The following is a 72089-nucleotide window of genomic DNA, read 5'->3' as shown; positions in this document are numbered from 1 at the left end:
TTGCTTTTATAATGTAATATTTCAAATTTATTATGTTTTTCAATAAACAATGTTTTTTCTTAAACATGATATTTAATTTAGAATAAGGGAAATAGAGTCTTATGATTATCTCTTTGAAATATACAATTAACTATGGAAAAAAATGTGATTTTATATGTAAATGAATAAATACAATAAATATTTTCAATGATATTTTAAAAGTTATGTATACTAAGACAATCTAATTTTATGTAAAATACATTAAAATCATATTTTGTTACATAAAATTGTGTACTCTTTTATTTTATTTGACTTGCTCGAACAATAAAAGTAAAGAAACATAGTCTAAATAGTACTTTACTTCTCAATTTTTAGATATGCCACCAAGACGTGCTAATTGTCAGTCTGAAGATGAAAGAAGATAATATAAAAGAGAATATTAGAGAGAATATAGACATAGAAAAAAGAAAAAGATGGATGATACAGAAAGGGAGAAACAATATCTACTCCATAATGTGTGTGTGTGTGTGTGTGTGTGTGTGTGTGTGAGAGAGAGAGAGAGAGAGAGAGAGAGAGAGAGAGAGAGAGAGAGAGAGAGAGAGAGAGAGAGAGAGAGAGAGAGAGAAGACATGATGGATACAAAAACAAATCATCAATAGAAATTTTTCAGGAGTACAAGTAATTTAAGTAGCCCAACTATCTCAGAACAATATAGACCATCACAAATTGAAAATGAACAACTTTCAATTACATCTTTTAACTTTCATTTCTATAGAGAATGACGTGCCTCAAATATCTCAAAATCAAATGGACTATATATCAGGTGAGCATGACAAAATAGATGAAAGCCAAAAAGAAAATAATTGCAATGACTATATTCTACAAGATAATGAGCATAATGTTCGAGACATGGAGCAAAGAATGTTGGAAGGAACAAAAAGTGGAAACTTGTCTGAAATAAATGTGGTTAGAAGGAATTCTAGGATGCAATATCATAAAGATTATAGAAAATGATGACAAGATGAAATGAATGAAGCTGAAAAGGAAAATAAATGTCTCATTCGCAATGAACAAGATAGACAACATGTTGGTAGAGGAAGAACACAGAGAATACTGAAATACAAGTCCATAACAATAGTTTGACAACTACATCAGTGGTTGAAAATGATCGCCCTGCATTGACAGATGTAGCACCATTGAATTCTATGGTTGAAAATTTCAATAAAAAAAAATGAAGATGTTGGTTGTGGTATAAAGATTCAAATGAGGAACAATGAAATTTTTGGAAATAGTTATCAAAACCTTCAGATACTCTTTCAATGTCAATTAGATAATTTGGTTATGCCTACAATGTGCTACATGTGTCAAGAGTGTTATGTTGGCATTAAAGTTAAGCGTACAGAAGAAGGTCCAATGTGTAGTAGGTTTTAGCAAGAAAAAGGAAATAATAGATTTTGAACTGATAACAATATGGACCCGGGTTCACAACCACTTGAACTTGCAAATTTGACTCAAGTTGAAGAAATGTTAATTGCACGTGTAAGTTCAATTTTGCAAGTGACACATGCAGTAGGGGGCCAATATAAATACGAGGGACACACAATATGTTTCTCTCAAAATATTGATCATGTATATCAAAGTCTACCACGCCCAATAAAAGACTTGCCTATAATAATAGTTTGAAAAAAAGATCAACGTGGTACAAACTATGACTTTACAATTAACAGAAATCGGGTCTACCGTGCTCTAAGGTATAAAATTGAAAATGATAAATTTTATACTAATATTAATGTAGATAGTCATACATTGGATTAAATTGAAAAAAAATTGATTGTAATATATTCCATCAAATAAAGACTGTTCATGTAGACGTTGACAATGATTTAGAACAAATCATATGTTTACAAACTGAGATGGATGAGGTTAATGAAACAAACATAAATCATTCCACATCAATGGAAACAAGACCAGCGAATCTTCAAAGGAAATGGAACTCATACATGCATGGATTAATAACCCCAACATAGATCTTCTAAGTTTGATTGACTGGCCATCAATAGGTACAGCTCCAATTAATGAATATGTAACACCAAGTTTAATAGACATGGCATTTTTGACATTGTTTCCAAATGGAAAATGTGATTGGTTGGAGCCACGTCTACAAAAAGTATACCTTCATGAATATGTGAAGCATCTAATTCGGTATAGGGATCATCACTTTGATAGACATCCCCGATTTAGATATTACATGGAAAACATGATAATGAGGCACTGTGCACAAAATTCCAGTTTAGTTTTTGTAAAAAGAAATATTGAAGAGTTGCCAATGACCATTGATGAGTTACGTGAACATATGAAAAATTTCTCTGGCACACACCTTGGTGATAAATTAATGCATTTTGGAACAACCTTAAGAGGTAAAAGGTCATATTAGAAAAAAAGTCAGGCAAAATTATATGATTTGCTAAAACAACTAGGGACCCCCACAATTTTCTTTACACTCGGTGCAGCTGATTTGTATTGGTTTGATCTACATACAGTCATGCTTGGAACTCAACCGTTAGATCCAAGGGAGGCTTAGAAGTGGAGGAGACAAAATGTTATTGACTATCCTCATATTGTTGCGCACTACATACACCTCAGACATACAATGTTTCGTAAAGAAATTTTGGAGAAAGGCTTCAATGTTAAAGACTTTTGGTCAAGATATGAATGGAAACATAAGGAATCTCCACATGTACATGGTTTTTTGTGGCTTCATGGTGCTCCAAATATGGATAAGTTAGATTGGCATAATGAAGAATAAGTAAGAGAAGCTGAATCTTTTTTCCATCACATTGTGCATGCATGGAATCCACGGGCATTGGATACTGAAAAACATATGTAGGTGGTTCTACACTGAGTTTCATTCTGTAGAGATTTCTATAATTAATTTTTTATAATCGTTATTTTTTTGCAACCATCTTTTTTTCTCTCCATTTAAATGTCTTTGTTTTCATTAAGCCATTGCAGAATTTTGCACAACATCTGTGTCTTAGAAACACAAGCCAAATACTAGAAATGAATGTGGACCAGGACTATGAAGAAATATTGAATATCGTACAATGACATACAATCTGTACAGAGGGAGCATGTCTCAGATAAAAAGGGAAAAATGACATGCAGGTACTATCTATTTAATTTCTCTTAACAAAACTATTGCAATGAATTATTTATTGCATTCTAACTAATTGCACTTAAATTGTAGGTATAATGCTCCTTGGACAATAAATATAAATGGATCAAAATTGTACGAGGATGCATAATGTGGAGAAAAAAAATTGATTCTCAAAGGAACGATAGCAAAGTCAACTCTCATAATCGTTACATTTTGCAATTTTGGAGAGCAAATATAGATTGGCAACTTGTTTTGTTAGCACATGTTGTTATTAAGTATATTGCAAAGTATGCATCCAAAGCAGAGAAAATTTCTGAGACCTACCATCAAATGCTGACACGGTTGGAAAATATAGAGAATCCTAATGACTTTGCATCCAAAGTCTACAAAAAACTTTTAACTGAGACTATTATTGAAAGAGATCTTGGAGCTCAGGAAACATGTCACATGCTCCTAGAACTTCCATTGGTGGAATGCAGTAGAAGATTTGTTAATTTGAATGTCTCTCAAAAAATATTTAAACCTATTAAGACAAAGAATGAAGATTGTATTGAAGAGAAAACATAATCATTCATAGATTCATATAGAAGAATATTAGTTTCTATGGACTCCATCTCTTTGATTGATGCATCTAGAGCACGGATATATAATAAAAATAGAAAGAAGGATAATAAGTGGAAGCGTAGAAAAATAGTTGCAATTGTTAGAGTCTATCCAAGGTTTGTTTCGATTCCACCACATGTATCAGACAAGTTTGTTGATTTTTGCTTTTCAGAACTATTGTTATATAAATCATTTTGTGACATTCAAGTTGATATTGGTGATGATAATATAACAATAATTTCGAACTAGGATTCACTAGATTATGTTCCATGGCATGTTGAACGAAGAGTGGATGTACAAAGTAGTGATGGCAATTCTGAATCTGCAAGTGAGAACAATGTAATGGGTCCTCCTAACATTATAGAGCATGGATGGGAAATCATATCATAGATGCATCGTGGTCAACTAATCAAGATTTTTGAAGTTGATATGCTAGGAAGAAGGGATATGGATAGGCAACATAGTTGGTCAAAGCAATACAAGTCAGATGAATATACTTCAGATGCAATCAATTTTATTGGTATAATGAGAGAAAATGGATACACTCTAAATCTTCAACTCAAATAAGAAATCAATAGTAGTAAATTGGGTGGAAAAAAGAAAAGGGCATTTGATGTTATTGTGACACACTATAATGGTGGTCATACTGTAACACCCATGTATATGATAATTTAGGGTACAATTGGTACAAGAAAGTCATATTTGATTGGTGCAATCAATAAATTTTTAAAAGAATCTGCATTCCCTGACCATTGTCCACTATTAATTCTAGCACCAATAGGAGTGGTTGCATATAATATAGGTGGTTCAACTGTACATTCCAAATTGAAGATTCAAGTAAATGATTTTAGATAATTTAAAGGAATGCATTTGACAAGTTTCCAAGAAGAACTAAGTCATATAAGATATATATTAATAGATGAAATGAGCTTTCTTGGGGAGAAGTTGCTTGAGAATATAGACACCAGACTTCGTCAAGCATTTCCTCAAAATTCCCATCTTAACTTTGGAGGTATTCTTATATCCAAATTAGAATTTATGTACTAGAGAAATGAAAAATAAGCATGACTATTTTTTTTATTACTGAACTACTAGTAAATATTTGATATATCTTTTTAGGTATTTCACTGATTTTGGTTGGTGATCTTGGCCAACTCCCTCTTGTAAAAGATAGGGTAGCATATGACATTAGGAGACGTGTAAAAATACTATGGAAAGACTTCAAGATTTTGATTACATTGGAAAAAATTTATAGACAAGAGGGAGAGAATCTAGATCAGAATAAGTTTTGCCAATTGCTCACAATATTAGAGATGCTTAACCAACAATTGACGATTGGAAATTACTAATGCCATGAACAACATGCAATATTCCAAAAAATTTAAATGATGATTTTGACAACAATGTTCATTTATTCTCTACAAATGATAATTTTCACAAACACAATCGAAGAAAACTCCATTCTCTTCGAGAACCAATTGCATGTGTAATTGCTACAAAGTTATCAAACTATAGTTCACTAGATGATAATTGTGCAAATGAACTTGATATTGAATTATTGATTTCAAAGAGATCAAGAGTCATGCTCACATCAAACTTGTGGATAGAAGCAGACCTTGTAAATGGAGTTTAGGGTTATGTTGAGGAAATAGTCTACAAGCCAGGTAGTGCACCACCTCAACTACCATTATATGTAATGGTAAAATTTTATGCCTATGCTGGCTTTCCATTCAATAATGAACACCCTCAAATAGTACTTATTAGTGTTGTACAAAGAGGTTCTACCACTCAGATACCATTGAGACTAGCATGGGCACTAACAATACATAAATCACAGGGTTTGACACTTGAAAAAGAAACAATTGATATCAGACCAAGAGAAAGAACAAGAATGACATTCGTTGCAATTTCTCATTTAAAGTCACTATAGGGTCTGAGGATAATGCCACCATTTTCTTTCGATCAGTACGAGAAAATGAAGAATGAAAAATACTTAGAAAAAAGAAAAACTGAAGAAAATAGGCTAAAGGCTTTAGAAATAAAGCATCATGATTGTATAGTTTAATAAGGTCTTTTCTACAACTGGTAAATTATATGCATTTCTAGATAGACATGTTATAAACATAGCACATATTCTATTTGAGAAAAAAATACAAAATTTGACAAAAAGTTAATAAAACAAATATGTTATTACTTTGATGTTCATCATTTTCAATGCAGGTTGTACTTCTTCTATAATTTCTTTCTTCTTTTATATAACAAAAAACAATTGCTAGAGATTTACCGAAAAAATGAAATTGGAATGTTTAATATTCTCATTCAATATTTGTATTATTATTGTTAATCAATTATTTTTATTTAATATGCTATTGGAACTTAACATGGTACAATAAATATTATTTATAAAATAGATAGAAAATATAATTTGTCTCTTTTTTTTTTTTTTAAATTTCTAGATATTAGAAGGAAAAAATGTTGAGGCAAAGAACAATTAAAGTTGCTGACACATATCATCATTTTGATCTACAAACAATACATGCTCAGGAAAGAACAAATTATTTATCTTGTAAAAGACATCTTTTAGAAACTGGGTTGTTGAAATTTTATCCACCAACTCTTCGAAATTTTGGTCACTTCTACAAAGATCCTAATTTTTTGCATTTGGTTTGTTATGAAGACTGTGACCCTGCAGAGCTTTATTTTGTTCCTGCAGAGGTTTGGATAGAGCAATCTCCTTATCCAATGGACTCTGCAGAAAATGGTCCTATTTGGTTAGAAAAAATGCTTCGGTCTCCACAAACTAGTACTCAAGGTCTAGCCAACTATCATTATCATGGTTAAATTTTTAGATTGCAATTCGGTGGATTACATAACACCATGTGGAATCAAGTTGTGGTAGATAGATGGGGACCTCAAGGGGTCTTCCTAACTCTACTGATCCATGAAAGAACAAGGAAGATTGTTGCAGAGCAAATATCTACATGGACACAAACTACTTGTGATCATTTTCAAAGAATAAGGTGAGGAGTTACAAACATATGGTGTTTGCGACGTAGAACTTATGAACATCTCTATTGATTTGATATTTTAGATCTTGCAGACTCTGTTTTGTTTCAACAAAACATTGTTCAATTTGATGATGATAGTGATTCTAATTAGAATATTTATCTTTTTGTTACTTTCCAAAACCAATGTAACTTTGATGTTACTATAAAACTGGTGAACATTCCAACTATCTTTATATGGATTATATATAAAGTTTATTAAATATATTATAGTTTACATTCACATATTATATATGTCTATTTTGCTTTTACAAATATATGATTTATATCCTTTTGTGTGTAATAATTTGATATGTGGTAAGTTTTAACATTTATTTTTTCAAATTAAAAAATTACATAGATGTTTTCAATTGTTTTAGAATTTGTTACTAATTATTGAAAATTTCATAACTCGTATTAAATATGGAAATAGTTTGTTGTTATCTTTTCAGTTGACATGTACTATCTTTTCAATTGACCTCTATTATACGTTACATTCATTTTTCTCAAATATATATTTTACATATATCTTTCCCTTAATCTATGTCTCAAACTCAATATGATTATTTTTTTTCAAATAGAATAAGTGTTATGTTTATAACATGTCTATATACAAATGCATATTATTTAACAGTTGTAGAAAATACCTTATTAAACCATACAATCATGATGCTTTATTTCTAAAACCTTTAGCCTTTTTTCTTCAGCTTTTCAGTTGACATATGTTATCTTTTGAGTTGACCTATGTTATACGTTACAATAATTTCTCTCAAATATATATTTTACAAATATTTTTCACTTCATCTATGTCTCAAACTCAATATGAATATTATTTAACAATTGTAGAAAAGACTTTTGTAGAAAAGACCTTATGTTCATATGAATATGTCACAAATGCATATTATTTAACAGTTGTACAAAAGACCTTGTTAAACTATACAATCATGATGCTTTCTTTCTAAAGCCTTTAGCCTTTTTTCTTCAGCTTTTCAGTTGATATATGTTATCTTTTGAGTTGACCTATGTTATACATTGCAATCATTTTTCTCAAATATATATTTTACAATTTTTTTCCCCTTGATCTATGTCTCAAGCTCAATATGAATATTATTTTCCTTCTTGTCATTTGGTTTTCCTATATTTGTATTATATATTTTTTTCCTTCTTTAATTGATAAGTAATAATAGAATTTGATTCTTTCTTCAAATATTTCCATGTTCAAGAACAATTAAACAATGGATTTATCAAACAACGAATCTGAAATTATTGCACCAAGTCCCGTTGTTTCTTTAAACTCAGATGGCTCACCTCAAACACCAATCGATAAAGGTGAAAGTCTGTACCGCAATGTTGTTACCAAATGATTCAACATTTTGAATCTACAATGTTGTCAGTAGATTATGTTTCAAATAATGATATTTTGCAAATGCACATTGTTGTGGATAAGATATGGGAGATGTTTAATCGAGTATCTCAATTTCTAGAATATTTGGAAGAAGTGCAACATGATCATAATGAGAATGAAGGCTATAAAATTATTCTCATTGGTGACTATTTTATAAGGTCATTGCATCTTAACAATTAGTTTGTATCGTAACTTTTTATGATACAAGTTGTTTACAAATATGTTTACAGTTCGGATCCATACCCAATAGAAAAGACCATAGTATTGAAGTATATATACATAATCAATCACATTTATGTTTTGTGGCATATGTTAGACTTTCATTTGGGTAGAATTTGAAACATGTATGTCATTTCTTATATTTCATCATTAGTAATTTTTATAGTTGGTAGTAGTGTATTGAAGAGATATATATTATTTTATACAACTTAAAAATAATCATATTATTGTTTAAATAAAAGATATAAATAATCTTTACAATTAAACACTCATCCACCACAGATATCAGATATTTTCATATCTCATATATGTGGTGGATGAGTGTTTTCCTTCCCATGGTGACAGAATAGAAAAATACAACTTTATGTGCTTATCACTTCATTTTGGTATTTCAACATTATTGTACATTAGTATTTGGACCATCACAATAGAGTATTAGGGAACAATGTATTTGACTTTGGTGTAGAGTATATCCAATTTTTAAATACAATTATGGGAAACAATGGTAATGAAGTATTTTTAATGTACTAATATAATAGTATGAACTAGGAGATGTAACTTTTTAGTTTTACTAATAATTGTATTTTATTTAGTGTTTATTTTATTTAGTTATATCTTTTTAAAAAGTTTTTAAAACCTTTTTAGTTTCACTCATGATATTATTTTATTTATTATATATTTTAATATAATTTTGAAGTTTCAAAGTTTACATCTTTTTAGTTTCACTTGGAAAAATAAACAAATTTGTCACTAAACTCGCTTACCTAATCCAATCAATCCTTGAACTCTTAAATGCAAATACTACAAGTAACTAAGTGGCTTGATGTAGAGGACAATGAATGGATGTAGTGGGGCTTGAGAATGGACATAGATGTAATGTGAAGTTTGCCTTCTTGAATTTTTCTATAGTAGACAAAGTTTAGATATTTTGATTTTCTCCCCCATCTCCTTATTTTCTCTAATTCTCTTGCCCTCCAGTCACCTCCAAATTTCATTCTAATCATAAGCATAATATTAGATTTTGAATCAGTTTCAAATTAAAGTCACACATACAAAAAAAGAAATTGTTAACATTTTTATGTGTGACTTTAATTTGAAACTCATTCAAAATCTAATGTTATGCTTTTGATTAGAACGAAATTTCAAGGTGACTGGAGAGCAGGAGGAACAGACAAAAGAAGGATATCTGGGGAAAAAATATAAATATCTAAACTTTGTATACCTTAGAACTAAGCTGTGTGCCATTGTCATATTTTAGAAATAAAAAAATATAGCAAAAAAAGGAGATTCGGCGAGAAACCATTTTGCAACCATCCAAACCAGGTTCAAAATCTTGCTTTGTGTTCACTTAATATTTTGTTGACATTTTTATTTGTGTCTTTAATTTGAAATTGAATCAAAATATAATGTTATGCTTTTCATTACAACAAAATTTTGAGGTGACTAGAGAGTAGGAGGTTCGAAAAATAGAAATATCTAAACTTTTTATACATCAGAACCACAAAGCTCTTTGCCATTGTCCTATTATAAAAATTAAAAAAGAGACATCTAGAAGCTTTTGATAAATTAAAAACAATATTTTCTATGTTGTGTTAATTCTAGAAAAATATCCAACGAGAAGGATAGAGAAACAATTATTTTAATTATTTGTTGTTATGTTTCTTTCTTATCTTATCAATATCATGAAGTATATGAATAAGAGTTTACGTGTCTGTTGGGTCCTTTCACACTTTCAGACCTTTCCAAATTTAGATATGATACACTAAAAAAATTGAAGACTACTTATAATTAAAAAATAAATCTACATATGATAGACTAAAAAAATTTAAAAAAATCAATGTCAACCAAATGATTAATCTAATATTATATAGTAAATTAAGTTGAAAATTTACTTTTAGGAAAATTGTATCATCATAAATTTTCTTAATAACTTTAGATATGACACACTAATAAAATTAGCATTTGATTTAATTTTTAATGTGATATCAACACCTGGATTCTATTTCATTTTTTAAAAATAATTGAACAATAGGTTGTCTATTAAACCAAAATAAATGATAATACAAAACCAAAATGAAAGCTAATAGTAACCCCAATTGATTAAAAAGTTATTTTGAGTGCTAACCCATACATTCAATTAGGTTAAAATTTCAAGTCTTAAACCTAATTTTTATTCTTTATACAATCCTATAAAAGTTCAATTATATATATATACACACACACACACACACACACACACACACACACACACACACAGACACACAGATATTAAAAAAAAAAAAAATTAAACCTACTTTTTTTTAGTATTAAACTAAGCAATAATTAAAGACAACCTATAATTAAAAAATAAATCTAGATATGATAGACTAAAAAAATAAAAAAAAATACTTTTGTCGATCAAATGGTTAATCTAATGTTATATACTAAATTAAGTTGAAAACTTACTTTTAGGAAAATTGTATCATCATAAATTTTCCTAATAACTCTAGATATGACACACTAATAAAATCAGTGTTTGATTTAATTTTTAATGTGATATCAACACCTAGATTATATTTTATTTTTTCAAAATAATTGAACAATAGGTTTTCTATTAAACCAAAATAAATGATAATACAAAACCAAAATTAAAACTAACGTTAAAAATCCATTTTGACTGCTAACCCATACATTCAATTAGGTTAATTTTTTTTTGTCTAAAACCTAATTTTTATTCTTTATATAGTCTTATAAAATTTCAATTATATATATATATATATATATATATATATATATATATATATATATATATATATATATATATATATATATATATACTCGCACACATATATATTTATACATATGTATAAACACACACACACACACACACACATACATATTAAAGAGACAAAGAGTACATTGAGAGATAGAGGCAAAAATAAACCAAACTAAACTCTAACCACAAAATAACCTTAAATACACCAAAATGTTAAACCTTTAATTAATTCATTACATAATAACCCTACAAAAAAGTGCACCCTATTTATGATTAAATGTTGACCCAAATTGAATCATAACTTTAAACCTAATAAACTTATAAATGATAATGAATCCCAATCATAATAATAAATCAACTAAACATCATATTCTTAGCACTCAACTAATTTTAACCCTAACTGTTCTTTTAACATCCCCTCCGGATGCTACTAGCTATATACATATTATATATTTATATAATATATAGAGAAAGATGAGATATACGAGGCTTTAATTTACACAAAGAAATACTCATATTAAAAAATTAAAGTCTTGATATCTCTCGGCTTTCTCTATATATAATATGTATAGAGCTAGTTGTTGTGCATTCTTTCTTTTCTTCACTTGTTCCTTTACTTGGCTTTTTGTCAAAGTTCTAGATTAAATTGAAGGGCATCTTATAGACAGGTGAGAATTAAGCATAATCAAATAAATATATTTTTTTGAAATTTTCTACATAATATTTATTTTATAATATAAAATTCTATGTCAAAAATTAATTGTTCATTTACTTTCTATAAACTTTCTATATTTCAAATTAACTTTTCATTTACTATCTATTAACCTTTTATCCTCTAAATCATAACTTGAGTAACTTCCTAGTAAGTTTCCACCTCATAAATGAAGTGTTTTCATCTATAGATTGATTTTATAATATAGAATCTCATCTTATTAATTAATTTGATAGTGTAAAATCTAGTCTTCTAAATTATTTTTTCATAAACTTTCACATTTTCAAAGTGTCACACAATCTTGGATATTAGTTTGAGGTGTACAAAAAAGAGTCCTACAAATAAATTGTTTTAACATTCAACATTTTTTTATATCGATGTATATCTGATTTTTTGAAGCACATATTTTCTTTATTAAAAATATATCGATAAATAAAATTATACATAGTTCTATGGCTTCCAACAAAAGAAAAAAATAATAATTTTTTTCCCCTAGATTTGCAAAAATATATTATATTTGTGGAATTGATCACTAATACATCTTTATAAAGAGCTTAACAGCTTCAGTTTCCTTACTCCTAATTGATGCTTGTATTTGACATTAAACTAATGAAGAGTTTCCTTTACTCCTACCAAACCCACAAGTGAAGTTAGGATTTATGGATTAACTCCCACCTGGAGTTAAAACTCAACATCCCAAAACTCCGAAATAGGCGGCGTACAAAGCTGAGGGAGTTTTGCCGCTGAATTGCGGTAAAAAGGGCATAAAATCCGTTGTTTCCTTATTATTTCACGAACTTCATTTCTGCTAAACATAACCCTTGTTTGGTAATTCGAATCGCTGAAGCTCTTTCTCAGAATCTTGCATAAACAAAAGATTCAGCAGTATCGCAAGGGTTTCGAACCGGCGACCTCATGGCGTCCGAGATCTTTGAAAATTCTACCGCAAAACTCAACCATGGCGCCGATCTGCACACGGCGAAGCAAAATGCTGCGCCGCAAGATTCGATCCGTCGACTTGTGGAGGAATGTTTGCCTGATCTGGACTCCACAGTGCAGGCATGCGTGCAAATGTCTATGGAAGGAGTGGGAGGCCTGGGAATCGAACACTGGGTGGGCGATGCCAAAGATAGGCCTTTCCGGAGCGCCGACATTGTTTCCTACGGAGCTTTGCTCGATTTTGTTTCCAAGAATCGTCATCGAATTTGCGATTCGCAGGATTTCTTGCACTACATTGGGCCCTGGTACGACTGGGCTCTCGCTACGGCCGAGTCTAAGCTCACGGTCACATGGATGCGCAGATCCGACTTTGCGGATCTCGGTAAGGAGGAGCTCGTAAAGCAGATCAGGGAAGAGGTGCTTGCAAATCATATGTAATTGTTTGTTTTCGCGTTGTCTGTGATTTCCAGAGCTTATTTTTTTTATGAATAAAATGTTTAACCTGGTTTTTGTTCTGGAAATAAGATGTTCTGGCGAATTGTGATTTATTTGTTGTATTCTTCACTCTCTTTTCTGAATATATTAACTATTTTCTGTAATGTCAGAAAATAGTGTGCTCTGTCCTGTTCATCGGTGATTCAGCCAAAAAGAGTGGAGGATTTTTAGTCGTTTCTAATCAAGCAATTGTGGAATCAGTTATTTGAAGAGATTACCCCTGATAATTAGCATTTTCAATTTAGTAGCTAATATGTGGTTTGATTGCTACACGAGTTCATCGGCTAATTTCGGTTTTATTAAAATAAAATTTGTGCTGGATATTTTAGTTTTAATTTTTGAGAATATTCACTAGTTGGGCGTTTTAATTTTCTAGTGGAAAAAATTGGGCACTTGTAATTTTTCACATTATGAAATTTGACAAATCCTCAACATATAATCAATGAAATGTATCATATTAGTATGATTTTATTTTTTGGTCAACGGCGTTCATATCATCAATGGTATGGGCCGCTGAAGTAAGCGTATATTTAATTGAATTATGACTTTTTATCATAGTAATAAAATTTTGTAATATTGTGATTTTTATTTTTATTTTATTTTTAAAGATATACTCTTGAATCATTGGAGTTTAATTTATCATTTTAAAGAATATTTAATAAAATGTGTTTTTATGAATAAATATTTGTTTTAGAATAATAAATACATGTCAAAAAATCATTAGAATTAAGAATAAAGTATTGACATTAAAATCAATTTAGTTCAATCACAACACATTAGCAACTCAATTACAATACATTATGCATCAAGGATGGGTAGAAATTTCACAACATAAAAATAACATTATTTTTATTTCACAATATAAATTACACCCATCTTTTCAAAATTGAAATGGTTCCCCTCCAATTTTTAAAAAGTAGAACATCTCAAATTGTATTTTAAAATTGACCCACTTAAAAATTTGACCAAGGAGAATCCTTAATCACGCACAACTAATGAGATTTAGGGAGTGCCTTTGAAATCAAGTGTAAAGTAAAATAATATTTTCATTATGTACTTAAAAAATCACTACACAAGATCATGAGTTTGGTAGGGACAATAACATTTTGAAATGACACTTTGTTGCCCCAAACCTCTTAAAGTCGACCCCAAAGTAGACAATGAGACATTCAAATTATTGTGTGATAACCTTAGACAACATGGCAAACATGTTCTTTAAGACCATTTTATGTTCGACTATATGAAATCACACACACACACACGCGCACACGCACACGCACACGCACACGCACACGCACACACGCACACACGCGCACACACGCACACACGCATGCATGCACATGCACGCACGCACCCGCACACATGCATGCACCCGCACGCACACGGACGCATGCATGCACGTACATGGACGCACACACACGCACGCACGCACACGCACACACACACGCGCACACGCACACACGCACACACACACACACACACACACACGCACGCACGCACGCGGCACACAACACACACACACACACACACACACACACACACACACACACACACACACACACACCCCATCCTCTCAAATTAAACATACTTCAATTTTTATATAAATTGTTATTTTTAAAATTTTAGTATTTATGCTTTTATAACAAAAGTAGTTTAACAAGAGTCCTACTCTTTAGAAGACAAGTTAAAAAGGTTTTTAACAAATGTTTCATAATAGGCAATAGACAACAAAGGTTAGAATAAACCACTTATAATACACTACTTGAGCAAATAGTTGCCCACATCAAGTCTAGTTAGAAACCTAGGAAAGAAGATGAAGAGCAATGTTTCCTTCTCTAAGAAATGACAATATTAGGAACACCATCATTGGGGGAAAGAGCAAGAAAGTCCTCATAGTGGGATTGTTAGTGTATAGAGTAAATTGTTGATGAGGCAACACATCATCTACCGAAGGTTGACAGATAACATGAGCAATAGGCCAAAAAAGGTTTCACATGGCCAAAGGGTTGTGGAGTAGGATGCATGGGGCTCAAAGAGGTCATACTACTAGTAGGAGGCAAAACATCACCAACAAAAGGTGGAGTAGCATCCATATGGCCCAGGAGGCCATACTAGCAAGAGGCCATTACATATTCCCAACCATGAGAACGACAACCCTAGGAAGAGGTATGGAGGTGTCAATATCAACCAATATACGTGTAAAAGTAGAAATACCTATGGAAGTAGTGATATCATTCACCTTTAAGAAGTGGTCAATGGAGTTGTCCATGGCCTCAAAGAAAAAATTCTTCCTAAAATGAAGGGGAAGATTGGGAAGATGAACCCACATAGTAGTTATTTTAACATTTCTAAAGAAGGATACTATAAGACTTTTTTTGAACTACTTAAATAATAAATATTTAAAAAATAAAATCTTTAGAAAATGAGTTTTGAAAATAAAAATTGGAAAATTTAAGTGACATTTTTAAAGGTACTAGTAGTAGAATTCTATGATTTAAACTTCTCTTAAATAGAAAGAGGTGGGATATAAAGAAACACAAATACCACTTGAGAGCTTAAGATGAGCAACTACAAAGTGTGTTCCCATAAAAATTTTAAGTAGCTAAGAACAATATTTTTCTTTGGTACCTTTTGTGTTGATTGATATTAGGTAAAATAAATTAAACAATACTTTTAAGGGGAGTTTAAATTTTCTCTATTAGTGCTTCTCAGGGTCTTCAACAAGGGGGACCCTTATCCCCCTATTAATTCATTATCATGGCTGAGGGGCTGGGCATATTTCTCATCTCCTAGGTGAGCTAGGGTTTTATTCAAGATTGCGGTTGGGGTGATGCGCTACCTCCATGCACTCACCTTCAGTTTGTGGATGATGTTTGTGGATGATACTAGTTTGAAGGGCGGGGCTAGAGTCAGTAAGGCTATGAATTTAAGGAGATATTTAGACATCTACTTGAGAGCTTTGGGCTAGCAAATTAATGAAGATAAGTCATCCATATATTTCTTTAATATTCCTTGACTTGTTCAAAATGAGATTTCTAGACTTTTCTAATTTTAGATTGGATCTATCTCACTAATTTATCTTGGTGTCCCCTTATTTTTGGGAGCTCAACATAAGGAATTTTGGTAGGGAATTATGGACAAATTCAATGGTAGAATTAGTCACTAGACTCACAGATGGTCATGCTCATTTGGTAGGGTAATTCTTTTGAAGATAGTAGTGTAGGCTTTGCCTATTGACATATGTTTTACAAAGACTCCTCCTTCAAGTTTTGTGTGGGAATTTTATGCACTTGCTCGATAATTTCTTTGGTCTTGTAGTCTTCTTTCTTCTAAGCGGAGCTTAGTTAAATAGGAGTTTGTAGACCATAGTGCACTGGTCCTCTCTCTCTCTCTCTCTCTCTCTCTCTCTCTCTCTCTCTCTCTCTCTCTCTCTCTCTCTCTCTAGTCAGTCAAGCCTTGTTGTCAAGTTGTATTGGAAATGGTGTAACTCTCACGATTAGGATTGGGCCAAGGTTTTATTACACAAGAACCTCCCTTATGTTGATTGTCTTGAGGTGCTCGTTATGAGTTGGTGAGCAAGGGATCTTCTACTTGGGAACCCTAAAAAAGGGATATCAACTTATCAAAGAGGTTCTATTTTGGATATGTAATAGAGGCTCTAAAGATTTGTTTTAATTGAATTCTTGGGATGGTCATCCTCCAATTATCTCTAGCTATCTGCAACTTCAATTTCTTTGCAACATCTTGACATAGGTGAGTTTGAGTGAGATAGAAAATATGAAACAATCAAGCATTTTGGCTAGATAGAGATGACACGTTGGAAGGACCCCCTTAAGTGGCTCTTCGGTGGCTCTAAGAAGGTTTGTGCTATGCTAGCTTCTATTTTGAAGGACAAGGTTTGCAACTCCCTTAATGGGAGAAATTTGATGGCTTGGGGTCCTAATCCAAAAGGTAAATCTACTATTTCTGATGTTTATATTAGTTTGGACAAGAAATTACATAGTGGGGCATATGTTCCATGCTAGAAGGTTGTTTGGAATAGTTTCTCATGGCTAAATATATTTATTTTCTTGTGGTTGGTGGTTCAAAGGAAATGCTTTACTTAGGAGAATCTTTGCAAGAAGAGATTCCATGGTTCCTCTATTTGTTCTCTTTGTTGGCATACCAAGGAATGCTTCTCCCATTTATTCTTTTTATGCTCATTCTTTAGAGGGATATGGAAAAGATAGTGGGAGGCGTGGCAACTAGCTTGTGCTCATGCTACCTCCTTAATTGATTTGTGGGAGAGCTTGGGGAGGCCCTCGGTGTAGATTTCTTTGCTTTAGGCGGCTTGGGCTATTGGTCATTTCCTTAGTATTTAATACTTGCAGTTGGAAAGGAACCATAGGGTTTTTTTTGTGACTCAATTTGGGAGTTCTCAGTTGTGGCAAAAGATTGTCCATAGGCTTCTGGAGACTATCTTTGTAAAGTGTGAAATATCGAAAAACGTGGACACATGCAAGTTGTCTATTGTTTGAATCCTGCAGCTAGAGAATAATAAAGTGGGGTACGCTATGAGCAATAAACCCTTCCATGCTAAGCAAAAATGAAGAGATATAGTATAGTTGGATGTTTTGTCCCTCAAATGTTTGAAAATTAATACATATAGTTCATCTCATGGGAATCATGTTCATGTTGGCATTGGAGGTATAGGGAGAGATAGGGATGGTTATGCTACATTCTTATTTTCTATTTGTAAGGTTCACCACTCTAATAATCTAATGGAGGCCCTTGCTATTATTGTTGTTGTTGAGCGAGGGTGTTTTTTAGGATAGAGGAACATTATGATTGAGTTGGATTCTTAGATTATTATAGATCATTGAATACTTAGAAACTAGAGGATGACAATTGACAATTAGCCTCAAAGGTTAGAAAAATCCATCACCCAGTGTGATTCTTTGGAAAATTTCTCCTTTAAGCATATTCCTAGAGAGTGGGATTGAGTTGTTGATTGTCTAGTGAAGTGGGCTTGTGAAAATGTTGGGGATTGGGATGTCGCTAGGACGGATGATCTTCCTCCTGATTAACTTGAAGTTTTAGATAGGCTTTTGCTTAAGGACATAAATATGTAATGAGTTTCTTACACTTGGTCTGAATAAAATTTTTACCCCCTTTTCTTCAAAAACTAATAATTATTGAGTTGATTCTCTTTCCATTTCCCCATTTTCTCTAAACAATATTATTGAAGTGCATGTTGTTCCTTCTCTCTTAAACAATTTTCCAATCCTATAACTTGTTATCTTTCTCCTAGCCCTTCCCATCCTTCTTATCTTCCCCATAAGCTTAACACTTATCACCTTAAGCAACCTCATTGCATCGCTTAATCTCCATGTGGAATGATGCTGCTAGACCTCTTCAAAATGAGAATTGAATTCAACGGTGGAATGTTGCTATTACCTATTGTACTAGGTTTTACCTAAGATCTTATGGGAATAAATGGCTAAAAGGTGGTCTAGAATGGAAGATATTTTTAATGTACCAATTGGAAAAAAGTAGAACTCTTTGAATTCTAGCACCAACTAATAACTCTCTACGACATGTCGACATGGAGTCAAGAATAAAAAGATTTTAAATTTTTAGTTGGTTCTGGAGTTCAGAGCAAGACTACGTTAAATGAAATAAGGGAACAAAGCAAGCAATTTTTTTAAAAAGATTATTTCAAGATCAAACTCTAAAGAATGAATTTTGTCTATCCATGATGAAGAGAGGAACAAACATGACAGTCCTGATGGTGTTAAAGATGTCATCATTTTACATTATCAACAATTGTTTATTAAACTAGCTAACATAGACCAACTTCAAGAGATAATTGGAGATTTGGTTGGCACTTCAATCCTTACTAAGATTGATCTAGAATAATTTGTTTACCTAGATCGATTGCTCACCCTTGAAGAGTTAGATCCTACCTTAAAGGATATGGTTGATTCAAAGAGTCTTAGTATTGATGGTCTTCTAGTATAATTTTTCATACTATGACCATTTATTAGGGAAGATTTCTATGAGGTCTGTAAAGAAGCACTAGTCAAGGGCTCATTAGACGAGTCCATAAATCAAGGGTTGGCAAAACTAAATTCTAAATTCTAAATGAAAACATCTTGGGGATGGAGACCACTTACTCTCCTTTATACCTCCTATAAGATTATCGCCAAAGCTATTCCTAATAGAATTAAACACACTATGTCAGAGAAATTGTAAGACCCTAGAGAAATGGGTTTATAGGAGGGAGATTTAGTTTAGAGAATTTAATGCTTGGTTGGGAAACAGTTGAATGGGTTCAACAAATGGTGACGTTTTGGTCCTAAGCTCATTTCACATGTAAAATTTATCTTTATTGTTGTCAATGCCTATCTTGCAACTAATGGTTCAATTAATCAAATCTTTTCAACGATCGATAGGACACAAGGGTGTCCTTTAGCCACATTCCTTTATGTTCTTACAAATGACACATTTAGTTGATGTTGAGAAGCAAAATCTCATTCATGGTATTTCTTTACCTAACAATAGAATTGCTCTCAAATCTCATTTTTCTAATGATAGTTTATTATTCATCCAAATTGTCAAGAAGAGCTCAATAATACCCTCAATGTCTTGGATGCATATTGTTGTGCACCTAACTCTCAACTTTCTCATAATAATTTTGAAATTTGAATCATGTACTCTCATAATAAAATCAAATTTTGAGTCTTGTACTATCATAATAAAATTGATACTTGAATATGTGTGCTTCACTCATTTGTGAACACCCTTCCATCTTGTACTCTCCAAAGTGGTTTGCAACTGTAGTGTAATACAAGATGCAAATAGAGAAATAACATTTCCTCCAATTGTATTTGAACATATTATTAAAAAAAAAAGGTGTTTGAAAATCCTTCGAAGAGTCTTATGCAAGTAGTGGTGTCATATTTTGATTCTACCACCAAATGCCATTCAAAGCAATATATATTTCCATTGAAATAACTCAAACAAAAATCTCATTTTATCTTCATGGTACTTGAAATTAATGTACAATGTGCTCATGCAATATATCTTTAATGCAACATGATGACCAGATTTGAAAAGAAGCGCTTGAATTTAATCTTTCATATATCTCAAGGTAATTATTGTTTGGCTTTAACTCCGAAAATAAACCCTGGACACTCAAGCCATATTCTGAATTTCAATGTACCTAGATTTCCAATGCCAAACCAACCAACATACAAAAGTACAAAATGACATATACCAAACATCTCAATATACAAACTTTCCATTGTGGCACCACCCAAATAGTAAACTAAAACATATATCTTACGAATTAGGGGAACATTCAAAACTATCTTACAAGTCTTACATTTCAGTTTACTGTTTAGCCCTTACCCTTTCAATATACCCCTCCTTCAATGCACTATATGTTAAATTCTTGTAACTCAATTATAGATCAATTGCACAATAAATTCACAGAAATAAACTCAATCTAATTTATAACAATTAATACTCTAGGTTAATTAACATAAGCATATAGCGGGAGCCAAATAATAGAAACCAAACACACATAGACAATAGCACATATATACCCAGAAAACCCTAGCTTGGGGAAAAACTTGCAACTGTTGGATCTTCTATTTAGCCTAACAACAAACTTTCTCTTCCAGAGTACAATAGAGTTTGCTACATCAACTTTACATATATAGAGCCCAATTGCTTTACCTAGCAAGCAAGGAAAGAAACTTTCCTTGCTTTCTTTGGCTTTAAAACACATAAAATCACTCTTACTTTATGCAACCTCACAAACTCATAATTATCCTATTCAAAGAATAAAAACTAAAGTTGTTGCTAAACATCCAACTCAAGTTGCTTTAAAGCAACTCCACCTTCCAAGCTAGATGAAAAAACAAAAATCAACACTCCCTCTTAGCGAGGAAAGTGTTTTGCACAACACCCAGCTTATCCCTGAAGAATACAAACTTATTCTTCACCAAAGCCTTTGTCAGGTTATTTGCTATTTGTTCTTCTGTAGGAATGTACCGAAGTTTCACTATCCCCTTCTCCACACAATCTCTAATGAAGTGACTTGATCTCAATGTGCTTGGACTTGTTATGAAACACTGGATTCTCAAAAAGTTTGATGCAACTCTAATTATCATAGTAAATGACTGTTGGATCTTGATTCTAATCAAAGAGCCCAACTAGAAGTTTATGAAGCCAAATAGCCTCACATGTAGCCATACTGGCAACCATATACTCAACCTCTACAAAACTTTGTGCAACTGACTTTTGTTTCTTTTTGTACCAAGAGACAACTCCTGATCCCAAACTGAAACTACACACTAAAGTGCTTTTTCCTGTCAATTGTACTGGCTGCCCAATTTGCATCAATAAACTCCTCAAGCTTCACTCCATCCTATTGAACATATTTCAATGCGAAATCAATTGTGCCTTAGAGATATCTGAAGACATGCTTTGCAACTATCCAATGCACACATTTAGGTTCCACCATAAACTAAGAGAGTTCACTGCAAAACAAATGTCTAACCTAGTGTTGACTAGATACATAAGAGATCCTATCAATTGTCGGTATAAGGTAGGGTTCATTGCTTTTGATTTGGAAGTATCAATCTTCCTCCAATTTGTCACAAGTGGTGTTGACATGGGCTTACAATTCTCCATCTTGAATCGCTCCAAGATATCAATTAAGTATTTCCCCTATCCAAGGAAAATCTCTCCCTCTTTATGCCACAACTCCAATCCCAGAAATAGTGCATCAACCCCAAATCCTTCATCTCAAACTCTTCTACAAGATCTCAATTGCAGTGTGATATGAGCTCCTTTCCCCTGTAAGAAATAAGTCATCAACATACAATAACAATACGAGAAGTTCATTCTTCTCCTAAACATAGTATAGGTTTGAATCCACCTCACTTTTGATGAAGCCCACACTATGGAAGTAACTATCAATACATGAATACCATGCCCTAGGAGCTTGCTTGAGTCCATATAATGCTCTTTTCAACCTGCAAACATGAGAATCCCTCCCATGTGCTTCAAATCCTTCAGGCTACTCAATGTAAATTTCTTCCTCAATTACTCCATTGAGAAATGTGCTTTTAACATCCATTTGTGAATCTTCTACCCCATCTGTGCAGCCATAAAAATTATAGCTCTTATGGAAGAGTACCTGGCTATTGGAGCAAATGTCTCGTCATAGTCAATTCCTTCCTTTTGAGAAAACCCCTTAGTCACAAAATGAGCTTTGAACTTTTCCACACTACCATTTGCAGCATGCTTACTCTTATACAACCATCTTGAGCCCACCATATACTTCTCTTTTGGTCGTGGTACTATCTCCCACACACTATTCTTCATGATGGAAGAATACTCTTCCACCATAGCATCCTTCCAAACTCGGTGCTTGGATGCCTCTTGGAAGCTAGAAGACTCTACATCAATTAATTCACTCATAAGTGCTACATAATTAGAATAACGTTTGGAAGCCTTTCTTTGTATGACTAAATCTTGTGGATCACCCAAATATTCTTGAGCCTCTCTTAAAGTTTGCTTAGCTTCCCTTTTTGTCTTCTTTGTAATAGGGATATGAGGTTGAGGATTCTTTTGAGCCTCTTGATCATCTTGTTCGGTTTGCTTGTCTTTCTCTCCAGCTTGAGTGACTAAAGTTCGAGGAATTTGTGCTACCTCAATTGTGGATGATTGCTCCTCCTCATTCATCAAGCTACTAGACTTCTAAAGAGATTTCTCCTCCTCAAACCTTACACCTTTGCGAACAAACTGTTTTCCTTAGGGAAGGAATGTAAACTTGATAAGCCTTAGAACTTTCACTGCACCCAACAAGGATACCCTTCTCTACAGTTGGTTCTAACTTTGTTCTTTTCTCCATAGGAACGTGACAATACACAAGGCATCCAAAAATGTGAATATGACACAAACCTGGGTTCTTACCACTAAACGGCTCTTCCAGAGTCAATTTTCCCAACACTTAGCGAGGACTCCTATTTTGCAAATATAAAATTGTATTGCAAGCTTCTGCCCGTAGGAATCAAGGCAAGTCCTGATCATGAAGCATGGCCTTGGCTGCTCCAACTATAACCCTATTCTTTCACTCAACAACTCCATTTTGTTCAGGGTTGTACGTAATTGTCAACTATTTCTTGATACCTTCCTGAGTAAAAAAATTAGAGGTGTACTCGTCTCCATTATCAGACCTCAATATCTTGATCTTTCTCCCTACTTATTTTTTCACTAGAGCTTTAAACTCTTTGAATTTACCAAAGACCTCGTCCTCGTTCTTCATAAAATATATCCATGTGTTCCTGGAGAAATCATCAATGAAAGTAACATAATACTCGTACCCATTTAAGGACCCTGTTGACATAGGCTCCCACACATCTGAGTGTACGAGATTCAAAATCCCTTCATATCTACTGTCACTACTTGAAAAATTGGTCTTGGCATATTTCCCAAAATCACAACCCTTACACACCCTATGCTTTTATGTCTTCATCTTAGTCAACCCTATCACTATTTCCTTGAGCACATTAAGTGCTCCATGGTGTAGATGAGCCATCCTCCTATGCCACAATTCTCCTTGCCCTTCACAACTACTTACCAATGCTTGTGTAGGCTCAAACTATAATCGAAACAAGCTTCCATTTCTAACTTCAATCACTTTTGCAACTTTGGAATCCTTGGGACGTATATATACTTTTCCCCTTTCAAAGGTTACAATGTAGCCCTTGTCTTCCAAAGTAGAAACTGAAATTAAATTCTTTGTCATGCCAAGAACATACAACACATCCTTCACCAACAAGGGTTTGTTAGCCTCCCTTTGAGCATGGTACTTAGCATTGTCACTGAGTTCAATAAAGAAATCCAACTTCTTCTCGTCCAACTTGGTGAAACAATCTCTGTCTCCTGTTATGTGGCAAAAAACCCCACTGTCAATATACTAAACCCTGCTGGCAACTGAGCTTGAGAGACCAACGATGAGTGAAAACTCATCCTCAAATCGTGATGTCCACTCATCCACCTCGACTGTAGAGGCAACTTGGTTCTATCCATCCTTATTTTTCTTATTCCTATTTGGACATCGACTGGCATAGTGACCCATTTAATGGAAGCAAAAACATTTTATCCTACTCAAATCTTTCCTCTGCCACTCTTAGAATAACTTTCAGTTTGCCCTTCATTAGACTTCTTTTTACCCTTGCTTGCAAGAGCAAGATTTTCTTTGTCATGACCCAAATTTCCTCTTGAACAAAATCATCCCAAAGTCTTGCCCAATCAGGTAATTGATCTCTGCCAACCACGCACTTGACAAAAGCTTCCCAGTGCTTTGAAGAACCATTTAAGGCTATATGCACCAACTCATCTTCAACAATTGTCTCTCCAATAGCAACCAACTCATCTCTGCCTTGTGTCAACTTGGACAAATAAGAGGTAACACTCACCTTTGGACATCTTGGTATTATGCACTTTGTCCTTGAGCATCATCTTATGACTCTAGTGGTTTCTCTAATAGAGTCTTGTGAGCATATCCCACATCTTCTTCGCAGTATCTTTCCCCAATAGAGGAGGAATTAAATGATCTCTTACTCTGTCAAGAATGATTCTTTGAGCTTTGGCCTTCTTGACCTCATGCAAGTCCAAAGCAACAGGATCATTCACAGGTGGAGTCACTGTTGTACTATCATAGATCCACAACCTATTTTGCTTGAGAACATATGTAATTCAAACCTTCCACTGCAAGAAGTTAGATGCACCCTCAAGTCTATCCTCATATCAAAGACTAGTTGCCATAGCCATAAGAAAACCTGGAGACAAAAAACTGTTTTTTTTTGTCTTTGAAATTTGCATTACAAATCTTGATTCTGTATTCAGAGTTTAGAGCTCCGATACAATGTTAAATTCTTATAAGCCAATTACAAATCAATAGCAAAATAAATTCATAGAAAGAAACTCAATCTGATTTATAACAATTAATACTCTAGGTTAATTAACAGAAGCCAAACACACACAGACAATAACACAAATATACCTAGGAAACCCCAACTTCGGGAAAAACCTGCAACTGTTGGATCTTCTATTCAGCCTAACAACAAACTTTCTCTTCCAGAATACATATATAGAGCCCAACTGCTTTACTTAGGAAACAAGGAAATAAATACATAAAATCACTCTTGCTTTATTCAACCTTACAAACTCATAATTATCTTATTTAAAGAATAAAAACTAAAGTTGTTGCTAAACATCCAACTCAAATTGCTTTAAAGCAACTCCACCTTCCAAGTTACATAGAAAAACAAAAATGAACACTCTAAAGGGGCTTTCGGCTCAGTATATTTAACTCTTTGCAAACATTAGTACATTGTCAAAAATTCACTCAACCAAGTGTACGTAGGATTCACAAACCACCACAAGTATGGAAATAAAGTAATCATATCATAAGAATAAAAAAAACAAGAAATATTATGTTTGTGTGCTGTTAATAGTCTGTAAAAGCAAGCCCCCTGTTCTAGTGCTGTTGTTCTCTTTGATGCCTTTGGACTGTGTTTGTGTAAGGATCAGCCCTCTTGTTAGGCTGGTGATTATGATTAAAAACAAAGAACGAGCAATAAAGTATAGAACTGATATTATAAGAACTAAGAATTCTAGGCTTGATGGTGGAGAGATTATGTAGACCTCTGGTTTTGAAATCAACTTTATGGTAATGCTGACACAATTTCTGTTTGTCAAACATAAATTTTGATCCTTTCAGAACCATTAAATCCTCTGCCAATTTCAGCTTGTCTAGCATCAATAGGGATCACTGGGTCTGACAACATAAGGAAAACTGTAAACGCTGAGAGTGGAAGATAATTTTGTACTAGCTGAGGAATTCTGTGAGGCATTGTTATTTTTTTCAGAAAGCAGTTTAAAAAATAAATGTCACCAAAGTGAAATTCACAATGAATTGCTTTATAGATTTCAGGAACCAACGACTGTGACCTACAGGAATTGTTACAGAAACCCAACAATTTTAATGATTGGAGAGTTTTGTAACTCTACAGTGGCTTTTGTTGGATCCGTATTTATATTTAGACAATGGTAAGTTGGGATTAGTTCCTGCATTGCACTCATCTGTTGTTACTCCATTGGTTCACATGATAATGCAAAAACATCTAAAATATGCATAATGGCAGCAACAATCAGTTTTGATGGCAAAACCCACCAGAACAAGTTGGCATTCTGTAGCAGTCTATATATATCAGTACACAGCAAGCAAGCATTGTCCCAGACTACCAGCTGCCATGACACCACTTATTTGTCACTATCGGCCAGATTTATTTTGCCTTCAATTGGTTGAGATATCTAACTTTGCAAATTCCTAAATTTTCTTCTTTTAAATCATGGCAACAAGCAGTTAAAGCGATGGCCTGACAGATCAAAATAAATGAAAAGACAGAAATTCATTTAAGTACAAAAATCCACAACCTTTGGACCCAATTACAAATCTCAATTCTGTAGAACGACTCCAAATGAGAGATACATAAGCCAAAGAAGACATCATGTGGTTGGGAAGGAAAACATGCATAGAGTAAACTACACAGAAGATGAATAAATTAATAAGATATGTCTTCCATTCACATTGATGTCATCACATGCATTTTTAGATTGTAACCTCATTGAGTTTTTGCGCTCTCTCATCCTGATGACGGATCACGGAGTGTGATCCAAAATATTGATGCACAAACTGTATACATAGTCTAATCCAGAAACACTCCTAACAACATAGCATAGTTTATTATTGTCAGAGTTGCATAATAGATTGATTTCTATGGCCATATTGATTATGGCTTGACTAGTATAAATAATTAACAATCCCCACTGATTATGAGTATAGGATTACTCCTCTATTGATTTGAACGGAGTTGAAATAAAATCAGGTGTTTTACATGTGTAAGGCAATTACATGTTTTTAACTAAAACAACAAGAGTCAGTTAGGTCCGTAATGATGGCTACAAGTTTCTCTATACCACTATATAATTTTTCTCAAATTAGTTGAGTTTTTCTAAATTGTCATTTTCATATCCATTTACCATTAACCTTTCTCTATTGACTTCTAAATAGTAGAACTTTCAAACAGACATTTTCTGGTTAAATTAGAAAATGGAGTGGAATGTTTACAGTCTAGCTTCAAAATGATATGGCTCAAATGTCTAGGCTGATGCTGTGTCATCCAAATGTTCAGGTAAATAGCCCAACAGCATAAAAATTGCACACTTGTATCATCCAAAACCTGCCATTGAAATGGTAAATAACATATCCAAAAATGCTGTTGGTAAAGGGAATTTATGGGAGACATTTTTAGCTACGAGATTTGTCAGAAAAAAAGTGTCAAAGTTGTTTATCTCAATTTTTGTTAAGATCTGAAATTTTCCAGGGGACAAATTGCAATTGGCAGCAAATCACGACAAGACGCAAATTTCTCCCATATTCTGCATCTCTACCTAAGTCCCACTGCAACACATAATTAACCAAAATGATCTGTATTTACAATTTTTCTCAATTCATGAAAGGTGTTTTTTGTTCAATTCTAGATTTTAAAGTGGTAGACAGAGAATGGCATACTTTAGTAATTGGCAAGCAGACATCGATAATTATTATCTCCTAAGGGTTTCTTTTATTGAACCCACAGAATTGTTTAGCTATTCCAGAACATAATCTTTCGGCTGAAACTCATTTGGCTGAAAGCCAAATATTGAAGGATGTTCTCATGATGTTGGAGCCTTTTGCTCGGCACGAGTTGATCTTGATCAATTTATTTAAAACAATTCATTATATAATGCTCCAAACATTCAGTAAAGTAACACTAATAGAAATTTATGGTTTTTTTTCACTTTCACAATAACATACTAAATTAAGAAAAACAGGGAGAATCCCAGTATGTGCAATAATGAATCATGTATGCTTCAACTCGGTGCTTCAAACTGGGAATTTTCATCAAGCTTGAAAACAGAAGCAGTCAGATTTACATTGATAGAATAATTGTTAACGAACTTAGATTCATTAAGATATAATTGAGGCTGTAACATGGGACTAAAAAAATGCCGGGCTCCCAATTAGCTGTTTTGGTGTAGCCATAACAAGAAGCACCAGAGTTTTATTTCTAATAGGATCTTGAACTTGACTAGCACATGTAAAGTAATGACCAGTATAAAAATTTATTCTGAATACTGTAAATAAAAATTAAAGAAATCTATCATGGTATTTGAACGTCAAATCCCACACATAACAGGAATAAGATATAGCAACATCACATGCAATTATATGTGTACGTATTTACTAATAACTAGGACTATATTGTTGAAATCTCTCAATAACTGCAACTGAAAATTGGGGTGATGAGCAGACTGAAAAACTTTGCAGTTAAATCCAGATATAACAGCATAATTTAAAACACTCACATATACCTCCTATCCACAAATTGTTAGAAGTGTCAAATAACCAGTAAACATAAATGCATTGCTCAGGCCACACACTTTGAATAAATTGCCACCTGCACTGATATCTGCTTCAACTCTTCGACTTGCCAATCAGCTTGCAGTAAGATACACAAAATAGGCCACACAACATGAGCATGTTAAACTGCCACCTGCAATGATATATGCTTCAACTCTTATACTTACCAATCGGCTTGCAGTAAGAAAGACATAATAGGCTACACAACACGAGCATGTTAAACTGGCACCTGCAATGATATCTGCTTCAACTCTTATACTTACAAATCAGCTCGCAGTTAGAAAGACATAATGGGCCACACAAAATGAGCATGTTATAGTAAAAACGTGCGAGTCAGATGAGATCTACGTTAGAAATCCACTTATTTTATTGCCAAGGTAGAGTGCCAGAACTCTTTCTATAAGATTACAAAAGTTAAGCAGAAATATATGCACCCTAGAACTAAGATACTATCAACTCTGATATATATGTTGAATAGTGAACAAAAAGAAAACAGAAATAATTAATGCCACATGCCATGTTAAATGAATGGGAAGATGTACTGAAAAGATTTTGATTTCTACTACCGCAAAACCACTCTTTTCTTTGCCCAAGAAACTCGTTGCATTAACAATATTGTAAAGGTATAACTAAGACACAAGACTGTGACCATAGCTCGGAATTCCTTCTCAAAATCTGATTGCTACCTTAAGAAGTCCACAGAGGCCGACAAAACAACAGCTGAAATTCTATGAAAGTTTTATCTTTATCCAACCGAAGAATTGTGAATAAATTTCTGCAGGTTCTTTAACCATGTATTATGGTGGAGCAAATTGGGCAATCATTTCCACATAGCAAGACTAAGATTAAAGAAATATTAACGTTTCTGTATACAAATAATATAATCTACATAGATTTATTAATACATAAAGCCTATCACGTAGAATACAACATGCAAGGGATGCAATAGCAATCATGATATTACAAGCAATAACATTCCCAGGATTTTGAAGAAAAATAAACTCTTGAACGGTTCAATCTCAAAAAGCAGAGTTTCCAAGAAATAATACCTTGCCAACATGGTATTTACTCTGAAAATGTGTATAAACCATCATTTGATCAGTTAATAAAATATAATTGTTTTCAACTCTTTCGAATGACTAGAAGATACCAACCTTTCTTACACATTTTTCACAATTGACCGTAATTTCATCAACTCCGAATAGCATTTAGAACAAATGCTTTTGGATTGATACAATGGTAAGAACATATACAGGACCCTGTTCTGGATCTACCAATAAGTCAAAATCATATAAGACTGAACGGCTTTTACTAATATTATCAAGTACTGTAGCATATCTTATCTGCTTAAGATCATTGTTAAGTTCTATAATACCTATCTGTCTCTCCTCCAAAGTAACCATACTGTACACCTGGCCCATAGACAAAATTGTTAGTTACAGGTGTAACCTCATCGGGAGCAGTATGAGCATATTTGCTACTATTCTTCTGGGTTAGTTTCATTCGTCCTTTCACATTTCCTTTTGTCTCACCAGATAATTCTGCAGATAGCCTACCTATTTTATGTTGCAGGTCAACAACAGAGTCTGCCATGAGTTTTCCCTTGGCATTCTTCTTAGAATCAACCTGCTTCAACTCTAACCTATACAAGGCACAGGCATCACAGTTATTCATTTCATATTCATAAAGATGCCATTCAAACTGATTTGATGGTTGAGGATCCATGTAATAGGACCTCTTAAGACCACCAAAATCCTTCATTACTTGTTTTCTTGACTCATGCCAACCACGACCACAATAATCTGGCAAAGATCGCTGCTTTCTATTCCCACTTTCAAAAGCTCTTCGAGGTTTATCAAAAAATAACCACTCCCTAATAACTTCACCTTGAAGGACAAACAAGTCGAAGAGCTCTGCAAAATCAACATGAGTATAAATTTCAATGAAAAAACAATAAAATCATGTGTATCTAAAGTTGAAAAAAAAAATCTGTATAAATTTATTTAGTAGTTTTAACAGAAATGAAATTTCTATTTATAAGTTGTAAGACAAAGTTTCGATTTCATAAAGCCATTTTTTATGTTTATATATTTCACAAGCACCAAGTGTATGCTATAGCTTACATGCAAAATAGATAAATACCTGGTGCATTCCAGGGAGATTTTGCTGTGGCAGCACCTTCACATTCAGGAATTCCAACAGCTTTTCCCAGAGTTTTAGCACCAAGTGCAGCAAAGAGGGGGCCATCCTTGAGTTCAATTCCTCCAGGCCTTAAAACAGGAGACATGCCTTGAGGACCTTCACTCAAGGCCAGATTTCCATGAAAATCACTGCAATAATCTTGGCACCATTCTGATCCTTGGGCTGGTCTAGGGCAATCCCAAAGTGCGCATTTGGGGCCTAGGAAAGCTGCAGGAGGAGGACAAACTCCTGGGCGTGGACCTTGATATCCAGGTACAGGTTCTTCCAGAAAATCTAGATCAAAAGGGATGTACAGGTTATGACTAAAAATCTCATGTAGATCAAGTAAATCATTTTCCATCTCCGCTGGAGCATCTAAACCCTCATCAACAATTGGTGTTAATGATTCTGGAAGAATACTTTTTTGCTTCCTGATGTTATCAGTGGGTTGTTCCTGTGTATTCATGTCTTCCACAATGAAGTCCTGCAAACAGCTAAAATGCAAATCCATCAAAATATATTTCAGAATATTACCATGAAATGTGATGTCTGTTTTTTGTACATGCTTGCCATTTCTTCATTAAAGGAGCTCACCTCCTGGAAACCAGTAGGATTAGCAACCTCAAGAGTTGTTTCATCGAGCTGAAGCTTAGGACTGGATGGTGCTGCAAGAACACTGGTTGCATCATCTTCCTCTTCATGAAGTTGCAACAAACGCCGCATATTGGAAGACAGTTCTTGGGAAACCGCCTGCATATCAAGCTCAAACAGTTAGGCTTCTGAATTAATAGGCAAGTTCACTTTCTTATATCAATCTCAAACAAAAGGAATAAAGAACCATTTGTGCACATTATTTTACCCATTTTGATATCTGAATCAATATTGTTCAATCACAACTAAGTTATTAACTACACTTTCACTGTAAGTGCCTAATCTCAATAAGCTAATCAGTTCAACTAAAAAGATTATATATATTTCAAGCAATTACTCCACAATATATTCCCTCTTCTATCACTCAAAAAGTTTGTGAAACAACTAGTAATAGACCAAACAAAAGAAAAAGGTTAGAACATGACCAGCAGAGATGTAGAAGGTGAGTCCTCATGTAGCTCAGCCTTCCATTCCCGCAACAACTGATGAACCTGCTCCTCCAAAACTGCAGCATCACTGGCTCGGCTATCCTTCCTGGCATTTTGCAGTTCAGTAAACATCCCTTGCAAATCATCGACCCTATTCTTCGCCTTTGTTTTGAGCAACTGATCAGATGCAGACTTTGAAACAATCTTTGTTCTCTTCCCCATAACTTTGAAATCTGTAAGTAAAGATAATTCAAGCAACAGGTCGTATACCAAATCTTCACAATCCCTCGTTGATGTCAATTGGCTACAATTGCAAGACTTTGTTCTTAGTTTTCATACATCACAATCTTCAGAACACCTGATAGAACTAAGCTGCCCACAGTCACCAAAATTTGTTCCTTATTCTTTCAAAGACTTCAAATACCACAGGGCATACACTCCAAAGGCTACTCTCTTTTGTGTCAACTGAGTTCAGGATGTAAGCAAACTTTACAAATACTGAAGAGCAAATAGGCTATCTCTTTGGATGCTTAACTCCAGTTCTTCTTATGCTCTTTCATTGGAATATATACAATGCCCCCTAGGTTCTCAATGAACATTTGTGTCACTCAAAGCACAGTAAATCATCAACAGAAAATCCCTAGATATCCTAGTACCCAATAAAAAATCTGCTATTCGTTAACTCTCAGCGAAGACACAATTCAGTGACAAAAAACTGTAAACTGATGGAGGCACGCTATCTACTCAACACAGAAATATGATCGCAAAAATGGAACACTCCTGGTACTCCAACACAATAATTTGGTCAATGGGTAGCTTTCTAATCATTGAAAGCAAGGCAAAGCAGATAACAGCGTTTACTACAACCACTAATCCACCCAATCTGTTCAATAGCCTACCTTAATTGGCATATCCTCACTGCATATAACAGAACTCTGGAAAATCTCTACGAATTCTTCACATATCCAAGCTAAACCCTAACATGATAACACCAACAACATGATTAAAGTATCCAATACGATTGACTTCAATCGCTCCCGGCCTCAACAATACTTTGCTACGGCTAACTTGCTCTCGGTTAGCCGTAGCAGAAAACCATTGAAAACACAAGATAGCAAAGCCAGAAAAACAATATCCTTAAACCTCAATGGAGGAACTTTAAAATTGAGTTTCCAGCTTTCAGGTGCACCAAAATTAATTTTTTGAATCCAATTCAAATTCTACACCTTAAAATCGGAAAAACCAATCTCAGTACCTCAAATTAGACTCTTCCTGCCTCATTTTTGACGCCTTCCCTCCTTAGAACATCCGGGGCTCCGATCGCCTTCTCTTTCAGCATGAATTCAGTCCCTTCAGAAAGCGCAAATTGTGTTTTCTGGTCCGGAACAGATCGAATTGCAAGACAAAGAGCCCCCGGAATCAGGATAATAAAGACGGCAGGATGCGCTGGAAAGGTAGGGCGGTTCAACTACGTACAGATGTACTGCGTATATCGTGGTCATTTTTGTACAAGTATTTCCGTGCTATGTAGAAAGAGAATCAGAGAAGGGCATTATAGACATAGGCAACGTTTTGAAGGCTAGCTCTGGACAGAAAAGATTGACTTATTCACGATTCTCTTCACCTGGACCCCGCTGAAGTCAGACCCACTTTCCTAGCATTGGGTAATCGATAGAAAGCATCCAACCAAAGGAGAAGAATTATGCAGAAGACCAATTACCCGCCAAGGGAATGGAACTAGTGTGCAAACAAGATATCTCAGGATAACTCAGGTTGAGCCTTCTAATTAGAAAGGTTACTGGCCACTTGCAACTTGGGTTATCTGTTAAGGGACAATGAGATCAAAATTAGTCATTTATTTTCACATTAGTTTCTTTTCTTTTATATTTATATATGGCCAATTATATTTTTAATAAGACATTTTTAGAAAACTCTATGTTAAATTTACACCCCCGCCCCCACCCTAAAAAAAAGAGAGAGTTGTTTTTATGTTTAAAGGGAATATCATATGTAAATGATTTAATAATAAAATAGTTTAGGTATATTATACTAAGACAAGTAATTGATGATTTAATAATGAAAATAGTTTTAGGTATTATAGTAAGACACATAATTGATGGTGTGGATAAAGGGGGTGTTTGTATGGGGTGTGTTGTTGTGAGACAATATATTATATAACAATATTTCTAAATCTTTAATACCAGGGCTAGATCATTATGGTATTACCTGCAGAATCTTCGCACTCCCTATAATGATACCACTAATTGGCATGTACATTGTATTCACAGGCTCGTGAAGAACAAAAAATGAAAGCTTTTATCCACTGGTTGTTCTATTTTTAGGCCCGCCTTGGTGATTTTCTGAGTGCAAATGAGAATTATTGAGATTGTGGAAGGAGATTTGGTTGAGGAGAAAGCTGCCATGGGTGGGGACCTAAATAGGTTGGAGCTCACAAAATTGGAGGACTTCTCAAAGAGGCATGCCACTTGGATTATGCTTAAGGAAGGAGGGTTTGTCCCCTACATGCAGACCACAGTGAGGTAAGATGAAAATTGTTTGCAACAGTCTGTTGCTACCTGGAAGGATAGACAGGTGACCATTAATGGCATTTCTTTTCAAGCGATCGAAGAATCTATTGCTATGGTGATGGGTTTAGAGATGAAGGGAAGGAAATGGCATAAAATCATGAAGATGGCAGATGAGGTGAGCCTGTCCAGTTTGTTTAGAGAGAATGAGGCGCGTGATCAGTATTGGGGAGGATTTAGGAGAGACAAACTTCCAGAGCCCTGGGATGACGTATATTCGATGATAATGAAGTATTTGATGTTGGAGGGTAGGCACGGTGTGCATTACTTTTATCATTCCCCCTTGCTTAACCATTTTTCGCAATAGGGAATTTATTAGTATTCCTTTCTTCTTGTTGCATGCCCTAGAGGACACTATCATTAATGTTAGAAAAAAGAAGAAAAAGGGGCAAATTTCACCATTCTCCACCAAAGGCTTATGTTTTGCCTTCCAATTTCACTTGGGCCTCTGCCCTCTTCATGCGATTGTCATCGATAACATCCTCCCCTCTGGGCCCCCCTTGCATTTGGAATTTACTAGTGGTAGCCAAGGCCCCACTCCTCAGCCCTTGCCTAGCCAAACCCCTGCTAAGGGAAGGAAAAAGAAAATGTTGACCCTTGAGCAAGAGTCCAATAAAAGAATTAAAATGGACAAGAGGGTGGAGGTTGAAATTGGTAACTCTGATGAAGAAATTTGCGGGGGTAGAAGAATGTCTCGAAGAATTGCTAAGACCTAAGGTCGGTACAAACAAATGGTCAGTCGCTCTCAAGAAGAGGAGGAGGATGATACCAACTCTAAGGAGAGTGACAAGAATTTGGGGGATGGTATTGATAAGGGGAAAGAGGAGACATAAAAAGATGTCGAGAAATAGGATAATAACCTTGATGGTACCTGGGAGTTTGAGGCAAACAACACTACTAAGGACCCCTCCCTTGACCCCACATGTCTCTGCCACCATCATCCTGCCTTCTACTATCAACCAGGAGCACCCGAGTATCACTAATGCCTCCCCTGACACTATTTCCTCCCCAGTCGGTAAAGAGGGCTAGGAGAGCCTAAAGTGCCATGCTAATATTTCTGATGTGCAGGTTAAGCAGAACCCCCTGGAGAATTGTAGCAGGACCCTAAAGTTGGAAATCAAGGAGAATGAACCTGTTACCCGCAAGGAACACAAGGAGTTGATGGACAGGTGCATGGCAGTAGAAGAGGGATTCAACCTTTTCTCCAAGTTCACTCTCAAAGTGACACATGCGATGGCTACCACTCTTCAACTGTTGGCTAATAACTCGGAGGAGGAGAACCTTGGAAAGGAGCACACAAAGCTCCTTTATAGCTTCCTCACTGATGACTGGGCCAAGGTTCTCATGGTTGGTAAGGGAAAGAAATAGGAGGCTAGTTAATGGCTTTCTGGTTTTTTTTTTTTTTTTTTTCCGGTACTCTTTGAGTCTCTCCCCATCTGTTGTTGATGGTTTTGTTTTTTATGTTGAACTTGTTCATGGGCTATAGGTGGTACGATGCAATGACCACCCTACATGCAGTTTGTTAACTTAAACATTGCTAGTTTTAAAAGTAGGAATAGTAGTAACTCTATTATTCTGTTTATGATGTTTTTGATATGAACCATTAGGGGGAGTGTTTGGTTATGTGTCGGTTGTCAATTGGTTTTTTGTTGGTTGCTAGCATGTTTTTGATGGTTGTTCCACCACTGTTGTAAAGGGCCAACCCCCTAGTTTTTGGATTTTTTTTAAATCAAAAACAATATTTCTAAATATTTATGAATATATATATATATATATATATATATATATATATATATATATATGTAGTTTTAAAAGCTAATAAATTGTACGTGAGAGATCATATTAGGGCTTTGGCAAAGTATCTATATTTCAAATTTTATTGGATAATCATTGTTAGATTATAAAATCTATTTGTTCTACGTTATGGGTTGTATTTGCAGTTGTACAATTATTTTATTTAGATGTTCAACTTGGATGCTTATGATCCTCAAAATCTACATACTTGAGTTTTTGTGTATGTTCTTACATTATGTGTGTGCGTGTAATGCATGCTTTTTAAATTATTATTGAAATAAAATGCAAGCAGAGGTCAAACCAAAAGGATAATCCAAAGATGGTAAAAAGAATAAGCTTGCAAACCATAACCACAACAAAAAAGTCATGATCAATATAGGAAATTATGAATGGTGTAAACAACATTATACCAATTAGTTTCCCAAGAACAAAGTTGCAAGAAAATAGCCAACCCATTACCATAAGAGAAATATCTTGAACACAACATGAGGTTACAACTTATACGGGCATCATTATTGTCATGAAAAAATGAGAAAAATAACTAGCCAAGTAGTCAAATTTTGCAAGGGAGCATTAATCCTCGAGCAATACAAAGCTTCATATTTTGACTAGCTAGTACATCCCTAGAAGATTCATCTTGCCCCAACTTGACAACAAGTAAGACCAAGGTAAGGTGGATTGGGGCAATGAGTTGGGTTGTAGGGATAACTTTAGTGCAACAAAAAAATTCAAATTTAATCTATAAAATTACAAATTCTCAATGATCATTACCATTAATATAAACCTTTTTATATATCTTTCGATGGATGCAATAAAATAATATGTTAAACTCCATTAACAACATTATTATGAATCCTAACCCTAAACAATGCCTCTTTCAAATAAAGTGAATGTTTAAAATGGATGGCAAATCATGCTACATATTTAATTCCATTTTTTTCCTGACACAAGAGCATCTTGGGTGTAAGGACAATCTTGCATCACCCAAAAAAATTTTTATTTCTATTTTTTTGTCTTTTCAACAAGGGTTATTTCAATGCAGAGTTGCTATTTACAGAAGCTTTCTATTTTTAGTAAGTTGGTCATGCGAGCTAAGAATGTTCTAATTTCATAGGCGAAGGTTCATCTTAGATATATTATTTTGTCAGATTGGTGTCATTGCCATATCATATGTATTAGTAAAGCTATTGTAGGTTTTTAGTATGAATTTTTGGTATCAAAACTTCAGGCTCAACAATGAAGGCCTATATGGCTCCGAAATGAAGTCAAACCTCAACTGATGGACGCTTGCGTAATCTACCAATGTAGAATAAAAGTTGTCATTTCCAAAATGGGGTTAGAATAGCCAATTGGGCCAACAATCTATAAGTTATGGTCTCCAGAAGTTGGGCCATCTGAAAATATAATTTGTAATTTGTCTTGAGCTAACTCTATGTAATAAAGTGTAATAAATAATATATTATGAGGTTGGTTGGCCACAAGAGTTAGGGATAAGTGTCTAGAACCTTCCTAGGCGGTGGAAAATGCCTATCTAAGGAAGGCTCGTAGATTGTCTAGGGCAGTTTTGGGTGGTAGCTTGTATCTTTGTCTTGTAGATTGTTGTAAGGAAGGCGACCATGTTGGTTTGCATATTGTATTTCTGAATTATGTAATTACAGACTTGTGGAGATAATAAGAAGCTCATATTTTGTTCTTGCAAATCATTGTTGTTTTTGTATTTATGTTGTATGTTTGTGATATTAGGGGGAGCACCCTTCATCACTTTCATAGTATAAAGGGTGATAATAGAAAGTTAGCATCCCCAAAAAACATGTTTCATTTCCTCATTTCCATAACAAAGGGGACAATTAAACAATTGGACTATAATACACTTCAACTTGTCTCCAATGGGTAGTTTGTAATGTAGTACCTTCCAAGCCATTATCTAAGCCCCAACATTGATTTTTTATTTCCATATTTGAGCATAACAATTTTCCTTAAAAAATTCACTAAATTTACATTTTCATTTGATGTTTAGGCGATATTTCAAGGAAAAATTAGGAAGCTTCAACACACATGGACAAAAAAGGATAAAATAAGATAGCAAAAATTGATAACCATAACTAATCTTTGAAAAAAAGTTAAGTATGTGTAGTTTCATAGATAATTCTAGTAGCGACAACGACACAAAAATAAGAAATGGTTGCAATTTGTTGATTAGAGTCCATTGGGATTTTAACAATATGCGAGATAACCAATTCAACAAAATAAAGTCCCATAGGTCCCCAATCTTATTGATTTATTTCTTATATAAAAAATAATATTGTTTTAGAAAGCTTAAAGTCAAGGGCTACCCTTGGTACTTGTTTCACTAGATAGATAAAACAAGTAAGTCGAACTCATGTGGAAGTGAGACATCCTTTCGCCTTAGAAGATGATCGGTACAATGTTGAACTTCCAAATTGATTGAAAACAAGGAGAGGCTTTGATGGAGAAAAATGATGTATAAATTATTTTGTCTAACTATTCCATTATGTACCATTTTCCTTTAACCATGAGGCATGGTTAATTCTATTTGTATAAGGACTTTCTAAGGTTCATCTCCTTTTACAACTCTAATAATCCATTTAGTTGCTAAACATGTATACCTTGCATTTTTGGCTCAATTAACTCAAACCCCTATTTGCATTTAGTTTAAATGCAGTGAGTCCAAGAGGTGGCAATAATCCCAATATTGCCATCCCATTTAGTTTACAAAAAATGTTGAATGATTTTGACTTAGTTCTCGTAACCTAAGTCAAAAACATTCATTGGGAAGAGTAATAAACACGAGTGACAAGGCAACTCTTGATAGTAGATTTTGCCAACTAAAGACATGACTTTATTTCTCCACTTAAAAAGTTTAGTTTTAATGATATTGAGATATTAGCTCCACATATCAAATAGATGAACTCTAAGACCAAATGGTACCTCATAGTTTTTGAATGTTTAATATGCTTCCACTCTTTATTGTTTAATGCATCTTCTTACATATTTATATCTTATATGTCATTTACCTATGCTTAAATGATCTATCTTGCATTTTGTTTATTGCTCACATTTTTCTTACAATGAAGCAATAAGGGTAAAATGCAAGATAGATCATGTAAGCATACAAAAGTGTTGTATGAGGTATACATATGTAAGAAAATACAAAAAAGCATATCTTTCATAATGTTATGTTATGTATGTAAGAACATACATGAAAAAAGCACAGGTTAAGTGATAACAAAGGTGGAATATTTATAAGGTTTCTAAGCATCTAGTGACATGAGGGACGTCATTGTCAATTCGTATACCATATGTTGCTTCTTAGAAAGGTTTTGATGAAGGAGGCTAGAATAATCAAGAAGTTTTTAAATAAATATAATAAAAGTGTAGACTAAAGAGTAAATCTAAGTTGACTAGAAAAGGATCCCAATCGATATAAAGCCAGATAAAAATAAAGAACACTCCATTTAACATTAACACTAGAAATATTGTTTATTGTTAAAGATGACACTTCTTAGCTATCTAAGCCCCTACCCTTTTAAATAAACTCTAAGCTTTGACTTCCCAATGTTATAGATAGGACACCATATCATTTGTACTTACTCCCTCACAACTCATTGCACTTGCCAATTCTCCAATATAACACTAAATAAATAAATAAAATTCACCATCCTCAAATATTATCATGTAATTCCAATTTATTGATAAATTTGAATAGAGATGCAATGGAAACTCAAATAGTTTTTTAATCATGCAACTCCAATTTAATGATAAATTTAAATAGAGACACAATTATAAAGGGGGCACTCAAATAACCTTTATAAACAATAATTTATTCTTAGGATACCTATCTTTATACACATTTATGCTATTAGATCATATACGGTGAAGTCAGAAACCCTCATGCCCATTGCGCAAACTTATCTTGAAGTCCTAAAATGGAATCTTGTAACCCAAATATCTATGTTTCTTCAACTTTTGCTTTTCTTGGTGGATGAGGAATATCATTCCTTTCTAAACTATCGTTTGTAGACACCCTTAAATGTATTCACTCTTTTATATTATTGATTTATTGACTTCTCTAAGCACATGTTGGGATAAAGGAGCATTTACTTTAATTATACACCACACACGTCAATGCTAATTAATTACTCAATCCTTAAATACTAAGGGATGCCATTTCTAGAACGTGTCCATATATCAATTCCTAGATTTTTGTAAAAACTTTTAAAATGAATTTTTAAGCTATTAAATTAGAGCTCATATAATGCAACATATTGTATCTTTACTTCGTGTCTAAGAAACTTTGGTCAAAGATAAGTTTATAGAAATGGTGGAAGATAAATTCAAGCTAAGTTTGTTTTGTCTTAATCAAAGAAATCTTTTTCAAAATGCCTTCCCATGTGGATCTCAATTTCCCCCATCTTTAATTATTCTTCTTGTTTAGTTCCACATGATAAAAGGAAACTTTTGACACTAATAAAATATATTGGAGATTTGTATTGCATGTTAGAAGAAAATACAATTACATTCACTTAAAAACAATATCTATTAGCATGAAACTTGAATCTATGTAGAATTAGGGAAGGAATATATGCCAAGTCTTATCATATAATGGTACCAAAAGAGCAATTCACATAATTATTCTAGCAATCATTTCTTGAAAGGTCTTGACATATGAGATATCTCCTCATAGATGTAAACATACTAATGATAACAACTAGATCTTTGCCAATTTGATGTGGCCCATTGAAAATTTTGATATAGAATGGACAATGTTGATTTGCAATCAATCAACTTTTCATATGTTTATTAATATTCTTGTTTTCTCATGTCATAGTTTTTACACAATAGGGAAAAACAAATATGAGGGAATGTTTTTTTAAGGATGGTGGGGAATGAGTGCTTGGCATCTTATCAATTTGAAGATTTGTCATATTTCTTATTGAGATCTACTTCTAATATGGACAAGTAGTTCATTGTAATGACAATTTATGTATTTTTTAACTTTTAGATAATATTTTATTAAGTGTATAGTGTAAAAAATGATATAATTTGTTAAATTTAATTTATTTTAAAAATATTTGTATCTATTGACATTTTTTATTTAAGATTTATTTTACTCATTAGCTTATTATATTTATCTATGCACTTATGTTTATTCAATCATTTATTACTTGAATTTGAGTGTGATTTCATTGTAGGACAAGTTTGTTGTGAGAAGGATGATGTCATGAATCCAAATTTATCTCTTTCTGATTTCTAATTTAATTTATTTTTGGTTGGTTGATTCACTTTTACCCTTGTACCATGAGGTCACTAAACATATATTTAGTAAAATTTAATGTTGTATACTTAGTATTTAAAGATATTTAGTTTATTCATTCTAATCACAAAAAAAAAATCCAAGCAATGTTCCTTTTGCAAAGTGATTAATAGTTGTATAATTTAATTAGGTGTAGTGAAAAGAGTTTAAAAAATAATTATGCATAATTTCTTGCCATTGTTTTTTATACTTTTTGAATTGTTCTAGACAAAATCCTTTTAATACAAGTGTGTCATGTGAAATGGAAGCATTTCCTTTGTAAGACCTTTTAGCCCTCCCTTTTGTGATCTCCTAGGCTCGTTGATGAGAATACCTCAAAAGTAATCTTGCAGCAATTACACAGAGAGATGGTTTGAGAAATGAAAAGGAAAATTACCGCAATATCATGCAATTAATGACAATCCCTGTGACTTTCACAAAACACTCCTGCAACTAGAATCTATTCATTCACAATAAGCAAATAGAGATGTTGCCCTATCACATGCGTGTTCCTTCAACCAACATTCTATTCTTGCAAATGTCCATGGGAGATATAATATACATTCTTTCTACTTGTTTTACACCACATTTAGGCCATTTCATATGGTGAGCCTATGAGTAGGGGCCATAGTTATGTTCAACGACACCCAGGTTACCAAATGAACTTGATTCCCAAGCACAAAGATTTATTCCACACACACAACCAAATGCTTTTAGAGTATATTTCATTTAAGAAAACTATTAGAGAAAATACAGTCTTTAAAAATGGACTTGCAGATTTAAAACATTGAAACAAAGAAGTGCAAGCTCGAAGCCAAATAGATTCTGCAAGAAAAATTTGATTCTTCTTTATAATTTTACTTCATAAGGATAGAAAATATTTCACAATCCTTTAGTTCTCTTGACGCTCCCCCTTTCCAATTCAATCAATGTTGGAGGGAATAAATTAGAGAAATAAAAATAGTTACTAATTGTTCTGACCTGTAAAGGTTGTTAGCCTTTACTAATGTTTGTTTAAATATTATTCATTTACAACCAAATATTTAGCCTGACAAAGGATTTAATCCTATATTTACTTTGTAACCCCTATAAACTCAACAAATGCCAACATGGATTACAAAATGGAAACATATAGTAAACAATGTTACCATCAAAATTAGGAAAGCTCATGCAGCATTGGAACACCTACAAAATAAAACAATGAACAAAACTTCTTGTAGCATGGCTGCTCTTGCAACATACTGTTGAGATAATGGGTGTTGCACACATTGCATAATATTGTTATTTTATTATTTTATTTTATTATGTAATGTTGTACCTAGATGGACGTGCAACATATAAAGATTCCCATGGGATATACTTAATGAGTTGTATTGTAACATTGTAAAAATATTTTATGTAATTATTTAATATTGGGGAAAAGAATTAAATGCCCAATATTAAATGTTGGGTCAGTGGGTTAGGTAGCACATGGTTTTAGCACATGGTTTATATAATACCACTTAGTGGTTTTGTGGGACTTGCTACTATATAAGCAGCCACAAGGGTAGTTGTTGTAGAGAGAGAGAGAGTGACAAGGAGAAGACAAAAGGCAAGAGTCGAGCGGGACAAGGCTTGACAGGTTAGCCAAGGGAGCATTTGTGAAGGTTGAAAGCATGGCATGGGATGTGTGGATTCATGCTTGTTCACATAGTTTGCTCGGTTGTGGATATGGCCATGAAGGCTTCCATGGTTGTATGGCAATGGTTATTTTGCTAAATAATACATGGTGATGGATGCTTTTGGAGGCTGGGTTTTTCCCTCAATGAGGGTTTCCCAGGGTATATCTTGTGTCACATTTTATGGGTATGTTGTCTATTCTCTTGCATGTGGATTTTAATTCCGTGTTTATTTCAAATCTATTATGGGTTATGTGGAAACGGTTATATTCTTTCTTGCCAAGTTTCCTTACAAATACTCCATGGGGTAGATTTTGTCTCAAGTCCTCTTCGAGACTAGTTGCTGCAGATCCCCACCTTGCCTCTCAGAAGCTCTGTTTCTGATAACCAAGTGGCCTCAGAATCTGGAAGGCCTTTCCACTTGACCAAATGCTCCATGTGCACTTTGTGTCTTGTCCTCATTGCTTCTCTTCTGCTGATGATATGTTTCATCTGTGACATCTCCTTAGAAGGGAACTACTAAATCCAATCATTTGATTCAAGTGTTGTCTCTACTGCACCAATTTCTTCATTGGAACCCTTATACAATGTGAGATTTGAAACATTAAAAATAGGTGATATAGCCATATCTGCGGGTAAAGCTACCTTGTATGCGTTTTCTCCATACTTTTTCGAAATTTCACATGGCCCAATCTTCTTCATCATCATCTTTGTATGACTACCCCAAGGTAATTGATCCTTTTTCTAGTATATGATTACTAAGTCCCCAATTTCAAACTGCACATTCCCTCTTTTCAATTTGCCTTAGCTTTCACCTTAAGGCTATTTTGCTGCAATGTTTCCTTCATGTGCTCATGCACTTCCACCATTGCTTTAGCAAACTCTTCCGGATGTCAACTCCTTTTCTCCAAACCATTCATATTTTTGAATTCAAAAACTCCTCTTGGATGTCTCCCATAAACAACTTCAAAAGGACTCATACTTGTGCTACGATTCACCGAGTCATTATATGCAAACTCTACTTGAGGTATGATGGCATCCCAACTACCTCCATGTTCTCGTGTCAAACATCTCAAAAAGTTTCCCAATGATCTATTAACCACCTCAATTTTCCCATCTATTTGAGGATGATAGGCTGAACTAAAAGAAAAATGGTGCCCAATTTCTTCCATAAGGTCCTCCAGAAGTGACCTACAAACTTGTTGTCCCTATCGGATACAATGCTCAAGGGTAAGCCATGAATTCAGACTATTTCTTCAAAGAACAACCCTACAATGTAACTAGCATCATTAGTGGTTTTGCATGGAATAAAATGAGCCATTTTTGAATCTATCAACAACCACAAACACACTATCATAACCTGTCTTTGTCCTTGGCAAACCCATCACAAAATCCATACTCAAACACTCCCAAGGTCTATTCGGTATGGGTAAAGGCTGATAAACTCCAACATTTGTTGACACTCCATTGGCCCTTTGACATACAAGACAACCTTCCACAAACTTTCTTATGTTTGTTTGCATCTCGAGCCAATAAAAAAATCTTTGCACTAACTTCAATGTCTTGTTGAGTCCAAAATGACCTCCAAGACCTCCACAATGTTTCTCCCTAATTATGTTATCCCTCATGGAACATTTAGGAACACATAATTGGATACCCTTAAACAAAAATCCACTTTGCAAAATGAATTCTAAAAAATAAGAATGAAAAGTACCTTCTAACTTCGTACAACCCTCAAATGCTTCTTTGAAATCTGCATCTTCCACATACATGCTCTTCAATGCATCCACTCCCATGCTTTGTAACTAAACTTCTTGTACCATTAACACTCTTCTACTAAGTGCATCAACCACCTCATTGGCTTGTCCTTTCTTATGCTTGATCATAAAGGTATAAGCCTGCAAACTCTCAACCCACTTCATGTGCCTGTGGTTGAGTTTTTCCTGTCCATTCAAGAAAGTAAGAGCATGATTGTTAGTATACATAGTAAACTCCTCAGGCAACAAATATTGCCTTCATTTTTTTAATGCCTTGACCATGGCATACAATTCCAGGTCATAAGAAGAATATTTCTTCTTTGCCTCATTCAACTTTGCACTGAAAAATGCGATGACTCTGCCTTCTTGACTAAGAACAACCCTTATTGCAAATCCACTAGCATCACATTCAATGGTAAAAAATTTATGGAAGTCTGGTAAACAAGAATGGGATATTTGGCTACATTTTGTTTGAGTTCCTCAAAACTTTTATCTGCTGCATTAGTCCATTCAAACTTTGTTTTACCTAGATGGTGTCCAAGATAGGTGCACAAATGTTGTTGAAGTTCCTTACGAAATTCCTGTACAACGTTGTCAAACCATGAAAACTTCTAACTTCTCCAATAGCTCATGGTGTTGGCCAATTAAGGATGGTCTCAACTTTGGATGGATCCATTTTCAGATCTCCCTTGGATATCACAAACCCCAGATATACCAACTCTTGTTTCAAGAAGTCGCACTTCTCCAAGTTTGTCTTTAATTCTTGCTCCTATAGCCTTTGTAGAACCATTTTCAAATGTTGTAAATGATCTTCCTTATTCTTTCTATACACCAAAATTCCATGAAGATAGACCACAACAAACGTCCCAATGAAGTCCTACAAAACTTCATTCATTAGTCGCATAAACATGCTAGGAGCATTAGACAAACTGAATGGCATAACCAACTATTCATACAACCCTTCATTAATTTTAAAAGCTATCTTCCATTCATCCCCCTCTCATATCCTTATTTGATGGTACCCACTTTTGAGATCTATTTTAGAAAAATATGAAGCAAATCCAACAAATCTTCTTTTCTAGGAATAGGCAATCTATATCTTATAGTTATCCTATTAATGGCCTTAGAATCGATACACAACTGCCACTTACCATCCTTCTTTGGAGAAAGAACTAAGAGTATGACACATGGGTTATGACTTTTCCTTACCAACCCCTTTTCAAGTAACTCCTGTATTTGCCTAGCAATCTCTTCATTCTATTGCAGTGTCATCTTATATGTTGCCTTGTTGGGTAGCACTACTCTAGGAATAAGATCAATATCGTGACTTATGTCTCTTATCGGTGGCAGAGACTTAGGCATTACCTCAACAATGATGTCCTTGTACAGGTTCATCAACTCTTCAACATCTTTTAGGCTTGTTGTTCTGTGTTCCTTCTTCCTATCTTCCTTAGGCTTCAACACTAATGCAAAGCCTATTCCATCTTCTTCTTCAAGAGTATTAATGAATTATTTCTCACCCACCATCAACACAATTGGTCCAACTTGACTAGCCCCTTTCACTTCTCCTTCAAAATTTAGTTTATATGTTACTCCATCCTTTTGGAAGCTATAAGAATTCTTCTCACGATCATGGCATGCCTTCTTATTGAATTGCCAAGGTCTACCCAGCAAGAGGTGGAAAGCATCTATGGGAAAGATATCACATATCACATAATATTTTATCCTTATACCCCTTTGAACTCTACCCAAGCTTGCTCATTCACAATTTCCTACTACCTTTATTCAACCAACTGACCCTGTATGGACAAGAATGTGGAAGTCTCTCCAACTTTAATTTGTTTACAACCTCAAGTGAGATGATATTATCCATGGAACTTGAATCAATTGTCACCTTACACAACTTTCCTTTCACCTTGCATTGAACTTGAAAAAGAGGCCTCCTTTGAGTGGTATCTTCTTTTACTAGCTCCTTAAGAAGTGTCCTCCTTATCATGAGACTTTCTCATTCAACCTCTGTCATCAACAGAACTTCTCATGAGTTCACACTCACATTATCTTCCTACGCATAAGTGACCCTCCTTTCACCATTTTGAGAAGTAGATGCCCTTTGTGGACACTTATATTTTGGGTGCCCCATTTGACCACAATTGTAGCACTTCATTCTTGAGAACTTGGATCCTCTACCTGATCCACCAGACCTTCCTCCATTAGATCCCCTTCCACTATATCCTCCTCTGCTACTTGAGTCACTCGCTTGCTCCTTGGGGTTAGACTTGCCTTGGGACCTCTGGCTGTGTCCTCTATTGTTGAAGTTTCCCCTACCTCAGTCATTCCTTCCACTTCTCCCTCCTTGTTGTTGATCCCCCTTCCTTTTCAACTTCTCTTTGACTTTAAGAGCAAGTTGAAAACACTTTCCCACTATAGATGGGGTAATGACATAGTGCAAGGTAGGAGAATCCCCAAAGGAGATGTCCTAGCCTCTAGTAATATAACCACATAGCGGAAACACAATAGCAAGAAACAATAATGCAAGATCTAATACCAAATTACAATACTTGATTTATAAAATATAATTGATTACATGCAATATTCCCGACTGTAAGGCCTTCTGGGTTAGGGCCAAATACAAATAACAAGTTACAAAATTAGTTCTGCAAGATCCAACATGATCCAACTTACAACCAATCTCAACTAGCCTAGATCTGTAACATAACAACAATCTAGAAGAAACCACCAAGGAAATATAAACTTATGCTCGCAAGCCCACCAAGCAACCTCCTTGTTTTCTAGCCACAACCCTAGCTCTTCTCCAAGACCAAGTTCCAAGTGTAAACTACCTCACATTTGATGCTCTATCCACACATTCACAACTCCATCACAATCCTGCTATAAATTGCCTCACTTTCGACACTCTATCCACAGAATCAAGAAAATTTTCTCTTCAACTGCTCCCACACCCACTCCTCTTCTGAATTAATGAATGACTAAAGACATCATCACAACCCCTACTTATACCAAACTTTTGCCCCACTTTTTGCCATGTACCAATTTTGCTAAGTGGAGATTAACTTGTATTGTATTTAGTCATGTTGAGTCGGTCCTTTATTCCTCAAGTGATAAGTATCTCCATCGGGTTTTCATCTTTTCCCTTCTCTCGCATTGTATGGCCAGGTGGGTTTTCTTTATAATCAGGAGTCTTTTGGGTAGTCTAGGACCTTGCTCGATGGAGATTCTTGAATTATGTTACTTCAGATGAAATTACTTGTAGCTCATGTTGTTTTGAACATATGGAAAGTTACGCTGGTGGAAAATCCAGTTTCATCTTCTCCTTGGGGGGTTTTCGCACCCCGAAGGTGAAACTCCACCGAGATTCAAAAATGTGATTTGCGAGCTTAAATGAAGAGAAGAAAATTATGTTATGGATAGATCATTCAACTGTGGGAATCTTTCAAAACTCACTAAGATGATAAAAAAGGGCATCGACGAAAAACTCAAAAACAACTTGTCTTTGGCAGGTTTCGAACCAAGAAGTTAGTTTTTTGAAAAGGCAATTATGGAAAGGTAAGCGGATCAGTGGGTCCCATATTTCACTTGTGAAGTCAATTTTATATTTTTCGGAGGCTTAAAATAAAGTGATTAGGGTAGAGAAGGTAAAACAAGGGCGCAAGAGGAAAAGTGGAAATCACCTTCTCCTCCACGAGCTTTCTATCGTTGAAGGCAATTTTTCACATCCAACAAAAAATCACTCTTGCAAGCATGGTTATTTGAAAAATTGATTACGGGAGGCTAAAAAAGATAAGGGAAGCATGTTGATCACATTGAGGAAGGTATTCTATTCAAAATCTGATTGAGCAGATTTTTACTCACGGAGTACTCCATTCTTAATTCTTCGCAGCTTGGTAAAAAATGGGAAAGTAAAACTGTAATAAAGGAACGTAATCGTTGGGCCAATGAAAATAGTGAAAAGACAAGAAAGAATCCATTTTAACCTCCACATTTACTAATCTAACAGATTTATCATTTAATTCATTTGTGTGGCGCAGATCTTAAAGATTAACGGGTGGATTAGGGTTTCTATATAGAGATGAACATAACAGATTTTCAAACTACTACTTACTTATTTGAACTGTTATGCTGTTGAGTTGACTATTGATTTTGAAATTCCCACAGTTACAAAGTTCTACTCTCTATCCTATTTTGACTTTTAAGATTTCCAATTTATCTCTACCTCAGTTGAGATGCCAACAAGGTTTGCTGGATTTGATGGATTGAGTGGAATCAAGTCTACAAGGTAGAATATCACAGACAATTCACTCTGTTTCTTTGACATGCAAGATTTCCAAAGAAGGTTGAGGATGGAACCAATCCATCCCATAACAGAGAAACTCTGAGGAAGTGGGTTGGTAGAAGCAGTAGGATTTCTCGTAGCAGTACAAGCCCCGAAGCTAATTATTGAATGTATTAATCACCATAACCTAGATACGAAGCAAATCTTACTGCCTGATCAAATGGTGTTAATCTCAATTGATAGGCAAGCGGTAGTGAACTACCTGCAGATTCTAGAATGAGAGGAGTTCTCTAAATTAACGATTGGAGGAGCCTTATCTAAATTCATTCTAAAGAAGATGGTGTGGCAAAAGGAGATCATGAGTTCTTAGTTCCAAAAGCCAAGGGGAGCTAAGAGTAAGGTCCCTAAAACCCTTTTCGAAAATAATCTCAAGCCCAAGATTGTGGACATTCTGGTCCTCTTGCATCAACTTAAAGGTGAGGTAGAAGCCTTTAATTTTGTAGAACAATACTTCTTTTTGGTGCAAATTATTTGCTCGGATACACAATATATTGATTGGGCGTATGAGGTAAGTGAACATCTGTCTAGGGCTCTCAGTGAGGCTAAGTTCTACAATTCATTTTATATGTCTTCTTTCTTGATATATATGGTGGCTTCCCTACAATTGTGGCCAAGACTCTCTAGATTAGAGAATTTTCCTGATGACATAAAAAGCTATGAATTTCATCCATGCTTACAACTGCAGAATAGATATGCGGAGTATATCTGAGTAAATGATGCATTTATAATGAGAATATGCAGGGAGCTCCAAGGATGTCTAGAGTGGAGATTCAACCCAGAGGCAATGGTGGTCATCAATCAATTTGGTAGTTATTTCATCCAATTCTCATCCTTTTCATATTTACGTCTTGCAGCTTTTGATGGATTTCCCCTGAAGCTGCCCAGATATCCGGATGACATAATCGTGCTCGTTGAGATCGTGAGACAAGCAATCCAAGTGAATATGTTGAGTGCCAGTTTGAGGAAAAAGGGATACAAATTTTCTATAAAAGTTCGGGCCTACAGTTGTGAGTCTCGATCATATGCCAAAAACATGCTCAAGGCATTCGAGAACAAGTTCAAATTAGAAGAATATGAAGTGGTGAGGCCTATGTTTGACCCAAATGGGTATGCTAAAGATGTGCTTCAAATTAGAAGCGTGATAAAGCATGTTACTATTGTAGAAGATTATTGGGCAGATTGCAGAGATGAGTTGGAGAGCCATGATCGTGCATTTGCCAGACTCACAATGGAACAGATAAAAGCATATGGCATTGATCTCAATGTAGAAGGACTGGAAGATGATGGGAAAAATATTTATAGTAATACATATTTTACCAAATTAAGGAATACTCCTATCAGTTCTGAGCCTTATGTGGATATAGAAGAAGATTTTGATATTATGATGGCTCGAATCATCAAGAGAACCAAAAAATGGGTTGAGTGGACAAAAAAAAAGGGCCTGAGTAAAGGTAGGACTACTCAAGCTTCTCCAGCTGCTACTACTCCCACTTCTTCTCAGAGTGCCATACCAAGTGTTACAACTACAGCCTCTCAAGGGCCTGCTCAATCTGCAGGAGGAGGTGACCAACCCCCAGAGAAAAACATTTCAATAGCTCCAACTTGCCAAGGCGATCCTCTACCAGTTATTGGAGCCCAAGCTAGCACCGAAGAAAAGAGGACTGAAGGGCCAAAAGATGGTGTTACTGCTCTAGTCTCACCTCCTCATATTACTACTCCAGTCTCACCTCCTCATGTTACTGCTCTAGTCTCATCTCCTCACGTTACTCCAACTCCATCTCCTCATCATAGCTCTAGTCCATCTAAAAGCACTCCCCTTTTGAAGCCAACTAGTTCTACCATTCAAATAGTAGAGATCAGAGATGAACAAAGCAGTAGCAACGAGTCCACTAAATCTGATGAAGCTGTGAGGAAAACTCAAGAGGAAGAGAGAGCCTCAAGTTCATCTAGGCTTCTTTTTCAAGATCCAAAGAATCCTTTTTCTATGGCTACAGTGGCAGTGACTCCGATGAGGAAGAAAATGTTTAGTATAGAGTCACTTGGGGTTGCTTCTAAGGTGATTAATACAAAGTCCTAGCTAGAAGACACCTTAGAAAGGAAGAGAAAGAGGAAAGAGGAGAGCATCCCTGCAAAATATACTATGTCTCAAGCAGTTCGCTCTGGATCTACAATAGTGAAAGCCAAGAAGTAAAAGACTTTATCAATACTTGGGCAAGATCCAAAAATAGGACACTTAACAATGGAGATAGAAAAGCCAAACAAAGCAGGGAGAATTGAAGACATGACACCTGATGATTTCACTCTGCATTCAATTGATCTTGGAGAGGCTAGACATGATACAAAGGTAGGCCTATGGAGATCAAGTAATGAGGTGATAGAAGAACAATTGGAGAGCCTCAAATTGTCAAAAATCAAGATGAAAGCCGAGATTGAAGAATTGAAAAGATTTATCAAGTAGTTAGTTGTTCCATTGGCAACCATTACTGGTGTGCCTACTACTGAGAACCCCATAGTAGAGGAAGTGCAAGCTTTCATCTCACAGCTTCAGAAAGATAGGAATTTTGGTCAGATCAAAAGAGAATGGATTAAGAAACTCAATGCAGATGAAATTTCTCTAATCGATCAAATTGGAAATGTTATCCTTCGATTGGAAACTAAGAAGGATAATATCATATCTAATCACAACACTTTGGCCATAGAGAAGGCAAGATGTGATGAATGCATTTCTCTCCTAAAAATGATCATCCAAATGAAGGCAAAAGAGGCTGTTGAAGCAAAGATTTTGAAGAAAGGAACTAAGCCTCTATTCGAATGGCTTCAAAGCATGCAATTTAAGTTGGAGATGATTCAAGAAGCTGAAGAGGGACTTAAAGAAATAGGGGAAAAAGTGAGGAAGACTCAAGACAGAGCATTCAAACTCATGTGAGGATTACACACTGACCCACAAACCAACAGGCAAGGGAAAGCTCTCATTGGGGTAGAAGTAATGAAAAACAACTTCTCCACATACTTGAGTAATTTGTTTGGAATGACTTCAAGCAGTCAAAACAGAGTGGTAGAGTTGTAGATGCTTGGTGGATATGTACATGTGGCTGCTGGAGAATTGACAAGTCAGCTAAATACAGTGAAGGAGCTGGCTTGAGAGCATTCAAAGTGGCTCTTAAGATTCACTGATTTACATTTTCCTAATCATGAAGAAATGATTCCAATTATAGTTGTTGCTAAGGCATATAGAGCGAAAACTAAAAAGCAAAAGAAGTCCAAGTGATTCAGTTGACACTTCCTTTTCATTTTTTGATGTAAATTTTACAAATTTTGTAAATTTTGTAATACGAAAAATTGACATCTTGCCATTTTTCATCCTTAGAAGATGAACCAATTAAAATTCCTATTGTAATAGTCATCTCTCAAATCCATATGTATGAAGTTAAATGATTAATGAAAGGTCAATAAATTTTGGTGTAGGATACTTGATGTTGCGGAGTCAATTGAAGAGTATTTTATGTCAATTATTTCCTGTTCCAGTAAGTTGATAGTTGTGAATTAGTCGATTCTTTCTCTTAAACTAAGTCATAGTAGGAAGGAAAGGATTGTTTCATTCCTTTGTTTCGAGGTTGTGAATAAACCCAGTAGGATGTGCTATGAAATATTCAGAGGACTCATTAGACCTTTTTTATTATTCCATTTACATCTCTGTTAATAGTTGTTGTAGATTAGTTGAATGTTAAGTGTATGAATTCATAAGATGTGTGAGTTCTATCATTTGGTTCATAGACTAGAAAGTTTACCCTGCCTGGATTAAGTTCTGCTTAGGCTTAATTCGGTTTGTCTCTTTTGCTCTCGGGTTAAGAGCATACCCTGTGTTAGTTTTAGGATGAAAACATAATTCATTGCATATTATTCCATAAGGGAGTTGTACCTACCAATTTAGAGAAAAGCCAATAATCAGAGAATGAATTTTCAACTATTGTAACTAGATATTGCTCACGATTTGGGCGCTAAAAGTCATATTCTCAAGAAACAAGGAAGGACAAATCTGTTTACCAACAAATTTTTGGTGACTCTTCTAGGGATACAAACAATCGCTTGATCAAAAAAGCCTATGTCATGAGGGAAAATGGTGCTACCTCATGAAAACATAATCCCAGTGCTCCAACCTAACCTTGGTTTTCAAGACAACCAAGAGGACATAATTTCATCCCTTAACACATTCGTTTGGAGGCACAGAAGGAACACTGAACATTATCAGAATGCTAGCCAAGTATTAAAGGAAGAAGAAAGAAGAGTTGAAGCCTTTGAAAGAGCTATTCAAAGGAGAGATATATAGAGAGTAGAAAGGTAATTAAGACAATAAGCTCAGAGATAAACTAGACCCAGCATCCTGGAACAATTTAGGTTCCTCAAAAGTACCAAGGAATAGGGTGGGCAAGGTTCCACCTTTGATAAACTTGTAGAGCTCAACTTTCCTATTTTAGATGTCCCAAAGCAGAAAGGTGAAGGTAAAAGTCAGAGTAGACTCCCTTCCCCTATTAGAAATTAGGATGCCAACACTTCACATTCCACCTGTCAGGTGTTAGCACTTCACGAAGTTACTGCCCCTCTAGTTGTTAATTTTCTTGCATATACTGCTAGAACAATCATGGTCACTCCATGGGCCGCAGCAACAGGGCCGTTAGCATTGAACGCTTACCATCCACTCCCAGCTGGTTCAAGGAAGAAGTTTCCTCAATTCTTAGGTGATGGGAAAGTCACTACAAATGAACACATTAAAGCTTTCTTTGTGGCTACTCATATCTTAGGAGTGGGACATGAAGATGTTGCTGTAAGATTGTTCATAGAAAACCTCATAGATAGTGTAGTAGATTGGTTTTATCATCTACCTGACGGCTCAATAACTGATTGGTATACAATGAGAACTGAATTTGAGACCAGATTCAAAATTGCTAAAGATGAACACGCCTTGATAACACAATTGACTTCAATTAAGAAGCAACCAACTATGAGCATGAGGGATTTCATTGCCAAATTCAATAAGATTAATAGCAAAATTCCTACTAATGATAGACCCACACCTGGTAATCTAAAAAATTTCTTTATTAGTGCTATGCCTCTAGATATCAATTATGATCCGAGGAGAGCATGTTCTACTAGTTTGGCTGATGCACAGAAGAAAGATATTGAATGTGAGGATGATTTAATTTCCATGGGAAAATAGAAATGAGAACTTCAAACTAAAGGGATTTCTAGTAATACCACATCATCAGAAGAGATGATTCAGAAGTTGTCTAACAAACTAGTAGCGATGAAAAAGAAGTTACCCAAATTTAATAGCTCTTATCAGGGAAATTACCAAAACTCACCAAGAAAAAGCAATGAAAGTAGATTTTCGCGGCTTAAAGGTTCACAACCCAGGTTGCAAATTGAGGCAACGTTGTAAAAAGGAAATATGTGCATTTTTCATTTGACCACAGATCATGACAATGAAAATTGTTCGGAGACTACCCGCATGATGCAGTTGTTATCTACTAATGAATTAAACCTTGTGGCTCCTTGTTCAGAGCCTGATTCTTATTCAAATGGCGACTCTGGAAATTTATTTTTAGAATATGAATTAGATTCTAAATCAAAAGGTGAGTGTTACGCAACTATTGATGGAACTTGATACATAGTGCTTACTCATGGACAAAGGTTAAAGAACCAAACCTCTAGTCACACTCATAGGAATGACTTCAGCCCTTCAACAAACAATGTACATGTTGATCAAGGAACATCTACTTCACAAATGGGTAAGGACAAGACATCATTTGATTTCATTCAGTTTTGTGAAGAGTCAAAAATTCAAATTTCCACTATTGATTATTTAAAGTCACATCCTTTCGAGTTAAAAAGGCTAGTAGACCGATGTAAAGGAAACACATCAGATGCTAATTGTAATGTAATGTTGAAAAAGAAGATGAAACCTTGACATTTGGTTTGTTTAATCAAGAAGATTCCACAGTTTTAGCAACCTCTCCTGGGAAAAAACTTGAACCTTTTTATATCTCATTGTACATCAATTGATGTAAACTCAGTAATTGTATACTAGATTCGGGTGCGTCGGATAATGTTATGCCTTATTTTGTAGCTAAAGCTTTGGGTCTCAATCTTACTAAAGTGCATGGAAGATGCTATTCAGTGGATGCCAAACAAGTTCCCTTACTCGGATAGATTAAAGATGCTTAGGTAGCTTTAGCTTCACATCTAGAAAAAAAGCTCCTATTGACTATCCTAGTAGCTGATATCCCAGCAAGCTATGGACTTCTGTTAAGTAGAAGTTTATGTCATGACTTAGGAGGAGAAATAAAACTAGACTGGTCTCAAATAGTAATACCTATTGGGAATAAGAAAGTCAAAATAAAACCTAAAGCTCATATCCTATATCAAGAATTAGAGTTTGGCAATGATATGTTGTTTACTGAAGAAAACCCAAAAGATCAAATGGACAAAAATCCAAACAATAAAGTTCCTAATGAAAATAAAGATGTACTAGGTATATGGATGCTTGAATTCGATGGACGTTGTGCTTCTTCAGGATCCAGAGAAGGTGTGGTATTAATATCCCGAGAAGGAGAATCTGAACCTATGGCTTTCAAATTGGAATTTGGGAATACAAATAATACTGCAAAATATGAGGCCTTATTATTGGGAATAATGTCAGCAAAAGAAAAAGGAATAAAGATTTTAAAAGCCCAAGGTGATGTAGAGCTTATTGTAAGGAAAGTAAAGGGGTAGTATTCTGTTAAAAATCACAAGCTCAAGAATTATAAGAATAGAGTCTGGGATGAGATTGAAGGTCTAGATGCCTTCTCTATTGAAGTAGTTTCGAGAGAGATGAATACTAAAGCTGATTCTTTAACTGTCTCTGCCTCCCTATTACTTCCTCACCCAGATTTCCAAGACAAGAAATACCATATCAAAATTGTGTATTGATATTACTTCCTTACACAAAATAAGCCACAATTTGGCCCAGGACACAAATTAAATACAAATACATAAATTAAATGCCACAAGTCAACCTGCAACAACAATTAAATGCCTAGAAATCAATATTCGAGTAAAATTGTGATAACTCTTAGCTTTGATTGAGTTAGAACTCATGCTTCAAAAAATAAGTAGAAATATAGGTTCTCTACAACCCCTTAAATGCACAAAGGTTGATTCCTCAAGGAAAAGTGCACATCCACTCTGAAAGTCACCCACAACAACCTGTCGTGAAGTCTGCCAGAAATTGATGCTTTGAAAGAATTGATATATCTCCCAAAATATAAAGAGCTAGAACTTGCGCACTTGACCATAGATAGTAATCTAAGCCCTCTTCAAACCTTGAAGTGTGTAGATTCTCATTCATTAAAGAAAATTAGTCACATGCTCTACAACAAGCACCTAGAAACCAAAAAAAACATAGTTCCAACAACAAGGTTGAAATAGTTCAAACTTCAACTCAATCCATCTAATCTCTATGAAATCACAAGGAAAGGTTCTCCAATGTGTATCCAACACATCCCTAACCATGAAAATCATAGATCCACCAAAATCCAAACTAGATGCTCCTACATCAGACTCCCCAGGTAAATAGAAAAGTGTGTCCCACACTTTGATGCCCAAAGAAAGAGAGCAACAACCAACTTCATCTTCACCAAAGGCTTCCACTTCATCAAAGTCAATAGAAAAAATTTGAAAATCAACCATCTATTCTCCATCCATTGAAACATCAGAATCAAATACATATCAATGACCCAATCAACATGCTCACACCCAAGAACAAACTGAACATAATGCCTCATTAGGAAACCCTCATCCACATTAGCAACTAGTGAATCGACACCAGCAACAAAAAACCCCACATCAACAACAACATGTAGATCTTCATCAACACATGCCAAAATCACAACACTAACAATCTCATTTCTCACAATGAGATGTTCTGCAATACATAACTCACCACCAACAACAACTAGATCATCTACGACCAAGTACTCTGCAATTTCCACGTTAGACTCAGCTAACTGATCAGGAAAATCAACCTCTGTCCTAGCATCAACAAGGTTATGAATATCCTCAGAAATAATCTCTAACTGCTCTGCAAGTTCTATATCAGACTTCATAAATTGATAAACAAAACCAACCTCTTCCATCTCGACCTTGCTATGCCATCTTCTCTCACAAACAAGTCTCTTAACTAGCCAAACAAATCTCTTCTAGATTGGTAGACTCCAACTCCACAAACATCTATGAAATTCCTTCCTCACCCCATCCTTAACTTGATCAGCTAAGCTAGCTTCAAACTGAGTAGACATCTTAGAAAAATTCCTCTCCACCACATCATAGAGATTTGCAATCATCTCAAGGTCCAATCCTCTTGGAGCCATCTCCCAAGATCTTCATAAAACCTCTACAACAAATCCTTTCCACGCTCCTTGTGACAACCTTGAATTTTTCGCAAATCAGATTGCAACCTTCCACCTCACATGAACAATCAAGAAGAAAATCACAAGTCCAGGATCATGGATCTGCAATCCACAAACTCTCTACGATCATGCCTCAACAAGACTAGTCTTCCATCTTTGCATCCATCGATCCATCTGCAAGCCCTCTGCAATTGCAAGTCAAAACCATGATCTACCACCTTGCAAGCAAGAGATGTAGGAATCTAGAAAGAAAATCACCAACAAATCAAGATCAAATCAGATCTACTTCTCCAACCCAAGGCCTAGTGTAAATTGCCACAACTTCAATGATTTGTCTACACACTTAGGAACGACCTTGGCTCTGATACCACCTAATGCAATGCAAGGTAGGAGAATCCTCAAAGGAGATGTCCTAGCCCCTAGTAATATAAGCACACAATAGAAACACAACAGTAAGAAACAATAATGCAAGATCTGATACCAAATTACAATACTTGATTTATAAAATATAATTGATTACTTGCAATATGCCTGGCTGTAAGGCCTTTTGGGTTAGGGCCAAATACAAATAGCAAGTTACAAAATCAATTTTGCAAGATCCAACATGATCCAACTTACAACCAATCTCAGCTAGCCCAAATTTGTAACATAACAATAATCAAGAAGAAACCACCAAGAAAATATAAACTTATGCTCGCAAACCCACCATCTTTTTGATGGCCTCTGGAGTCATGGTGTGAGCCTCAACTTTAGCCTATGATTATTTTACAGACATACACTTCCTAGCAAGACCTTGTCTGGCTCTGGTACCAATATGATGAGGATACCTCAAAAGTAATCTTGCAGCAGTTACATAGAGAGATGGTTTGAGAAATGAAAAGGAAAATTACCACAATGTCATGCAATTTATGATAGTCCCTGCAACTTTCACACAACACCACTGCAACTGGAACCCATTCATTCACAACAAGTACATAGAGATGCTTCCCTATCACATGGGTTCTCCTTCAACCAACATTTTGTTCTTGCAGATGTCCATGGGAGATATAATATACATTCTTCCTACCTACTTTACACCACATTTAGGCCATTTCATATAGTGAGCCTGTGAGCAAGGGCCATAGTTACGTTCAACGACACCCATGCTACCAAACAAACTTGATGCCCATGCACAAAGATTTATTCCACACACACAACCAAATGCTTTTAGAGTCTATTTCATTTAAGCAAACTATTAGAGAAAATATAGTCTTCAAAAATGGACTTGCAAATTTAAAACATTGAAACAAAGAAGTGCAAGCCAGAAGCCAAATAGATTCTGTAGGAAATGTTTGATTCTTCTTTATAATTTTACTTCATAAGAATAGAAAATATTTCACAGTCCTTTAGATCTCTCGACACTCCCCCTCTCCAATTCAATCAACATTGGAGGGAATAAATAGAAACAAACACAATTACTAACTGTTCTGACCCATAAAGGTTGTTAGCCTTTACTAATGTTTGTTTAAATATTATTCATTTGCAACCAAATATTTAGCTTTAAAAAGGCTTTAATCCTATGTTTACTTCCTAACCCCTATAAACTTGACAAATACTAACATGGCTTAAAAAATGGAAACATATAGTAAACAATGTTACTGTCAAACATTAGGAAAGCTCATGCTGCATTGGAGCACCTGCAAAATAAAACAATGAACAAAAATTCAAGTAATCTTTCAAGGAGCATTCAAGAGCATATCTTCATTCATGGATCTATGATTTGGTATTAGTGGATCTTTTGAATTTGTGGAGACATCCTACATCATCATACACACACGAGCACTAATACATCTTTGTGGAGAATGAATTTGAATCCTTCCATGGAGGTTTGAAAATCAAGGTGAGTATTTGCATTTTTCTTGCTTATTCAAGCTTTATCATTTTAACATCTATTTCTCAACCGAGGCTTGATTAACACAATTCCCTCCCCACATAGAAAATCCCTTTTTCTTCTTGTAGGTATAGAACTAAAAAAAATTTAGGGTGGAGAAATTAGAATTAAGATCTAGGGTTTATGGTTCTAGATTTAGCTTTAGATCTCATAAATTTGCTTGGAGAGATGGACAATTGTGTCCCTCACCCAAATCATCCCTGACCTCTAGGTTGTCCCTATATAGAGATCTCTAGATTCACAAAATCCAAAAATATTAGTTCACATGTCCCAAATCCATAATAGTTTTAGATTTTGATAGGTCTGAGTTTTCCTCTCCATTGGATTATAAGGTGAGTTTTGTAATTCATTTTATCATTTCATATCATTTATCATTTAGTTTCATATCTGATTATTGCATATTTCTAGTTGTTATACAAGTTCATTTATTATTTACAACTAAATTAAATTAAATCAATCTATAATATTATAATCAAGGGAAATGACATTGATAAATAGTTGTCCTTGGAGTATAGATCTTGATAAGGGAATTAGATTTGGCATTTACACCCCTTGCATCCTCCTAGAGTTGTATCAATCTAGTATGGTCCCCTTTAAAGGGTTATGATTTTCAAACCTTTCACTTTCTCTAACATTGCATAACAATTTAATCAAAATCAATAATCATCATACCATATCATTCTATTATTAAATAATCATTAAAATTTTCATTCTAAATTTTGGTGAATCTGACACTTTCATTCTTTATATACCTTTTGATTATGTAGTTAGATTTCCCTTCTTATATTGGTACTTAAATCTTAGAGTCTTTTCAACTATTTTTCATCTCCTAGTTAGATATTGCATTCAATCATATAAAAAAAAGGGTGGTTCTTTTGACGATCGCATACATGTATCTTGCACTTAATTTTGCTAGAAATTGGTTGAGAAGAAGAAATATCAATATAAATAGGTTCCTTACCATATTTAGAGTGGATAGGAGGAGGAACAACATTAGATTGAAAACTAGGAGGAACCACACTAGAAGGAGCATTAGATGCAGAAGGTGGTTGACCATTAGAAATGGAAGAATTGGAATAAATAGGTGTAGGTAAAAAGACCACAAGTAATATATGTAGGCATATGCAACTCAATAATATTTTGACATTTATGATCTTGATATGATTGGAAAAGATAATTAGGATGAGTAGATGGTTTAGTAGGAATAGAAGGCCAAAATAAATCAAGTGTAGCGCAATGCTTATGTCTAGAGGGATGATAAAGACTATGATTGATCATCTTAATCTCACCATCATGAGAAAATTTAATGCGTTGATGAATAGAGAAGAAATGTCTTGCATGAAATTCAACCAAGCTAAACCATGCTTCACTAGGAATTGATTGGAAGTAGGAACAATAACAAAGGTACTATTCACCACTTTACCACAAATTTCAACAGTAAAAAAATAGAACCATAATGGGGATACAAGAAACCATTATAGGTTTGATTCCAAGTATCCATTGAATCATAAAAATTATGATGCAATTCTTTAGCAAATAGATGTTCCTTGATGATGACATTAACCATAGAAGTAGGATCATCAAGAAAACTGTAAGAAGGATACTTAGCAACAATGGTAGCAATATAAGGAGGACCATCAAGAGCATGAAAAATGTTAGAATCATCAAATTAAATAGTAAGGTCTCTAACATGCTTAAGATTAGGTTTAGGCTTGGGTTAATCATGAGATTTAGATGGAACCTTCAATTTAGGAGGTCAAGGTACATGTTCCATAGTGTTAACAGTATGGTCATTCTCTTCTTGTTCTTTATCATAAGTGATTTTCATATTTGGGAAATAAGAAAATTGAGCAATCGTATTTGTAGTGCATTGAGGTAAAGGATTGGTGTAGATTTGAAGATTTTGATTAGAGGCACCATCAAATTTTTCCCATTATCATGATTATCAATAAAGAAAGTGTTGAAATAAATCAAGTTTTGAATCTTATGTTTCAAGGTATAACACTTCTCAGTATCATGGTCGGGCCAATGACGATATTGACAAAAGGATTTGGAATCAAAGTACAATACAAACTGAAGATTTTAGTCTACATGCACTCTGCTAGGGTTTTTTCATTTTCTTGCATCATAAGTAATTGCTTGCATCTATACATTGTCATATCACATTTATTATGGGACTTTTAAGTTTATATCATGGCTCTGGCCAAACTTTGTCCAATTGTTGGTACTAGTGCTGGAGTTGTTGCTTTGGATGCTCATGTCGCTTCCTTTGAACAACTATCCCCAAAAGTTAATTTTGACATTTTTTATGAAGTATGTCCCTCAATGTTGTGCTTCCTATAAAAGACTTTAATAAACCCTATGATTGGCTTGAAAATTTTACTTTAATAGGGTATTTTATGGGAAGAATCCTCTCTAAAAGTATGTTGTAGGAATGGATCTCCAAAACTTGGTTACCTCATGAGATTTTCCTTGAGGCCGTGCAAAACCTTACCAAAGGTTTTTTCCTCTTATGTTTTACCAAACCTTCATATGTTGATGTTGTTCTAAATAATGGGTCATCGTCTGCCTATTCTTCCTTGTTGGTCTTTCAACAATGGTCTCGAGATGTCACTATCCTAGATGAAATAGAACTGAAAGTTCCTACATGGGTAGAGTTTCCTAGTCTTCACTTGCATTGTTGGTCATTTGTGAAGAAAATTTCTCAATCTTTAGACAAGGTGTTTGTATTGAACCAACCCTTTTTTTTAACACCCATCTCCAAAGAAGGGTTTGGTTTGAGGTCAACCTTTTGTGTGACCCAAAAGAAATTGTTGAGATTCAAATTGGTGGCAATAATTATACCCAAAAAGTTTTGTATTTGAATATTCCCAACACTTACCATCATCATCAATCAACCAACCATAAGATTAAGGATTGTACATTGGTTACCCCTTAGACAAAACCCCCAATGAAGAATGTGAAAGACTTCAATCCTCGGTCCATAGAGGCAGTCAATATATTAAGACATTGATATAAGATAATTTAGTATTATACTAAGGTGTCATACTTATTTTTATATCATCTGACATGTACTAACCTTATTTTTTGTGATAATTAAATTATCCTATATCAATGTCTTAAGTTCTATTTTGGACCTAAATTTTAAAGCACACAAGATTTTGCATAAGGTATCCAAAAGAGAGACACATGCCCATTTTTAAATATAATTTGGGAAGAAGTTTGAAAGGAAAAAAGGTTCTATATAAATTCCCCATAATGGAGACAAACATAAAATACATATACTTTACTTGTTCCCTTACCTTAAATCTTGACCACTTATTGGCGAATATGGTCATCAATTATTACAAGCTTTGGAAATTGTAGGCAGAAATATCTAATTTACCATATGGAAAGATTAGATTCCATTGGTGAAGTCATCTATGAAGTAAAAATGATTTCCTATCACTATTGGTGATTGGCCTATGAGTGGAACCAAATCTCTATAAAGTGTGGGCAAGATGGCCACCCTAAAAATATAGTTTTTTTAGTTTTTAAGCCAAATTATGGGTCCCTGATGAATGAAATTATCCAATTGATGAATATTAGCTAGTAAATGTATCCTTAAACAACCCTCAACTCCTAATTTGAATATGGTTCTAGCTCAGACTCTCATAGTGGCTCTTGAAAAGCTTATTGTCTCACAACCTACAACTATTTCAAACCTTGACTAGCAGGGGAATATGTCCCTCAGTGTGACCCTAGTTGTAGGGAATGGTATGTCGCAACTAGATTTGGGACCACCTTGGGTGCATACACCTTAAGAATCTCCTATTATTAGCACCTCCACTTCTATGTGGTGCTCTCATAGCCCTTCTAGGCATATAGAGGCTAAAAATAATGGCTCTAATAAATGATGGTTTATAAAGGGTAATGATGCTGCCATCAACTTTACCCTAGTGATTCAGTTTTTGTATCATAGTTTTGCTTCCTAGGGGGATGAGGATGATATGAAAGTTTTCTCATGATTAACCTTCTTTCATGGAATTTCTGAGGTCTCATTGACCTCCACAAAAAGTAGTACTCATCAAAGAATTAGTAATTTAGATGTTCTTTTTTTTAGGAAGTCAAAATTAGAGGGTTTCTTCTCAATGCAGCCTATTGTGTGATTTGGCTTGCGAGTTCTATTTATTCTTCCTAGCATGAAGTTGGCCAAGGTGGTCTTCTTATTCTCCTCTCACCTTGTTGGCAGTCTGTAGTTGTTAATCATGGTTTTGACCCCATGTAGAGAGTGATTTAGCTTTTGTTTCTTGTTAACAATCATTTCTTTGGGATTATTAATGTTTAAACCCCCAATGGTGTTTTTGAGTAGTCACATATTTTGTGATAGTTGGATGATAAATTTTCACTTGTCACCTAGGTCATTTGTGGGGACTTCAATATGGTTGAGGTTGCTTCTGGTAAACATGGATTTTTCTTTTTTGTTGGACAACTGGTGAGGGGGAAGACTAGCAATATATTTACAATAAATTGGGTCTTTTTATCCCAATATGAACCATCATTATTTTGATATTGTTTGGCATGCTTGGTGTAATTTTTGAGCTAGGTCTGATAGATTTTTTAAGAGGCTTGATCATACTATGATCTCATCTCAAAAATTTTCTCCTTTTATGAGGAAAAGGAATTACCCATCATTTTATTGATCAGTGTGACATTACCATTACATTATCCCATTACTTTTTCTATTTTATGGAAAATAGCTTAGCCACATCATTCTAAGACTCAATTCTACCTCAATACGTTATTGTTGCATCATCCCTCTACTCTGACTCATATCAAATGCATGTGGAACTTAGAATCTTGGTCCCAATTTCATAATAGGTAGATTCCATGGTGGAATGATGCCATATCTTGTATTACAAGGTTCATGTACATTTATAGAAGACTACTTGCAATTTACTGGTGGTGATCATATGAAACTTCCATCAAGGATCTAATTGCTACTACTAAAGCCTTGGCCATGAATCTATTTGATATGGATCTCCAACTCTAGATTTTGTAAGCTTGTCATCAAAAGAAAATTTTTGATCACTACATTTCCAAGGGTGCTCAAATTAAAGCTTGTTTGTATTATCTTAAGGTTGGTGGCCCAACCTCTAAAGATTTTCCAAGCCCTTAGATCTCATCATACTTCATTTGGGATGCAGAGGATCGAGAAAATTTAGGTTATCCTTACTAAGATTTCTGATATTCTTGAATCCTTTGTCCACCACTATGAGAAGGCATTCACTATGCATGGATTTTTTCCAGCTAGAGATCAAGCCTTGCGAGATTGCCTAGTTGTTTTCCCTTCTCACCTAGCTCATGATCATAGAGTCATTTGTGATGAAAATATCACTTTGAAAGATTTGAAGGAGGTTATCTTCTTAATGGTTGATGAAAAAGGCTCAAGATTTGATGAATTTCCTTGTGAGTTTACAAGGCTTTGTGGGATTTTGTTAGTATTGACCTATACAAAGTCTACTTGGATGCCTACTATGCCTAGTCTTTAGGGGAAAATATCAAATTCACTTTGAAGGCAAGAGATCCTAAAGGTATTTGCAATTTGAGACCTATTACCTTGCTCAATGTGTCTAACAAGATCATTATTAAGGCCTTAGCCTTCAATATTCATCATATCCTACCTTCTTTTATTTGTCCTAAGTGGAGTAGTTTTTTCAAGTCCCATTACATCTCAAAAAAATTATTGTTGTCTAGGAAGGCATAGAATGGGCTTGAAAGTCCAAGAAGTTGGCTCTTTTTGTCAAATTTGACTTTGCTAACACTTACAACCAAATTTAATGGCCTTTCATTCTTGATGTTCTTAAATCTCTTGGCTTTGGCCCTACTTATATCTATACTATTCAAATGCTTTTTAGTGATGCCTCTACTTGGGTACCATTTGTGGTAGACAATCTCAAGATTTTGGGCTTTTTAGATCTATTTTTTTAGGATTTCCTTAGATCCTTCTCTTTATGTCATTGTTGTAGAAGGATTTGGGTACTTACTTCCTAATGTCATCTCACTCAATTTTGTGAAAGGAAATTTCTTGAATGAGTCACTTTCTCAACTAGTTAATGGGAACTTTGTAGATGATCCCCTCCTTACAATTGAGGAAGATGAGGAGAATGTGAAAGCTACCACTCAACATCTTGACACCTTTTGTCTTGCTTCTGGGTCAACCATTTAGTGACTCAAAACCCTTTGTTATCATTAGTCTATCCTTATGGTCCCTCCTTGACTTTCCTAGTTTGGATGGAAGCAGATTCAACATGGTGAAATCTTTCAATTTATGGGCATTCACTTTTCTTTCCAAGAAAGTTTTGTGGATCTTTGGAATGTCATGTTTGCTTGAATAATTTTTTTTTAAAATATTAGATTACTAAGTTGCTTTCACTGGTCGGGTAAGTTCCACATTTGTTCTAAATTCCTTGTTGCTACTCATGTTTATTAATCTTCTTGTTGGGATCCTTTAAAAGACTCCTACTTGAAGCTTTAGTGTCTCGTTTGATAATTGTTAGAAATGCTTTAGAACAACTGAGAGGAGGGGGAGGGGGAGGGAGGGGGATGAATCAGTTATTCAAGGTCCAGATGTCCTAATAAATTTTTTTCATTAAGTATAGTAAGCCCATTTAAACTGACCATGCATCCAAGCTAAACATTCTTCTTAGCAAGTTACTGGTAAATCAACATGTAGGAATAAGACATGAAAGATCAACACATAACACAATGATTTACATAGAAACCAAATTTGGGAAAAACCACTAGTAACATGCTACTCCTTTCTCACTCTTTTGAAGTGATGCCCTATGAAAGGCCTGCCCTGTTAAAGGCTACAAAACACACTATTAAATTTGACCTGGTTAAAATATTTCAACCACCCTGTTAGAAGTGGGCCTGGTTAAAGGACTTTAGAACATTCACTTGGAATGTCACCCTATTAAAGGATTTACAAATGGTTGTTAAACCAACCTAAGTCCATAGGATTTTCCCTAACTAATATAATTGATAGAGAGTAATAATAAGGGCTTTTGATCTGATACAACTCACAACATAATTTGTAGATTTCAAACCTCAATTCAGCTCACAAATTTGCCTAGCTTTCAGTCTCTACAAGTCTAACAACTCGTCTCCCTTTCAAGCTTTATTTACTTGAGTCTCCATGCTTGTTGTGTTAGTGTAATCCCCTCTATGGTCACCTATCAATGTAAAGTCTCTGTATTCTATTTCTCCCTCTTGATGCCTTCTCCTTGACATCACACACTCTCTCTAACCACCCTTGCTTCTTGACCTTTAACTCCTTAAATAGAAGTTTGAAATACTTTCCCCACTCTAATCTTCCCACTCTTATTTTTGGTTTGAATGGATTAGGTAAGATTCAATGAATCTACCCCTTATCTTGTTTGTTCTAGAAACATCATGTAGAATCCATTTGTATTCACTCAAAAATGGTTTACCTAAAATTTTGTGCCACCAACTCAACATCCTTATCTTCCATCTGGTTCACAAAATTCAAGGTAACAAACTTGTCAGCTCAGATCTGGTGAATCTTTGACTTTTCAAATAATGCAGCAACTCGACACTATTGAATTTTTGATGCTCGACACATACTATGTTACTCAACATCAACTAAGTTTTATTGATGCTTGACACCTATTACTTTTTTGTCTAGCTTGACACCTGAACTTGCTCAACAACTTCTATCTCACTTGACACACACTAGATTTTACAATTTCTTGACACTTACTGATAATCTGCTCGACATGAACTAACTTGCTTGGCACCCACTAATGAATTTAGTCAAGCTTTGCAGACAAATTTGTCACAACTTATTCTTCTAGAGTTTCTAAGTGCAGCCAATCTCTGTATCTTCAAGTGTATTATCAATACATCATTTTGTTTATTGTCTTAACTAATCCTTGTACTTCATTACAAAACCATAACTCAACCTTTCCCTTAGGTGCTTTTGTTACATCTTATTGATTAAATCCTTTTCATCAATCAACTAAGTGATAGTACTTGGATCTTATAAGAAATTGTCATTCCAACAAATAGCATGTTTTACATCAGTGACAAAACAATGATTGAAAACATTCTTTACCAACAATCTCCCTTCTTCAACAATGATCTTTTCAATCAGATTTCAACAATCTCTCTCTTTGACGTTGATGGCAAACCAAACTGATCAATCAAGTTACCAAAATGCTAACTAGGTTAAAATAGTAAGTCAAATGCCAAAAAGAAAACATTCTATTTAGAAACTTTGAATTTCTTATGACTCCCTCTAAATTCTGAATTCTATAAGCAACTCCCTCTTTCAAAGTATTAGATATATCTCTTTTTGCTGATGTATAGTCTCCTCCTTTTGGTTCTACTCCCTCTCTGATCTTGTTATCCTGATTGATTCTTTTGTTTATGCTTCTCCCTCTTAGCTGTTGTTTCCTCTCTCCTTCCTTTCTACTATTTTTTCCTCTACACATTTGATCTTGTTGATCTACTATTTCTCCCTCTACATGTCTGATTAGTTTCTGCTATTTCTCCATCTACATGTCTGATCAATTTCTGATATTTCTCCCTCTTTGAAAACAATGCCAAAAACATATTACTTCAACATCTTATTATGCAAGTGTAGCATTTGCAGGAACTCCAATTTCTCCCTTTGTCACCTTGCCTGTGACCTATTTGGAATTTGAATACTTTAATTACTTCAAGAAAAACCTAAAGTAAGTATTCTCTACATCAATTTATAACATTTCAACAATCAACTCATTTGATGCAAGGTAGTCTTGTTGTTCTTCAAACAACCTTGAATAGGGGTGTAGACACCTAAAAACCTTTAGAAAATAAAGTATTTTTATTTTTTGAAAAATTCCTGATGACATCATCATTAATTAATTAATTAATTTATTTATTTTTATGCCATTAAATCCTTTTATCTTAATTAAAAATATTTAATTAAGGAATCCCTCCCAAAAATGTTTAAATCTTATTTAAACATTATTTCCTTATTTATTAATTATTTAATTAATAAATTGACCAAAAAACTCAAAATAAATAAAAAAATTATTTTTTTCCTAAAACTTGGCCAATTTCCTTAAGACCACTAACCTCTTCAAAAATCTTCTAATCCTTCTTTAATTTTGATTAAAGGCTAATCCCATCATTTCCTACCCCTAATCCCAACTCAAAATATTTAATTAAGATTAAATATTAATCCTCATGTTTATTAAAAAAAGTTTTAATAAATATCTCCTCAACCCAAACCCTTGAAATAAATAAAACTTTATTTATTTCCTACAAATCTAATTTATCCTCATCCTAAGAAGTTCCAGACTCTTCTAGAAAGTCTTCATCCTCATCCTAGGAAGTACTATTCTAGAAAGTCTTTATCCTCATCCAAAGTCTAGACTCTTCTAGAAGATGTCTTTAAACCTAATCCTAATCCCCTCCTAACCTTGTCACATTCTCTAAACATGGGTTAAGACTTACTAACCCAAGCCAAAGTTAACAAATATCTCCTCCTTCACCCACCCTCATTAAATGCCATCCACTTGCCTATCCCTAAGCTAATCCTAAACCATCCTAATACATCCTCTAATCATTTGCACAAGCCTAAGCAAGCTTAAAACCTTCCTAATCAAGCCCAAGTCAAAATTCCTCTCATCTCCCTCAAAATATCCCAACCATAAAACTTTATGAAGCCCACTAGGCCATAAATGACTCTTCCAAAGCGCTTTTATTGCTCTTACAAGCCATTATGAGGGTCTTTATGAAGATTTTATCCCTTGAGCCTCTTTTGTTGACTCGTCCTTCCCCTTTCCTCCATCCTCTCACCCTATGACATGTGTCACTCCCTGATTGGTTGTAAGGAAGCATAATCCATGTGCTCTCCTCTCATGCAATCTAAGCCCTCCATGAGCTTTTCCCCATCCTTGCATCTTAGCCCTCAAACCCTCAAGCCTCTTGCCTATAAATTGGATCCTTCCCGTTTGCAAAATAACACAATCCATGAAGTAAAGTCATAATGCCATTTTAAGAAGCCATTTTACATCAAAACCATACACTCACACCCAAATTCCAACTCCATTTGAAGCCCTTTTTGAAGCATAAGCTTGAGCATACATCCTATCTATTTAGACAAAGCCACTCAACAAGAGAGCTTCTCATTGAGAGAGCCCATTAATGGCTCATACTCTCAATTGAGAGTTCATCTTAGTCTATCTTGAAGTTTATAAATTTTGTTTAGTTTGTAGAAGCTTTATTTAAATTTGGTTTCTATTAGCATACTAACATTGCTCATATACATTTTGGCATGCCCAGTGGGAGCCCGCACGGGTCATCTTCATTAGCTTTTTTAGTCAAGTTTTGTATGTCATTTGCTAATTTTGGCTAATTTTGCTTGTTTTTGTGATTTGTAGGATTGTATAAATTGGTTTTGTAGGTCCACATGAGCATGAAGAAGACAAAGGAACTCATAGTCTATCTCATAGTATTTGCAGATTTTTCAAGCTTATAGGTGGACAAAGCACTTGGAATTCTTCTTCCTCTTCTTGTCTATATTCTTCTTATTCCATCTACTTCTTCTTCTTCTTCTTGTGGGAGATCTTGGCCATTTTTTTTAAGGAAGCAAAATCATACACACTTCTTTTTAGTGCTTAAAATGAACCCCCAAATCATACTTAAATCCATTAAAAAATTAAAAATTTGCAAAAAATAAAAAATCTTTTAACAAGTGAAACTAAACCAATCCAATCATTTGCATCCTTGCAACATCAAAGTTTTAGATGCATTCATGGAAAGTTAGGAACACTTCATTTTTGGAAATTTAAAAAGAACTTCAAGTTTCCATTTCAAAAGGTTCAAAATCAACACTAAGTGCACACTAAAAGCTAAATCAAACTCAAAGCATTAATCAAGGATAAAATTAACCTCATTTGCAAATATTTTAAAGTTCTTTTAAAAATCTCATGAAAACTAAGAGTCCTAAATGGTTTCCAAAAATTGTCCTAAAAGATTTGTTATTTTTTCCAAACAAATGTCTTGTTGCAAAATCTTGAATGTTTCTTAGGTTTTTCATGCATCAAAACAATCTAGGAATATCATTTTTGGGCTTAAAATATGCAAACTAGAACACAAAATCTTGAATGAAAACCAAAGTCCAAAGAGTCATTTTCACTTTTGAGTCCAAAAAAATCTTGTATGATCTAAGGTTAAAACAAAGCACTTCAAAGTTCTTAAAACAACACACAAAATCTCAATCTTGAATGCTCAAAGGAAAAAACTTGAATGTTTAATCACTTGTCTTTGAATGCATGTTGCTAAAATCACTCCTAAGTGCCATGGATTAAAATCAAGTTTGTTTTTTTTTATGAATGCATGATTAAAACAACAAATCCAATCTTGAATGCCATAGATCAAATAATCATCTTTTGGGGCATAAAAAGAATCCATATTTTTGAAATCTTCTAAGTTATAAAAACTAATAAAGACGCTTTGAGTAAGTTTGTAGTTGGACTCACCCTCTTTAATCATCCATCAATTTAACCATTTATTGCAATCTCAATGCCATCTATGGGGATGGGTCTACCTAAGAGGGTGTTAAGTGCTCCACAAAGATCAAACTCCACTCACTTGGGTCTTTAGTGGTTTTTCTAAGTTAGAAAATTCCTTGAATGCACATTAATCTCGCTCGCGCTTCATTTGGGCATAAAAATTGGACAAATCTTGATGTGGAGGGCCTCCAGGTGCGCACTTGGTGATCGAGTTTCACACATCTTTGTTTTGGGCTTAAAACAAACTCACACTCAATCTTGAATGCCTAACAATCAATGAACATTGCATGGTTTGGATGCATTTTCAATGACACTTGCATTTCTTATGTTGACGATCTCTTGACTTTCATTATGCTGATGATGCTGTCAAATTGGAATGAACATTGTATGCCATAATCACAAGTGTCTTCAATCATAGCTTACAAAATCTAAATCATCAATTGGAATAAACACGTGTCTTTTAAAGCCCAAGATCATGTATGTGGTCTTGTTTTACACTTTTTAGGAGGCCTGCTTGGGGATTTCATCACCCCTTGGGACGACCTCAACTCCAGCATTCCGGTGGAGTATAAAAATTGAGAGGTGA

General features: G+C 34.6%; 1 protein-coding gene across 2 annotated transcripts; it reads right to left on the bottom strand.

Annotated features, from left to right (window-relative positions):
* Window positions 1-29869: 29869 nt before the first annotated feature.
* On the bottom strand, window positions 29870-33494 carry LOC149550572 (transcription factor VOZ1-like). Of its 2 annotated transcripts, none has more exons than XM_089793553.1 (4): window positions 32095-33494; window positions 31613-31768; window positions 30980-31512; window positions 29870-30750 (listed from the first exon to the last, which is right to left on the bottom strand). In XM_089793553.1, the coding sequence occupies exons 1-4, from the start codon at window positions 32241-32243 to the stop codon at window positions 30197-30199; spliced, it is 1392 nt and encodes a 463-aa protein (XP_089649679.1). In that variant the 5' UTR covers window positions 32244-33494; the 3' UTR covers window positions 29870-30196. The 2 variants fall into 2 exon arrangements, with proteins under 2 accessions (XP_089649679.1, XP_089649678.1); XM_089793552.1 differs by having other exon boundaries at window positions 30980-31502.
* Between the last annotated feature and the right edge of the window lie 38595 nt (window positions 33495-72089).

The sequence above is a fragment of the Cupressus sempervirens genome, chromosome 7, assembly GCF_028749045.1.
Source record: "Cupressus sempervirens isolate cs-2001-9-10 chromosome 7, ASM2874904v1, whole genome shotgun sequence".
Taxonomy (NCBI): domain Eukaryota; kingdom Viridiplantae; phylum Streptophyta; class Pinopsida; order Cupressales; family Cupressaceae; genus Cupressus; species Cupressus sempervirens.
The sequence above is the reverse complement of the archived record's forward strand: the minus strand, read 5'-3'. Positions and strand labels throughout refer to the sequence as shown.

Excerpts from the sequence above, each read along its gene's own strand:
- LOC149550572 (XM_089793552.1), bottom strand. The coding sequence starts at position 32,319 with ATGGGGAAGAGAACAAAGATTGTTTCAAAGTCTGCATCTGATCAGTTG. Across the intron at positions 31,503-31,612 it reads ATCCTACTGGTTTCCAGGAG|GACTTCATTGTGGAAGACAT; the intron begins GTGAGCTCCTTT and ends AGCTGTTTGCAG. Across the intron at positions 30,751-30,979 it reads ATCTCCCTGGAATGCACCAG|AGCTCTTCGACTTGTTTGTC; the intron begins GTATTTATCTAT and ends TTGATTTTGCAG.